The sequence below is a fragment of the Corvus kubaryi genome, unplaced genomic scaffold (genome assembly GCF_017639235.1).
Source record: "Corvus kubaryi isolate FWS band 111438036 unplaced genomic scaffold, C.kubaryi_AGA036_p1.0 137, whole genome shotgun sequence".
NCBI classification, from domain to species: domain Eukaryota; kingdom Metazoa; phylum Chordata; class Aves; order Passeriformes; family Corvidae; genus Corvus; species Corvus kubaryi.
In genome coordinates, this window is record NW_024580671.1 from 5376312 (window position 1) to 5448400 (window position 72089).

Sequence of the window (72089 nt, forward strand, 5' to 3'; positions counted from 1 at the left end):
CACAGTGGCTGGTGTGGGGCTGTGTTTTGGATTTGTGCTGAACAGTAATTGATAATTGTTAATAATTGATAATAATGGATAATAATAATTTTTGATACTGTAGAAATGTTTTTGTTATTACTGAGCAGAGCTTACAAAGAGCCAAGGCACTTCTGCTTTTTGTACTGCTGCACTGGCAAGGAGAATGGGGTGCCTGGGGGGGTTGAAGGGGCACACCCTGGACATGTGACCCCAGCTGACCAAAGGGATACTCCAGATCATCTGACATCATGCTCAGTAAACAAAGTTGGGGGAAGAAGGAGGAAGGGGGAAACATTTGCAGTGATGGCATTTGTCTTACCAGGTGACTGTCACACATGATGGGGCCATGCTCCTCTGGAGATGGCTGAAAACCTGCTTGCCCATGGGAAGTGATGAATTAATTTTTTTTGGTTTTTCTTTGCTTGTGTGTGCACCTTTTGCTTTCCCTCTTAAACTGCTTTTCTCTCAACCTACAAGTTTCACTTTTCCTCGCCATTCCACCACATTGTGGGGAAGAAGGGTGTAGAGCAAACGGCTTTGTGGTGCTTTATTTCCAGCTGGGCTTAAACTACAGCACCCCCTTCAGTTTTTCCTTCTCCAAGCTAAGTTGTAGCTTTTTGTCTCTTTATGTAAGCAACTGCTCTATCTTTAATCATTTAGTTGCCCTTCTCTAGATCCATAGCTTCTTACCAGCTCAATAAACATGCATTGCCAGGCTACACAGCTCAGCTCAGCCTTGCTGTATTGGGCATCCCTGCCCTGTTTTAATGTGTGGTGTAGTCCTGTCACAGAAGTGTGGTTTTATATCCACTGACTGCAACAGTGACTGCCCTACATTCCCATCCCTGCGATTAAAATAGGAACAGTAGCTCACACTGCATGGGGCAAAGTGTTTTTTCCTTTTAATTGAAAGAATAGGAATAGAAAAGGAAGCTATTTCATTATGTTTTTGAAAGGGATTTGGAGATGCTGGCAATCTCCAGAAAAGCTTCTTTTTACTGCATTTTGTGCCAAACCTGACAAAATTACTGTTTGGCTATGCATTGGCTGCATAATGCAGATTGTGCTTTGTGATTGCTTGGATTAAATCTAGTTTTAAAATATACTTTCCAAACAAAATACAAATTCTCAAGTTGTTTTTCATTTATAGAAGTAACAAAGTCCTTTTAACTTTTCAGTGCTCTTTAAAAACTGACGCTTCTAAAAATGTAAGAAATTTCTGTGTCTTAAAAGTAGGAAGATGCTTAGAAGCTTTATTAAACAAAATTATTAACTTAAATGGTTCAGAAGAAGGAAAGAAATGACCTGATTATTGACTTGTTTGACTAAGTGGGTGCTGCAACTCCATGCTGGGGCAGCTGATTAGTGACCTGGTTCTGGTACACGGCTTTTACAGCTGTGTTACCCAAGTGGCAGGGATATTATATTGGCGTTCAAAATGCTTCCTGTCCTCTGCCACCAAATGCTGTGTGAATACATGCATGCTACTCAACTCACAGATTTTTCTAGCAAAATTCCATTGGAATAAAGACCTTAAATCAATCTTTTAAAATTTATCCTTGTTTTCCCTAGGTCTCAAATCTGTGCCTATAGCAGAAGCATAGTATTACTATGCACATCAGCCCAAAGCATGGACGACCCAGGGTAGCTTCATGTCACTCAGTCTCATAGGTGAAAAATGTAGACATCTGTGTGGTGCAAACATCTTTCTGTTCAAACAGAGTATTAGGGTGTCTTCAGCCAGTGAGATGTGTGACCTATTTTATATTTATGCTGTCCTGTAACCCCGTTTCCTGTTTTTTTGCTGGGTCATGATGAACCACATTGCTGAAGAAGGGCTCCTCTGGCCTCCTGGGGTGTCGTTAGAGTGAATCCAAGATACAGAGCCTGAGTGTGGCTCTGATAGCTCGTGGCATGTTCAGTCTCCATAGATTTGCAAACCTTGCCCTGCGGAGTGTACTGTCTTCCCTCAACCTCCTGGCAGACCTCAGAGCATCCACCATATCCTCCCACTGTCCGTCTGTGAATACACTGCTTTGTGGGCCACTTCTTTTCAGGTGCTTCAAAGTGAAAGACATGAATACATGGATAGCCCCAGACATTTATCCACAACCACCTTGGGGCTGCAGTCAGAGTGCCAGAAGAGGTCTGTGGTGTGGGAGCTTACTCAGAAGGACAGGGACACAGGTCACTCTTCACTTCTGCCAGCCAGACAGTTTACAGCAGATGATTCTCTCCCATGCCCTCCTTGGGCATACTTGGGTGCTTTATGTAGGAGATTTAGCGATGCTTTAAAATGACAAGTAGGCCAAAGTGTTGGTGGTGTATGCATTTCTGGCTTTAATATCCTGCATCTGTTTACCCAAGTCCTTTCCCCCAAAGCTGCTGTTCACTACAGTGTAATAGTTTTGATCCCTTCATACTGTCGCTGCTTCTTGGTGAAGCTTGAAAATATCACAAGGCTAAATGAGATTTTAGTTTACCTTAAAATAGACTCCAGCAGTTCTAAGACAAATGTAGTTTAAATATGGAGCAGAAAAAGGTCTCTCTGGAAAAAACACTTGGATCTCTGCCGGAGCCACTGCAGAGCTACCATTTCTCCATTAGTTCAATATTCAAATGCTAGACTGAAAATGACTCTTGCTCTTCCTCACAAGGACTACTTAAAAATGGAAATTACTCTAAATTGCCAGGCAATAATTTCTCTCAGGGGGTCTGCTACATTTTAATTCTACTTACTTCTCTCTTCTCTCCTATGTACACCATCCTTCAAATGTTCTATTTCCTTAAGGCTGTTTATAGTACACCATGAAATTTCTGTGCTCTGTCTGCCAGCAAAAATAATCAAAAGTAGGTGATTGCAGAAACCAGAAGGGATGCCTGTCTTAGCTGGTGCACCTGGCTACAGCATTTATATCAGGTTGGGTAGATTGACCATATGTGAAAGTCCTACCATGGAGTAGGCACTATAGAGATTTTTCATGATCAGGATAAATAGTTGATTATTTCTCAGATCATAGGTGATATTTTACAACTGTTCTGAGTGAAACAGTGAGGTAGTGAATTTATAATAACCACTTGAATCTTGGAGAAAAAAAACCTCTATGTCCAGCAATGAAAGAGGCTGGAGAGACAAACACAGGTGAGGAGAGCCTGTGGAACGTGATGCATTGAGAGTTTTCCTCTTGAAGCCCTCTATGACTGTCCTCCATGCAGGAAAGGTAAACCCTTTAATCTCTGTAACTTATGCAGTCTTGCTTTCATTTTGGTCTGCTACTAAATTATCTACCTATACACATATGCAGAACACAAGTGAGCCAAATCCTGTTGAAACTTGTACACCTTCAGGACGTGGTACAAAAGTGCCTTCAGAACTTGATACAAAAGTGCAAAACTTCAGTGGTTCCTTAAATCAAATGACTGGCATGAAAATATCTCTAACAGCTATATACTGGGGCACTAGAATTACTGAGAGTAGGAAGGGCAATTTCTTGTTTTTCTAGTTACTAGAAAACTTCAAGAGGGACGATGACATTTTCCATGAGGGAAGAAGGATCAGATCATCCTTTTCACCACCCCACATGGAAAATGGCCAGTGAACAATTCATTCTGTACTGAACCACAATTTCTTTTGCCACACATTCTGCAATGCTTGAAACCCATAACCTGGAAAGAGCCGCATCCAGCAGAAGCATGTCCTTCATATACTGCATCTCTTTGCATCCTTAAACCTTTCTGGTTTATCTTGATCCACTGAAGTCCAGAGAGTTTCTAGGAGTTGATGCTGAGGTGGATAAATCAAAAAGAGGAAAGGAGTACCAAATTTATGTGGAGCTGTAAGACATAAATCAGTGTCAATCAATATTCTGTGCGTTTGGAGACACTAATCAATAAGAGGGACAGTATTGCCAAGAATGCCTTAGTTTTCATTAATGTATGAAAAAAGTGAAGGGGGAGAAGGGTTTTTTCTGGTTTTTTGTTTGTTTGCTTTAGGTTGGTATGATGCATTGTCTCTCAGGGAGAAAATTGCAAGTTGTAAATTATGCAGAGCCAGGCAGAGGTGGTCTGTTATGCATTTTTTTCAGGGGAAGAACTAATTTCTTTTCCTTTCTGTTTCCTAAATGTCTGATTATTTAAAAACTGTGACAGGAAAACATTGATAGGGATTTTGTGCAGGATAAAAAGGAGTGACAAGAAGTAAAGTTGACTGTATAGAAGGTGCTGAATTTTAAGAATACTGAGATCTATATTTCTTTTCTGCTGTTTCAGGTAGCTGTTTGGCAGTTGTCATCCCTGAGGGTTTACTAGGACTGGCCTTATTCTTTTCTTACACTATGGTTAGATAGAGTAGGCAAAGACAATGTGTCAATTTGCAATTAATGACATTAAAACAAGGCTGGGCCAGACACGAAAGTTGTATTTAGCCTTAAATTTTTGTAAAACTTGTTCAGATAATCTGACTTAAGTGTTGCTATTAGCACAGCTGAATTCATGGAGCGTGTATTCAAAGCAGGCTTTGATATTGCAACTAAATTAAAATTGATTTTGTAATGGGAATATCTGGTATTTTTTCTTACTTAAAAATCTCACTTCAAACTAAGTGGCTTGTGTTTGACAAGTCAAGGAAATCAAATAATTTATATGTGATGGCAGGCGAGATCATAATGAAGATATATATGGACACAAAGTTATCGATAACAATAAAGAAAACATGTAGTACTCACCACATACTGTTCTTTGCTTTGCAGTTGTGCCATTGCTAGGCAACTGAAAATGGATGAATAATAGATTTCAGATGTATATCTGTACACTTATATTAGGCTTCATTTGCAGGCTGATAAAAGGGATTTGTGAAAAACGATCATCTTTCTGATCAGGGTCCAGTATGTCTTTACTGCCAATAAGGACAAGAAAATAGGTTATTTCTAACAGGAACAACTTTTGCTGATAAACAGCACAGTGTACATTTTTTTTTTTTAATGCGGTCTTCTGTTTAGTAACTGAGCATTTTTTCCATTTTTCATGCTTCAATTTTTTAGTCACCATATCGTGACATTGTACAAGCTATGCATCCCATAGTCAATTAAATCATCATTGGTGAATAATCAGTAACTGCATTTAAAAATATTAGTAAAATTTCCTTCAGTAGGGATTATATGTAGTTCTAACAGGTGGAAACTCTTTACTAAAGTAAATAATCTTATGACCTCTGTCATTTAAAATCAAGTTACTCAATTCCAAATGCATTTTCTACATGCTTCAGCAAACACTTAAATTCTTATTTCTAGGTATGTTCAAAAATAAGGACAGAGAGACTGCTATAGGAGTATTAAAAGTAGCTGACAATTCATGTTTTCTCTGCAGCCTTCTGCTCCTTCAAAAAAGGGGAAAAAAGGGAAAAAAAATCTAGTCCCTTGATAATTAGTACCCTTTGTCAAAGCTTCAGTTACAGTTTGATGAAAAAATATTCCTAAATGTCAAGAACCATGCAGTCTGATAAATATGGATGACATTTAAAAAGCAGAGGAGGCTGTTTCTAGAAAAGCAGAAGAGGCAAAAAGAAATGTAATATGTATTTATGTTGAGAAATAATTTTTTTACCATGTATTCTCCTCATATATTGACTATTTTGTACTCCTAGTTCTATTTTTCGTGATGACTGTGATCCCTTTGTCTTACATCAAATGCCTAATCTGCATTTTGCAGTGTTTCTTCAGTGGAAAACTACATTTGAATGACCCAGGCCTTTCCACTTGTAATCACTCAGTATAATTGATTGAAAAGACAGAGTCAGAGAACCCTCCAAATATTTTAATTTTTCAGTGTCGCTTAAATTTAGCAAAAAAATGACACCCTGAGAAAATGAAATGGCATGTACTCATAAATTGCTAACTGTGTGATACAGATCAGTCACAGCCCTCAGTGATTACTTTTTAAACAAGTCTGTCTCACAAGCATATTCAAAGGAATTGACTTGCTGAATGTTAACAAACTGAAGGGGAAGATCTTTTGCTTCTAACAAGTTTGAAAACTTTCTTGTTGGGAAGTGTTTTTCAGCAGGTTGGAGCAGAAATCTGGTTCTCCTGATTACCCGGGCTGGGTGCGACAGTACCTCCTACTACAGTCTTTGTCAGAACAACCCTCAGTAAGCAAGCTGTAACAGAATGGAAGATTGTCGTGGAATAAATAGCTAATTGAAAAGTAATGTGCAATGAGAAAAGATGAAGTTCCCAAGCTTCTCAATGTCAGGGTTAGAAACATGTGTCAGTGTGTTGCAATGACAGAATGAGAGACGGGCTGTAATGAATTCACAATCTTCATTGCCTGGTTTATCATCCTGCCAGAGCCAAGACCATTAAGAATGTAAATGCAGTCAAACAGTAAGGCACCATTTCATCCTGCATTGACAGGATCCAGGTACTGTACCTCTTCTGACTTATTTTTCAAGAGATGGCAGTAGAAACAGCCAACAGGTCCCATCCAGACTCTTAGTGGTAGCATACCTGGACTACGCTGCCTGGTGACTACCTGTCACGGCAGCCCTTACTGCATGAGGCACCTGTGAGCTGCTCAACCAAATCTACTTTTATCAAACTTCAGTAGATACAAACAAAAAAAGTAGCCTACCATATTACAAAAATCTACTGAGAAATTTTATTTCTGGATCAATTTTATAATGTCCAAAACTGTGTTTGACTTATTTATGAATGTCAAATATGTGTCTTTCCTATTTAATTGCAATATATGATAATCTGAAAATAAATATCTCTCAGACTGTCTTAACAAGATCTGTCTTAACAGATCTTGACCCTTATAATATAGAGGTCTTGAGATAGCTTTCAGATGAAGTCAGTAATATAGAGCAAATTCATCTCAGATATCAAATTGCAACTTTCATATATGTTGAAATACCGTGAGTTTACATAGTAATCTGAGAGATTTTGAACAGCTCATTAAAATTGCTGTCCTTTAGCCAGCTCTATGGTTTCCACCTATTAGATTCGTTATCTCAGATATGTCTCCAACACTGACTGCTTGGACTCCATATTACTTTGCACTTCTGAACTAATATGATATAAATTCTACAGTAACGAGGACTGAGAGACCTGCACAAAAATTATGTACGAGATCTGCTATGTGAGCATCTGTATTCCATCCCTAAACCCTTGAGTAGCTCAATCCACTTGGTGCCAATATGCAGATCACAGAGGTTCCCCTTTTCTCAGCTTTTCAAGGCAAATGGATGGTTTTGAGCTTATTGCAAGACTGTATTTGTCCCCAGATTATCCTCACTGATGCATGCTGAAGGGAAAGAAGAGCTGTTGTCATAGTAGTGCTTCTCTTTGGACCGAGGGATACAGTCTGGCCTCAGCTAGAAAGATGATGCCCTACTAACAAACATCCTTTAAAAGAGGGATTAAAATTAAAGGGCACTGAAAAGGTGCACAAAACCCTATAAAATGAAAGATACACACACAGGTTTGTATTTTTTTAACTGACAAATGAGGAGAAAGATGCAGAAAGAGAAAAAATATTGGCACTATTAAGTTTGTGGAAAGACACAAATCCTGAAACCCTCTCACCCAGCAGGTATCCAATAGTGGTTCTGTGTTTCTGAGAAAACACAGATGTTCTGCCAGCAGCCCACTAACGTACAGAGGTGTGACATTTTGCTGCAGTGCATGGCGTTTCATCACCTGCACTATGAGAAGGTCCTGAAATAAGGCCTTCAGCCACCAGTTTCAGCTGTGCTCCTAGTTACTATTCTGTCCTGTTTCTGGTGAAATCAGGGGAGCTATTGCCACTGTTTTCAGGGGTACCAGAATTAGGCCTTTTGTGACCAATGTCCTGCAGTTAAACAATACATCTGTATATTCAGGTCATTTTGTTTTCAGGCTTAGTCACAGTATGGCTAACTTAAATGTCCTGCAGCACAGACAAAATAATTTTAGGCTGTCTATTAAAAGCAGTGATATATCTGCACTCATACACAACTGCTACAGCAGTTGTTCAGAATATATATACTGTATTTTAAGTCACAACCTTGCTTATAAAAATTTTCTATGCCCTTGTGTAGTGTGTTGTGTTAGTTGTGGGCTTTTGTTCTCATTGTTGATTTCTCAAGTGAGCTTTCCTTCTTGCACTGGACTGTTTGATATGCACAGCACAGCAGTAGCTTTAACTGGGATGGTAGTTATACAGAGAGAAATGCGGTGTTGTCATCTCCCTTCCTTCTGGAAGGGCTTTGCAAAAATTGCTTTTCATGAAAAAAACCATGGTATCTTCTTAAGGGTGTTGGAATTCAAGTAGCAAAACACTAGACAGAAGGTTATTTAAAATGTAATCCCTTTGTTTAAATATTCACATCCCTTAAAAAGAAAAATTCATAAAAGCAATGAATGGTTAAAAATTAATAAAATTTAGCTTTTTCAGGTGCCATAGATTCTGTTTCATAAAACTGTGTATTTGAGAATGAAAGCCACCTGATATTTTTAGCATTGTCATTTTTTTCTAAGGCAAATGTAAGAATATCTTTGTCTTCAGGAATAGCACTTCAGCATGAACTTTGAATCCCAACCCCCAGCCATCAGCTTCTTCCTAGATTAGCTGAGTGCATTGGGTCTATTTAACCATTAGCTTTTATTGAAGGATAGATGAATATCAGTCCCTGAAGAATAGTGGATTAGCTACTGCCTTGTAGCAAAGCATTTTCTCTTTTCACTCCACAATAGGTCTGCTATAAGCACAGCTTTTCATGATACAACTAGCAAGTGAAGTGGCAGATCTGGAGAAGAAAATGGAAATCTTTTGGAAAAAAAGAGTCTTAATGTGCAAGGCTTTTGCTTTCATTTTAGTAACCTTAGAATAAGGTGATCTTTCGAGAATAGACTTTTATGATAAAAGGATTTGAATAATGCTTAACCGGTCAAAAGTATGTACTAGTGAGTTTTAAACAACATATGTTTAGTAGCATATAGAAAAGTCATAGCATCTCTTAGGAAAAAAAAGAAGACTCCAAAATCATTGAAATATGAAATATGGCAATATAAACCCTAAAACAAAGAACAGCAAAAATTTAATGGAGAATACTTATGGTAAATGAATTTATAAATTTCTGTTGCTGCATCTTAAGTTTATCCCACTTATTTTCCCTTATTCTTTCTCTCCACAGAAGGCCAACTGAAATTACATCAATTTAAGAAAAAAAGATGAGTCAGAATTACTGGCTTTTTTCCTTTATTTAAAAATATCTGTATTTACACTGAAAGATATTAAGGCCATATTCTCTTCCATGTTAGCTCTCAGCTAAAGTTCACACAGGTCTTGGATTTTTCTTTTAAATTTGAAAGGATATTCTTAAAACAGTGTAAATAACTCTCTATGTTTTCTTCAACAGAGAGCTAACAGAGGGAGGAAGGGAGCTACAGATGCTTATGCCTCAGTCCATGATAACCACAGGACTAAAAACCTTCAACACAGACAACAGATGATGTGCAGGTCAAAAAACCCCAGCTCTCCGGGTATTATAATATCTTTTTCTACCTTTTAAGTATTGTGACCCTTCAAATTAAGTAACTTTGTATTTTAGTTAGAGAAAAAAACCCCACAGGTTCGACAGTTTGCATCAGAGGCAGAGAAACATGAGAGAGCCTCAGGAACACAGTGCAGTGCATTTTCACAGACTCCAGCAATGATCAAGAGAGGTGACTACATCCCAGTGGTGGAAAAAAGGGGTTCAGAGGAAATTTTCAGGAAGGAAAATAGACTGATATCCTGGGTTTGTTTCTCTGGCAGCTTGTCTTCACACATGACAAATTATAATTTTTTCACAATAAAAGTTACCAATGTGCCAGCTTTTTAAAAAGTCAGCATTCAGAAGTGAAAGACGGAAGAGAGCAATGGTTCAGCTGACCAGTTATGTACTCAGGGATGCTGGATGGGCTCTCATATAATATGAGAACTCCTCTGGTCCTGTATGAAATGCCAATTGCTGTGTCATTTTCTTTGCACATTCACAGCACTGGTACCTTTGCTGGTCACTCCATCCTTTTCTTCTTGATGAAAATACTGAAAGTAGAAACCTCTCAAAGAAATAAAGAAGACAAATGTCCAGATCCATACTGGGAAGGGAATTATCTCTCTCTGGATGTAAAGAGAGAATTCCTGTGGCATCCTAAGGTCTTGATCATTTTCTGTAATCAACCTAAAGTCAAAGACCTGGGCCTAATCCACTTGATCCTCATGGCCTTGGAATCTAAAGCCCAGTGTAATAGCACAGTTGCCTTTTAGAAATATCTGGTTTCTGTTTCTATATAAAGACTTGACAAACCAGAGGCTGCTGATCTGGTATCATAGGTTGATTCCAATAGCAGGCTGTCTTTCACAAGGTGAGTTATAAGACATTCAATTAAAATAGGCAGAATCTGTCAATACATTATAAATAAAAACTCAGGCTTACAAATATACTATTTGATCCAATTTCTGTGTAATCTTACCCTTTTTCTTGTGTGCTGTGGATACAAAACCAAAACAAAATGGCCAAACCCTCTTTTTGCTTGCTGCATAAAAATAAACGTAGTAAAGAGGTTACTTTGGTGGTTTAGGGAAATATGATTGACTTAATGTTTGCAGTTTCTTGCTTAGCTTTAGTTAAGTCCATAGTTGAGGAAGTCCAAAGTTCATCTTGCACGGTAAATACTGGACTGTGATTAGGCAAGCCTGCATGTGGCAGAGGAGGAAAACCACATTACAATAATATTTCAAGTGGCAGAACAGTGAAATTCGAGTGCCCACTTTTAAAGCCATTTGCCACAGAGTGTTAAACTACATTTGGAGCAGCAGAGCAGTGTGTCAGAGAGATGGAGACAGAAGTGGGTAGCTACGTCCTGGATGATATTTTCACCTAGAAAGCAATTGAGTCCTGCTCAGAAGCTCTCCCATGACATCTGGCTTCTCACCTTCCGGAGTGTGGCAACCCTCAGCCCAATCCTGAACAGGATCTCTGAAGGAAACCATGTTGGGAGGTAGAAAAACATCTAGATTCAGATGGGCTCAGACCTCTGTTTACCGACCTCAGTCTGACTGATAGTGTAGAAATGTTTGTAAATTCATTCACTGGATCTAACCCACCTGCACATCAGAAGCACAAAAGCTTGCTGAGGTCAAAAGACAAGCCAGAGCTATTATGCAGTATATCAGTATATCAGCCTAGGCTTTACTTTGAACTAGTGTGTAGGACTAATCTGCTTTCCAGGTGAATGAAATTCGAGTTAAACTTACCTATAGTGCTAGAGTGAAGGGTAGCCGTTAAAAACAGAAGGATAAAGAGAGTGTTACTGTCCGTGCAATGAGTATTACAGTATCAGAATGGGGTATCACTGATGAAAAAGAGTTCAATACCTTCCAGAATGTACTTGTGTTGCCTTGTGACTGATTAAAACCCAGACAGTGAATAAAGCAGACCTTCTTTGGACACTGGCGCTGTGGCTTTGGATGTTTCTCAATGCCAGAAAGTGGTAGTAGGGCCTTAATTCCATAAAGGCTCCAAGGCCTACTTATTTCATCCTCATGGACAATCAAAGAGTTACTAATCCATGAGATCAGATCACAACCAGAACAGAGTTTCATTTCATAGTATCAAAGTGGTTTGGGTTGGAGGGGTCCTTAAAGAATATCTAGTTCAAATCTGCTTGCCATGGTTAGGGATGCCTTTCACCAGACCGGATTGCTCCAACCTTGCCTTGAACGCTGCCACTCTCAAACTGTGACACTAAAGGCTGAGAATATACAGCAGTATTGATCAATAATAAACAACAATTTCATTTTTTAAATGCTAGAAACTCCACTTCCTGACACATATAAACATGTTTTAGCTTGGAAGAAAATGCAAAAACATTAAAATATTTACTTCAGAAGGCAAAAGAATTGCAGTAGATTGATGCAGAGACTGCTAGCCTCAGAAAAATAAGGCAATACATTATCCCATTCCTTCTCTTCTTTGGTGGCAGCCACAGGACTCATCAGCTAGTGACAAACATTTCTAGTGACATCTGGCTCCTTGGCTTATTCCTCTGGCAGCTCTGGAGTCGCCTTTAGGCTTGAAACGTAGTTAATTTATTGATGGACTGCCTACTACTCCAAATTACTTGATAAGAATCATTATAAAACACTGGATGCACATGAAAATTTTTACAGTTGTATCATAATCCCTTTGTCCAATACAGCTGACGTTTCTAAGCTTGAATGTTGGAATGTTGGAAAACTTTGTGTACATTATGTCACAGATCTGTGATGAAACATGGCAGATTTTTGTAAGTACATTTCAGCTGTGTGTATCAGTTTCCTCAGCCATGCATTGCTCTGAAGCCAGTATTTTTGTCTAAGAGCTCTACTGCACAAAATACAGTGGAGACAGTATAATGGAAAAGCTTAAAGGGACTACACTGCCAAGCAGCTAGAACAATCAAGTGTCTGTAAAATAACTAGCTGCTATATTAATTTTTGAACTTCAGAAGGCACTGGGTTAATCAAAAAGGCAGGCACTATGGTAACTAACATGACATTTACTGTTATCTCTGTTGTGTTCTTTGGTGAACACAATTTGTGAATTTTCCATCAATTTAGATACCAACACAGGTTATTTGCTCATGCAGGAGCCACACACCCATTTTATCATCTTTTCCCTAAATTTGCATCCTCCTTTGCAAGCTTTGATGAGTTTCATTAATTCCAGGGACTCAGGGGGAAAGAGAGAGACCTTCTTGAAGCATTTGCTGGCAGCGTATATGTCTGAGATTCTCCTGAAGCAATTGTGAACAACTGATTCAACTTCCTTGGTGTTCTCTAAGTCAGTTGTTCAGAATTCTTGATCCTAGCCTTAGGACTGCAAAGATTAAACCTCTCTAGCTTAGAAGGAGCCAGGTAGGAATATTGGCCTGTTATCAGTGCCTCACTGGCTGAGGAGCTTAATCTTTTTTTTTTTTTCCCTTTTTAAATTTTTTTCCTTATTATTCTCCCTAAAAAAATACCTCACTTAATTATCCCTGTGCCATCTGGCAAAATACCACCACACTGATTAACTCAGTCTTTGGCATAATATGTTGAAGCCCCTGAAGCCACTGATCTGGAACAGGAACATTGACATGTTCCATGCTGTACTCCTTGCTGCACCTTGGGTATGTGCTTTTTTAATATGTATGTTTGGAGATAAAGTCTTGTAAATGCACGTTTGAACAACACTCTCAGGCGCACATTGTGATTATTGGGGCTGACCTGTGCAGGGCCAGGAGCTGGACTTTGATGAATCTGGTGGATCCCTTCCAACTCAGAATATTCTGTGATTCTGTATTTATTTTTCCTAGAAAATGATATAGCTTCCATGTAGTGGATGTGCAAACTGCAAAGCCTCTATGCTTTCAAGATATGCAAGGAATTTTTAAATCTACTCAATATAATTAGTTTAACCCTGCAGTCCAACATAAAACAGGTTAAAAGTTGAACACAGTCAGAGCAAGTCAACTAAACGTAGCACTGTGTCTACTAAGGTAAGAATACTGACTTGCTGACAAATCCGTTCTACACAGCAACATCCTCAGGAATTATGATACTCCTCACAACAGTGATATGCATCCCCAGTCCCCTGTCCTGTCGTCCCTGCAGTCCCTAGTATTTCACACTAGCATGGATACTGAGGGCTTGAGCCACTCTGATGGCACCCAGTGAAATACAGGCTGAGAAACTCTTGCTAGGTAACAGAGTTCTAGGTAACATTCTGCCCAGGGAATTAAAGTCTGTAGGAAATGCTACTCAGCTCTTAATTCACAGCACATACTTCCAAAAATAGCATTTAACAGAGAGCCGTATTTGGGATTGTGCTCCAAAATTAACTGATGCAAAGTAAATCCATGCATATATATTATTTTTGATTAAACTGACATAGCCACCAACATTTTCAGTAGTAATAGTTCAAATCTGAAACTTTACCATAGTTTAATTATGTTATATCCGTTTCCTACTCATCCCCAAATCCATGCAAAGCAGCATCATTAATTAGCCTGCCCACTGCAAATGCTAACAAGGTCACTGATTGATAACAGAGCCTTCTCAGTGTAAGCTGTGAAGTCTGAAACATCATTTCAGGTAAGATCAGATGGACTATGTCCCTCACTACTTTCAGAATTGTTCTTTGTCACTGCTCTTTCCCACCACAAAAATTTCAGTAATTTAAGAGATTCAGAAATGTTTCAGTAATATACAAGACACAAATCAAAGAATCACACAATATACTGCATTGGAAGGGACCCACAGTGATCATCAAATCCAACTCCTGACCCTGCATGGGACCATCCCCAAGAGTTACACCATGTGCCTGAGAGTGTTGTCCAAACTCTTCTCTGTCAGGCTTGGTGTTGTGACCACTTCCTTGGGGAGCCTATTCCAGTGCCCAGTCACCCTCTGGGTGAAGAACCTTTTTCTAATACCCAACCTGAACCTCCCCAACACAACTTCAGGCGATTCCCTGAGGTCCTGTCACTCGACACCAGAAAGAAGGGATCAGTGTCTGCCCCACCTCTTTCCCTCACAAGGAAGTTATAACTGCAATGAGGTCTCCCCTCGGTCTCCTCTTCTCCAGGCTGAACAGACCAAGTGCCCTCAGCCCTTCCTCATATGGCTTCCCCTCCAGACCTTTCACCATCCTTGTTGCTTCTCTTCTGGATGGTCTCTAATAGCTTCATGTCTTTTTTATATTGTGGCACCCAAAACTGCCCCCAGCACTCAAGGTGAGGCTGCCCCAGTGCAGAGCAGAGCGGGACAATCCCCTCCCTTGCCCGGCTGGCGATGCTGTGCCTGATGCACCCCAGGACAGGCTTGGCCTTCTGGAAAACAGTTTCATGAGCTCTCTTTCTAAAATGACACTTTTTCATTTTATGCAGTTCAGACTGGTATGTTCTGATCTTTGGAATTTAAATCAGATCTTTTTGAAAACATACATGAAATTTTCATTCAATAAAACACACTAAATGGATGCTAGAAATGTATTATAAATTTAAATTTTCAATTCTAGCATATGAGAATATACTTTACTCATAGAAGACATTGCAGTCACTTCTAAATTTGTGAAAATTGACAATGTGCTTGAATTTGGTACCTTATCAGAATAAAGGGACAGAAGAAAGAAAATGCAACCTGTGAAACAAATGTCCTTCTATCTCTTTATGTAAAAATATAAGATGAGGATTCAGATGAGGATTAACATTAAAATCCTAGCTTGATTCGTACCCCCTGTTTCCCTGATCAAAGGAAAATACCCTCATTAAATAGGCAGCAACCCTGGAGATTTGCTCTTTCCAGCCCCTTGCTCCATGTATTTCTGGCATTGCTGTGACCAGAAGACATGAAAGCATGAAGGCTACTCTAACTGATACTCAACTAGTAATAAGTAGTAAGAGAAGCTGCGATTTTAATTAAAATTTAACTCTCATCAACAATCAGTATCAGGTACTCACAGACAACATCAATCAATCGATCACTCATAATTGGTGTTATTCTCAGCTAATTGCTGTACAGTTCTCAATGTAAAAAATAAGCAGATTCATGAGAAGATGGATGTTGTGGGATGCCAACCAATAATCTTCCAGGGAAATGGTGAAAATATTCAGTGGAGCAGTTCTACAAGTGATGATGGACACAATAATAAGTGGAAACAATAAAATTAAAAGCAGTGGGATAAGATTTGACCATTATCTGTATAGAAACATAGGCGGCTGTTTAGCATGCCATTCTCACTGAGGCTCAGCAGTGACTTCTGACAGCAGAGAGGTTCAGAATGTTACGTTTCTGGTAGGTCTTGACAATTTTAAAGGTATTTATCTACCTTCAAAGGTATCCATTTTATATTAGTTCTATTTAAGTCTTTTCTCCATTGATTGCAGTCTCACTGGCTCACACTAAAGAAGTGTAGTGCTTTGCAATCAAAATATGGAGCCATAAAAAGGTCAAAATTACAAATAATTACAATAATTTGCAAAATTACATTAAAACTTCAAATCCTGATGACCTACTCAGTGAAAAAATAAATTGTAATACTAAATGTAAAATGCACAACAGGATTCCACTCTCTTGACAAGAGGCCCAAAAAGATTTTCCAAAATGATCCCATAATTACAGAGTAAAATGTAGTACAGAGTTTTATGTAAGAGAAAAGTAAACTGGCAAAGTTGTTAATTTAAAAGTCGAGAAATAGAGTTATGTTCCTGCACGACCCTGGAGAAACAAACTGTAATTGACCCTTCCCTGAGAAATTGGAGTGGACTAGGTGACCTCCAGAGGTCTCTTTTAATTTCATCTATTCTGAGATTTCAAATACAGCCCCTCTGCACAAGAATTATATATTTTGAGTTAATTACAAGGTTTCATGCTATTATTTTCCCCAAGAATCCCGACCTGTTCAAGAGACTGATCTAAAGCTCACTGAAGGCCACAGCAGTTTTTCCAATGGACTTCAGTATGCTCTAAATAAAATCCACAATTCATATGATGGATGTTGTCTCTCAAATGAGGAAATAGTCTGACTTTTGTTTTGAAATAATAATTATCACAGCAGTACAGAGCAAGACAGCAAGGAGTACAATTGCTGTCAATGCAAATATTATTTATCAACGGATAGAACATTAAACAAATTCATTAATTTGTAGTTAAACAATATATTAAATACTTTTTAAATTCATTTCTCAGTATGCGAAGCCTTGCATTTATATCTGTATTCAATATATGACATTATCTGATCTTCCCATTGTGAATCAGGGCTTGTTCTGCCTTACTACAGTAACAATTTAAAATAACTTCTTTACCTTCAACTGAACTATTCCCAATTTATTCTGATATGAACTGGGCCATAATCAGGGAGGAATCAGCTGCACTGTTATCTCTGTCATCCTGGTTTAGTGCAGAAAACATGGAAGTTGGTCCTGGGATTTGTTAAAGATTTGCAGTGCTTTGAGCTGCCAACAGAGCATTCAATGCTGAAAAAGCTTTGCTTCTGTGGAAGGCAAAAAGGAATTGCCTCTGTGAAAATAAGGAACAATAAAGTATTTATTCTTTGATAGCTGCTTATTTTTTTACTTTGCCTTTTGATTGTTTTGCTTACATGACAGTTCTTTCTCTGCCCACTGTACTAATGTGACATCTGTTCCATCTTTGGGGATCCACCTCTGTCCAGTGAGTGGCATTTTAAGAAATTATGTTTTTCCATCAGTTTTTGTCTCTATTAAAACACTAGTTTAAATAATATTCAGTTAAAAAAAAACCACACCAAAAAGCCAAGGAATTACGGATTCTAGACTCCAGGAAACTGGGCAACTGGAGAGCAATTACTGAGTCTTGAAAAAAAATTCTTTACTGCAGAATCCACAGTTTACTTTCTGGATTTGAGTGAAATTAATTTGTTTTTATCTTTTGGCTTTGTAGACATTTTGTGGAAAGTCTGAGTGAAGTGTCAAAGGTAGAAGAAAGCACCTTAGCTTGCTTCAGACTCATCTTCTGTTTCCTATGATTCCTTACATTGACTAATTGAGCTTAGCTCAGCTCAGGTGTTCTTTGCAGAGAGACCATTAATCTGCCCTGTAACTTTGTAGTCAAAAGCAACAGACCCTCAAAGCCCGACTATGGTCTCTGGCAGGTATGTGGAGTGGATCTGTAGTAATGGGAGCAGCTGCTACCGAGTGCCACTTTCACAAAAAGCTGGCATTTTCTAAGTTTGTCGACGACTTAATTGACCATTACAAAAGCCTTCGGAAATAAGCTTAATGCTACATAGAAGCACCAAAAGTATGTTAAAGCCTCAACTGAGGCAATTTTTAAAATTTCAATGTGGTGAGGAGGCTGTGCATCTTTTGCTAGAGGATCAAGGCTTTTTTTCTTGGAAAAGAATACAAGTTTTTGTCTTCAGGACATCGTGAATCTAGAAGTAATGAAAGTTTTAAGGCTAATGGTCTTTTGTCTAGAGGGAATATATTGTATTTCTGTCTTGTATAAACAACACTTATATGCCAGTTATATAATAACTAAAAATTTCTGACTAGAAGTGTCAATGCTCGCTAGCTTATCTCACTTCTGGATAAAGAGATTAAGATACTGAAATAGAATTCCCTGAGTAGCAATAAACTAAAATTGCATCACATTTTATTTTGATGACACATTGTATTATTTCAGTTGCCTTTTCACCTTCCTAGTGGAACAGTTGCCTTTGAAAGACTGAATCATATGATGAAAAGCAAGAAACATATGACCTCAGACAGAAGATAGTTCAGAGTCAGAAAAAATAAACAAGAAACCTCATTTTTTATGAATTACAAACAATAAACTATTGCTGGTATTAAATAGTGTAATCTTAACCTTGAACATGTACAGAATTCCAAGAAAACTAAGAGGTAGAAAAACTGGAAAATGTATTCGTATTAACTTTTGAATAAGTAAGTTCACAGGTCCACTGTAGTATTTTAGCTTGCTGTCAAAACTGCAGCCAGAAACAGAGCTGTTAGCCCAGGAGCTACAGGAGCCTGCTAGCTCATCTTTTGATTTTGTTCCTAAATGAAATAACTTCTATTACCAGGAAAATTTAAGTCAAATTTCTTAAAATAGGAAGTGTTAAGTCTACAATAGGAAAAAATCATGAGTTGTTTTCAAAGTGGTCTAGTAATGGGTTATATTACTGGCACTTATGCACTATGTGTGATACTTGCTCTGTGCCTGATTTTGCATCATCATGTCACAGCAACACCTTTGCAGAGACTTTCCATTTGTAGGAAGAAATAGGAGTGGAAATGGCTAGATACTGATCTTCAGCAGCTCCCAACCTGTCCAAAACCTTCCCGATGGATTAAAAAAGTTCGAAGATCGTCTTTACATGGATTGCAGCACAGTCTGTGTAAGGTAAGTCTTCATTTGGTTGAAGATCATAAGTAGAGCTATCCAAGAAAAACTATAATACATATATACATCTGTTTTTATTAGTTTGGTCCTTCCCAACCGCTGTGACAGACCTCAAAGATAGGGCAAAAGTCAGGTGAAAAAAAGGAAATCCTGATCTGTGTTTGCACCATGGACAAGAGCTAATAAGTAGCAGTCTTGGGTTAGTAAAGAAAAGAAGAAAGCAAGAAGTTGGAGACAGTAAGGTCTTCTCCAATCAACCAAGAGCTGTGATGGTTGATATAATTTAATTATTGGTTTAGACAATCACTGGACAGAATTTGATTTAAATTATCAGTAATTTAGAACATACTATTCTGCTGTATCTTCTCTTTCTCATTAACAAATCTGGATGCAGGGATCATTCATAGCTTATTGGCTTGCCCCCAGGAAAGGCATGGTTTTCTGATGATCCATGCTGCTTGAAATTCTCTTTTTCTTCCATGTTATGGTGTGTGGATAAGGTCAGGAAAAGTGTTTTTCGTATAGCAGGCTCCTGCATCTCATTCCTGAATGGGAAACATCTCCTAAAGCATAAATGAGAAACAAGGATCATAGGCTGGCACTGCACAGGACTACCATGTCCCATCACTTCTGCTCCACCACTTTTGCCTGTTGGAAATACCAGAGTCTTAGCAATGTGTATTTCTTTCTCCTGTGAAGGATTTACATGCAGTAGATCTGGTTCTCACAGGTATTTCTTTGGTAGTGCTGACTCTCATGAAAGAGCAAGAGCAGTTATTAGTTATCATGTATACTAGCTCTGCTAATCCATGCTCTCTAGGCATTCCTAAAATTGGTTAAACTAGTAACAATAGGTGTGGTGCTGCTGCCCAGAACCTGAAATTCTTTTCTTTTCTCAGAAGCTCCGTGTCTTCTTTTTAAAATTGTGTGGAAATGTGGGAAGTCTTTAGTACCATTAAGTCATGGATGAGGATGCCTCTGGCTAACACATTATTTATAACTTTTGCTTAACTTTTTGCTTAATAAAATATAAATCAGAAAGGAAGGCAGAGTATGACAAAACCAGCTAAATTCAGTCAGACTTCTTTCATTCTGCCTTTTCTAGAGGAAACTTTGCTAACCAAGTGAAACTGGGAGACAAACTAAGTATTGAGTGGTATGTTTCTCATTTCACCATCCTATGCCATCCCATTATTAATGATTTCCTTATCGAATGAAGGTAAAACCAAATTGGGTATTTCCAACACGCTAAGCTGAACAACTTTAAAAAACAGCAGAGAGGGGGGAAAAGAAAAGAAGAAAGAAAGTATGCTTCAAATGAGATATTTCTATGCTTGCTTTTTCAGTTGCTGAGGCATTTTCACTATTGCCTGCAGCAGGTACCAAGCATATATGTATACTATGGTAAGCACACCTTAACTCCTCCAGACCACTTTTGATTCTTACACTACATATCACAGGAAGTCATGAAGTTCTATTATCATTGCTTTGATTTCCAAAGACCCCTCAATTTTCAAAAAAGTTGTTGGTAAATTAATTTCGTATATAATGTATATATATTATATATGAAATAGACTTATCATTAAGCATTCAGTAAACTTAAAGGAGTATATTTCACTTATATGTTCTGTTTGCCAGCACAATCTAATCCTAACGTTGCACCAAAATATAACTTACAAACTTTTATGGGATTGCTCCTGCTTGAACAAGAACTTGCTATATGAAGAACAATTTTCCAAGGAAAAAATGGTTGCAGGTCTGTTTTATAAAGATGGTGGCATGAATATGAATGTATGTAATCTTTCTTGCTGTAGAATTCAAGGCAATCTATACACCAGGAAAGATAATTATATCTTGAACCTAAAATCTGAGAACTGACAATGATCGTAAACAATACTTTGCTGTCATGTGTCATGTGGCAGGCTCTGAACTACAGACTCATTCAAGCTGGAAGGGATTTCCAGAGGTCACTTTATTCAGCTCCTGCTGCTTCTTCAAAAGTAAGGACAACTTATATCAACTTGCTCAGAGCCACGTCCTGTTGAGTTTTGAATATCTCCAAGGGTAGAGATCATGCAACATCTCTTGACAAGCTGTTCCAGGGGATGATCGGCCTCACTGTGAATTTTTTGTTTCTAGCATCTAATCATAATTTCCCATGTTTCAGCTAGTGTTTCTTTTTATTTTTTTTTTTGTTGTTTTGGCAGCAAAGACATCTAAAATGAGTCAGTCTTTTTTCATGTCAGTTCCTTCAAATGTCAGTCTGCTACTACTTATAGAGAAAATGTTTAACACTGGAGATACTTGGAATTCCCAAAGCTAGAAAGGAAAAGAAAAATTTCTAGGAAAAAAAAGAAACAAGAATGCTATTAAATCCAGCTCTGTATATTCAGAAATGAAATATATATTTTCTGTGAATGAACAGTCTTGAACATTTTTTCAGTGTCTGGACAGAAAGACAAAATATTCAAAATGCTGAAGCATTCCTGAGGGATCCACAGGTATCACAAATGATAATTCAGAACCAGACTGCATCAGGTACATGGCTTTCTTTTTTACCACAGCTGGCTGATTACTCAGCTTTGTCTGTCAGCTAAGAAAAAGGTCACTGAAGATGGTTAACACCATTTTGGTTTGACCAAATAAATTAAGGGTTAGTGTGGTGTTTGGTTTTTTTTTGTTGTTGTTGTTCTTTTTTTTCCAACGAAGTAAAATCAAAAGTACAATTATTTTTGTAGTTCCAATAGAGGAAGCTGACAGCAAATATTTTTTCAAATACTTCATTTTTTCTATGTCTTATTCAAAAGTGGCTTTGATCCAGGTGACTCAGCTACACAAGGGCAAATGTACCATCCAAGCCTAAAGATGCTGCAAAAAACGTTATTTATTTTTGTCTGAGCAAAAATAATTACAGCCTTTTCAGATTAGTAATTTATTCATGTTCATTCAAATGCTTTAATAATGCAAATGTTTTAGTGACATGAATATATTTACCCATGCTTTAACAAAAGAGAAATAAATTACTTCTCCTTTTCCAAACTCAGTGCTTATGGTTGTAAAATTAAAAATTGCAGTACCTGACCTCCAGTCACCCAGGTCTGGCAGAAATCAAGATTTACACTGGCTTTTCTAATGACTCTGCTCAACCTTAACTTTCCATTAGGTTTTTGTGTTGTCACAACAAGATGGCTGGGCACAATAAAACTAAGAATCTAAGTAAACACATCCACTGTGTTATTAACTTCTTTTAAGAAATGAAATGGCCTTTGACAGAGTGCTTTGCAGGTTGAGAAGGACCACTGCTTACTAAGTCTGCCCACTGTAGGATCTAAAGGTGAAGGAGTGACCATCTGCACATCAACCACATAACAGGAAGCTACTTGCTGAGAATAAAAGGACAGTTCCTGACAAACGAGAAAAACTATGAACAGTTATTTTTGAGAGGGATGTAAGATTAATCTCTTATTGATGCATGCTGACTTTTTTTTTTTGCTTCTTTTGTAAAATTAGAAGCTGAGCTGGAAATAAATAAATCATAAACCAAAGGGTTCCATACTGCATGCTGATTTTTTTAGTGAGTTGCCACCAGTTTTGAGGATCATGGTGAATGTAGGTGGATATAAGGGGCATATGCACTATAATAGAAGCCAGAAATGCTGAACTGGTCAATGGGATGTGATAAGCCACAAAATGATTTGGGTTGACCATCCAAAGCTTCTCAATCTTTTATGAACATCTGGAAATGCCTGCTCCAAACAACACTCTCCAAATGTCCATTGACAGGCTGTCTAGTCCAGCTGCAAATATCCTAAGCATAACCTCATAATGTTTTCCAGGATATTTCCTATGGATCTACATGCTATTTGCATGCATGCTCTATCTGCATTGTCTGTTTCTCCACCTAAGATATCTACCTTAGTCTGTAGGGTTCTCCCAGATTAAAAAGAGAAAGCTAAAGGGAAACAGTGTCAAAGCACCACTCAGAGATGCAGTCACTGGTGCAGGGTATGGCTGAGTTCCTGTCTAGACTGCATCTTTGCCCTCCTGGAAAACTCTGGCAACCAAACTGTCAAAGGGACTGGAAATTCTCCACATCCAGCTTCTCTTTATTTCTTGTTTGCTTTCTCTTCTTGTGTGGGAGCAACTCATCTGGCATAAGGCTTTCAAGCAAAATTAACTTAAATAGTTGTCTGAACTCCTGAACTCCCCAATGCACCTCCCAGGAAAGGGCAGGGGGCAAAAGGCACTGCTTTTTCTCTGTTTTGCCTATAGTGCCACCTCTACCTCAGAGAAAAAGAGATTTCCACAGTGAAAATTTCCCTCCCACAGACTGAAGCCCGATCTTAGGATACAGCTAGGAATTAGTCAGCTTTTTGGCCTGAGCTGTTAGTCTAAAAGTTGAAGTTTAAAATTCAAAATTCTCAGAAAAGCACTGTAGACTGGGGAATTGGCAAATCTAATTCTTCCTGCCTGCTAGGAAGAAAAAAGCTTGCAGCATCCTTACAATGTACAAAATTTCCCTCCTGAATGTAGTGACTATGCCTCATATTGCTTTCAGTCTACCAGTAGGTTAAAATACCACTATAATAAACGCAAAGGCCTTAACACAAGGGAAAAATAGATGGATTCCAGCTGAGAGACTTAGATTTCTCAGTTCATTACAGGACTAGCTATTTGCACTTGGCTAGCAAGTGCTAGGTTTTTCTTATATCTGTTTCACCTCCTGTGAGTTCTCTTTAATATTGCGGACTCACATTTTATGTGACAGGGTCCAAACAGCAAATTGATTGAAGCTTTTGCCTATCCAGGTATCTTCATCTGTGTAGAGGTAGAAAGTGATACAGGTCTAACAGAAGAAGACTGTGAGTGCTGGTGATCACTCATTCATATGGAAGCACTGTTGGCAGCTCTGCAGAAGAGGCAGCCTAGGCAAGCATACCTGTAACTAATCCATCAGTCAGCTGGCAAAGCAGAACACGGGGTTGTTTGTCAAGATTTTTTTCAAAGGCCTAAGGCTGGTTGTTCTAGACAGGAAAAAAAGACAGAAAAGAAATAAGATGTGGAAGAAAAATTCTGCCTAAGTAAAACTTGGATGATTTTGATCCGTTCCTTAACAAAGCGCCATAAGAAGCAAATAAAACCACCCTGGGCAGCAGAGGAAGATAGGAAGCTGAAACAGGGAAAGGCATATAGGCATTTTACTTTTCTGTCTTATCTACTGTGAGTTCTTTTCCAAGTTCACGGTTCAGATTTAATAGGATAAGGTCTCTTGTTTGACATGGTGGTCTGGATTGAACTTGCAGACTGGTCAATATATATGACACCATTGACAGCAATTTCCAGTTGTTGCCAAGGCTTCAGCTATACAGCACATGCATCCCACTGCCCCTGAGAGCATTTGTCCCACTTGCCTTCTCAACCCCTTACTAGAGCCCACACTAGCAGCACTCATACTTTCTCTCCCAGAAAAAAATTATAGTGGGTTTTCAGGGCACTCGAAGTAGTTGAAAACACTAGAGAAATCAATAATCCAGAAACATATGCCTTTGTAACATGAATGGTGAGCTCAGCACCCTCTTTGGTCACACACTAAGAACCAAATGTGCCACATACAGCGTACTGAAGTCCTAACCAAGCTCCTTTCCATCCCAAACCAGTGGCAACGGCACAAATGGGAGGCTCAATACAGCTTCTGGAGAATCTACCACATCTCTCTCTACTTTGTCCCCAAAACGGTGAGGCTCTTCATTAGCTGCTACAGTGCAGTGCCAGTAGCATGTGTGGTACCAAAGCCATTAACCTGCAACAAGAGATAGGAAAGAATTGCCTCTTTGCTCCCCCTCTGACATATCTGTGCCTATATATTAAAGTGTCAGAATTGGCTGTCTTACGGGAAAATAAGAACTTGAAGGTTTTGGATTTCTCCCATAATCCATATGACTGGAATATGCTCATCATCCCTATGTTGGTCCTTCTGTTACTTTAGAATCAATCTATTTTCTTTTATGTCCTTTTCAGAAATATGAAAAAATGGGGAAAATAAGCTTTTCAGTGAAAAACTCATTTTTAGCTGCCTGAAAAAGGATTTAGCTGAGCAAACTTCAACTTCTTTCTGGATTCTTTCTGCACTGTATGGGTGCAGAGTTAATACAAGCTGTTTCAAAACCTGACACTGTTTCAGTAAATGTCTACCAGGTATAACATGTTGCATTTATACTATGCTCTGTTTTCCCTACCTATTAAGTATAAACCACAGCTCAATGCAGCTAATACAGACTGAAATTTGGATAGTCCACTGAATTTTTAGTGAATATATTTTAAAAATACATATACTTTCATTAAGATACTTCTTAGACCCCCCCAAAAAGTCCAAAGTGTATCTGGACTGGTAATCGGAGAGAATAATTTCCTCCTGGAGTATCAGTTCAAGTCCAGCCCAGACTGGGAGTAACCTGGTATTTTTATCTTCTAGAAGTTACCTGATCACGTTATGCCCTATAGACAAGTGTGTCCATTAGAAATATGCAACAGCTGGCAGAAAACAGCTTCTTGCTGGCATTCGCAAGAGTGAGGATGGGGTGCGAGTGTGGTTGGAATCTAAATGATTCCTCCCTCGAGGTGGTCTGGCCAGCATGGATAGAAGCACTTTAATTTGAAAGGGAAACTTGAACTTTGTAGTTAATGGATGAATAAATGGAAGGCTTCGGTCTGCAGGACTGTCAGATTGGTAGTTTTCACAAACACTTAAATCAAATACCACATCTGAGTGGAAGAAATTAAGACGTAAATATCCAGGAGACAGTGCCAAGACCAGTGAAATCAGAAAACAGATTTGCCCTATTTTGCTTCTGTGCCTCAAAATATAGCAATACATGAAGACCTTGTTGCCTACAAAGATGGTTTGTCATGTTTTAAAAAAGATAAAAAGGACATAAAATTTTTATCTTGTGATCTGCCAACAAAAAACCCCAAAATAACAACAACAATAACAACAAAAAAGACACTTAAAAATGGCTTTTCTAAAAATTCAGATATTTATGTAGAGAGGGGTTAATTGGACACTACCATTGCCATCAACAGCAATTTCTCTCTGCTGATGATGAGCACTTTCCTGAGAATTATAAGCAGCCCACTCCTGTGTCTACTGTGTATACTTACTGATGAATCATGCCAGTCAGGCAATTTATAGAGCGCTCTGAGTGACCACTGGATGAGTCTGAAAACAAATATTGGACATTCCAGAAGTTTATCCTGAACTATTTTTAAACGCAATAGCCAAGATGTATTTATACCAGTGTAATCTGAACATGCATTGAACCTCCTGAGCTGGTAAGGAAATGAGTCCATTGCTTTCTGGGCTGGCTGTCCAGGGCAGAAGCTGTGACTCCAGCAGGGTCAGCTGCTAGCACAGGCTTCACTGACATCCAGGGCACTTCATGGTTCAGGAAGGCGAGCTGCATTAGTCTACACTGTGGACATGTAGTCTATACTCCTAACTGAATATGGAAAGCACCAGCTGTAAGGAAATATAAATTGTACAGTTGGTTTGGTTTTGCATATCAAATATGTGCAGCATATCATTCACAGATTCCGTTAATTAATCCTGATGAAATCATAATGAGAAGAACATTAACACTAATCGATTTGGATGAGATGAAATTTCAGACCTTCCTGACATTCTCATTTGTGACACATACCATAATGAAAAACAACCAATCAGCTTTCCCCTTGCAATGCAAGCATTAGCTTCCCCAGTGGTAAAACAGAAGGTCAGCATAAAAGTCCCATTTTCTACAATGAACAGCAATGCTTTAAATGTCATAGAAGAGCATGCAAGTATTAGAGCTATTGTTTTCATAAAGCTGTTCTGCTGGTGACTATTCATAGCCACCCTTTGCCTTTCCTGAGCAGCTTTCCAATTTAGGTTTCCATAGGCTACGGTTTGACAGAGTAGCTAGAAGAATTCATGCATGTATATTATGAAGTTTCATTACCCTTTTTTCTTTCATGAACAGCATTCCTTACAGGATATGTTCTATTGGTGCTCTGTGCCAAGGCAGCATTATTTGCGCTTCTTGACTAACGAGGGTTCACCACAGAGAAATAAATCACAGGGTTGTGAAAAGTTCTTTTCAAAGGCTCGACTAAAGGCAACTTTTGAAAGCAAACAGTTTGACCTTCATGAAAGTCCCCCGGCAAGCAGTAGGAGCTACCATGTTTCCTGGGCTGGTCCCAAGCTGGTCACTGAGGCCCCTGGGAGCTCACCACAATTCCCTACTTGCAAGGCCCCTGGGAGCTCACCACAATTCCCTACTTGCAAGGCTTTTGAGCAGCTGCCCATGCCAAGCATCCGGATTGTACAAACAGAAATCATAACCCAAGGCAAAGTCAAGCCCACAAGACGTTATCTCTCAGCCAAGTTGGAAACTATTGTGTAATTCCTCACCCAGATTCTAATAATATTCATTTAATCAATCCTTTCCTTCAGAGTGTTTAGGTAGTGCTGAAGTTAGTGCTGAAGTGTCTTTTATCTCCTCTCTCTCTCAAACAAGATCACATATTTCTATTTAAAATGCAAGTGACAAAATCAAAATGTACCTCTAGCTTTTCATATCTGCAGTTTTGAGTCTCTAATACCTTCAAATGACTAGGTAAAGTGGTGAGCACATCAGAAGAGGTTTTCCGCAGAAAATGTAAAAGATGCAGTTTCATTATGCAGAGGTAACGCACTGGTTATTGCAGGAGGTTCTGTAGTCTTCCAGAAAGGAAAGAAAAGCAGAAAAGTAACCTCAGAATAAATTATCTACCTCCGACTACCCTAGAAGAGAGTCCTCTTTGGTCATTTTTAATGTCTATGAAAAGGTGTCCACTTTACACTTTCCTCAAGTATGCACAAATGGGAGACTTTTATCACAGTTTATCTTTTGTTTTCTTGTATATTTGTACTCATGCCTTGTGAAGGCCTAGAAATGAGTATGTATCATGCCCAAGTTTATATCCATCTGTCACCAGCACTAGAGGCTGCTGCATTTTAAATCACTTCAGCATACTGCTTGCACAGTGACTCAGCCCTGACAAGGGGTGTCCACCCTGAGGATGAGAAAATGATTCAGTATTCATTAGTCTAACTTAATGCAGTCTCTCCTCAGCAGGAGAACAGCCAATCATGCACCTTATCTGTGCCTGCTTCTGTGATTTATCCACTGAGGACTGACCTACAATCAAGAACTTTACTTAAAACCTTTTGATAGGCAGCTAGCTGCCAGTCTGGAGATAAAGCTAAGCTAAATACACCCATGCTAAATTCAGACTTTGCTTTTCTTTCAATCTGAGAGCTCTCCATAAAGTTTTTGAACAAAATAAGTCAGAGATACTGCTTAGGCATGTATATTATTTTCATAAATCAGAGGTGTTCTGCTTCCTAAACTGATCTTGTGGGTTTTTTGTTTGTTTGTTTTTTAATATTGGAAGAGTGACACTGCTCTTAGTATATCGTTCCAGAGAGGTGTGCTCAAAACTGTGCAGGATTTCAAGATGGTGTTGTAATGTAAAATGAAACCACTAAACACCCTGAGCCTTCTGAACTTTTTCATTTGTGAAGGTGGAAAAACAGAGTCTGCTTGGCTAAAGAACAGAGAGGGAGAGAGTGGGTCTCATTCCAGCACATTCTTCTCAAATAAACCTGAAGTTGAAATATTTGGAAACTTCCTGGAACACGAGGCAATCTAAAATTCTTTCCAAGGATGTCTGATTTGATAACAAGATGCAAAGAGGGGGAATAGAGTGACAGACCTGTCAGTCTACCTATATAAAGTGGTCTTATTTCTATTCCCTGTGCTGATTTTTCCTTGTCCAACTTTCCTTGTGTTTGTGAGTAGAAGGGTAGAAGAGCAATAAGCTGGTTTTTGTTTTGCTTTGCTTTGCTTTCAATACACTCCCAAATATGATTTTTTTTCAGCCTAGGTGAAGCTACAGTTGTGGAAATAATACTCCTAACAAACATTCTGAATCTCATTAGATTTTCCCCTGTATCTGTACAGAGCCTTTAATTCAGTCGATATGTGACGCTTAGTTTCAGTTAGAGAAGGTGGGACAGAATGCCTCAGACCACAGTGAAGGGGAAAGCAGAAGCATCAACCCCGAAGAAGGCCCATTTTTGAAGTATTCTTAGGCCTTTTGTAAATTTAAACTCAGAGAGAGGAAAAAATATTACCTTTTTTTCTTGCCTAAGGGTGAAGTTACTGGTCTCCCAAGGAAGCTGGATAGATTGAGAAGATTCAGGTGCTTTCAAACACCTAGTCAATTTATAGATAGCAGCTTTTCATATAATCCCATGATTGAAGAATGAATGAATCTCACAGCCAGCATCTCAGTAAGGTAAGGAATCAGACTAATTTTTTTTCCAGTGTCAAGTCAGTGTCATTGGGGGGTGGGGGAAGAAATAGCCCTATTTGAGATCAGTTTTCTGAGTTACTGCTGGCTTCAAGAGAAAAAGGGAGAGGAAGCAGCCCATAATTAATATAAGCATAAACGTATTTTGATTTGTTTTAGTATGTCTTCCTTCTGTCAACTGCAAGTACTATCAGATGGAGTTAGCATTAGTCATGAGATGGTTCTCATAAATTTTTTTCGTCTGCACATCATGTAAGTTGTGAGATGTTTTTCAATAATCTTTTCTTAAACTTGGCAAAGTTCCCCTGGCTCAAGAGTAATACAGGGGTTTTGTTGTTGTTTTGACTTTGATATTTCTTTGGTGCGTTAGAGTATGAAGGTTAATGATGGAATTGTATGTGCACTCCACCAATTCTCTCTCTTTTTTTATTTTACTGAATTGCTACTAAGTGTCACACATTTGAAGTAATTTAGGATGTTTCCTTTCAACTAATAAAACTTATGTTTTAAGTAGCTATTTTAATTTCCCTGTGTCTCTGTGTGCGTGTGTGTAGAAAGTCATTTTCTGAGTTGTATCAGATGGAGAACTGGTAATTCCCAATGTCCTGATAACTTCTTGAAGCCCTGGTTCTGAAAAAGAGCTTTAAAAATCTTGTTTAGCAAGAGTTTACTTCTCTGTAAAAGCAACGGATGATTTGTATGCACCTGAACGTTACCATTTTTAAGACTGCCAGACAAAGCCTGTAATAATGGTTTGTATGTCTGGTATGTATTGGTATTTTTGAACCTTCTGCTTTTCAGATTAGCAGATGGGAAATGGATGAATGCTGTGAAGCTCTATAGAAGCATATGAAACATAAAGAAACATAAATAAAGTGGTGTAAACCAATGTGTTTAGCTAGTCTCCAATTTTAACTCCTCCAAGCACTACAGCAAAGAGATTGGTAACATAAACTGATTAAGGCTCAAAGGCAACAGTCAATCCATAAACTAAAATGAACTATGTAGGATTGGGATTTTTACTTTAAATTAAAAATACCTCATAGGCAGCAGTTAAAGCCCTAGCAATATTTGAGTCAAAATCCCAAAGTTAAGAAACACCAAAGCAGCTTTGTGCGTTGCTAGGTGGCTTGTCCTTGTTTATATGTAAGTGCAAACAGTACCTTTTATTTTTAAGGTTGGTCAAGAACTGAGACAATTGGGGTTCTTCTTATGCATATTTCACCTTAGGATTGCAGCAAGTTATGGATATTTGATTTTTTAACTCATGAAGTAGCAGAAAATCATGTGTAAAATCATTTATGCAGTACCTTTCACAAATACTTTCTATCACTTATGTCATGTGACAGTTGCTCACAAAACACTGCAGAAAAACATTGAAACTGCCAGTACTGCAAGGTCAGTCTGGATCAAGAAAGAACAACTACATTTTACCTGCTTTACTTTCAGAGTTTTGGAGATTTTTTCTTCTCTTCCTGGGATTTAGTGATTTTTTTTGTTTTTTTAACCTGACAGGAGAAAATCAGACTGTGCTCCTTCTACCAATATGTGAATACTGGAATGGAAAAAAGAATTTCAGTAAGAGTTTTAAAGGGCTCACAAACTTTTACTTTTGTATGTGAAAATTAATTAACCATGTGGGCTTTTTCCCACTTTAATTTTTTTTTTTTTAATTTTTTCCAGAGCTGGAAGTTATTCAGGCTGTTATTTGAGTTTTTATGAACATTGTCTGCTTTCTGAACTTCATCTAATATCCACTCAACTTACCAGAATATCTATGGATGCTCGCTCATCTCAATTAACTTCAAGACACATATTTTATCCACCACACCGGTGAAGTTGTGTGCAGTATTTCTCCTTGCAAATTACTTTTAAGCCATTTAAGCCATTTTTTGGTGCGTTTGGTGCTTCTTCAAAAAAGAAGATATCACTCCAAAATCTATCGAGAAATAAAATGCTGACTGATGTAACACATCTCCTCTCTTCTTGTGAACATTCATATTTAAATCAAAACAATTTCCTTGTCACATTTTACTGAAACTTTCCACTCATCACATGACTTTCTATCCTGTCTGTCTGTATAAAATATTAAGGTCGCCCACAATAACTTAGAAGATCATGCAATTTTGCAGTGCATTATAGAATCAATTTTCATGGGTACTAGTTTAGCAATATTCCACTCTTTACTCTGAACACTTTCATTCCTGCTGCTTAGGAGGATGAGGTTTAATTCTATCAGAAGCAGAAAATGTAAAGGGATTTTGTCATCTAAAAGCTGTGAAGGTCATAAGACGTGTCTGTATTCAAGTCAGTATAAGAATATGATGTTAAAAATTTTCAAATGGTGTTATGTTGAAAGTAAAACCAAAGATGTAGAAATAATGTTACTTTAGCCACTTCTTTTTCTCATAAGAGGAGGATAAAAAGAAATATTACTTGACCCAAACTCCTCTTTTAAATTTTAAAATATTAAATATATATATATATAATATTACGTTAAAAAGATAAACAGAAAAAAACCTAAAAAAATATGCATTCAAAACAGATTGGAAATATATCCTGTGAGTCCTCTGACCTCACTTTGTGAGTTCTGGTAATAGCACCTGCTATCTTGACATCCATGTGAAATATTTTTCTGTGTGAAATCACATTGGCCCTGCCTAGCTGCTTTCTGTAGCATATTCCTGTCTAAAGCGGGGAGGAAGAAAGCCACAGATGCACCAAAACTGCAACTTTACCTTATGAAGTATATTCTGTTTTCATTATGGATGAATTGCTCCTTGGAGTAGGAAGTTCTGGAATGTGCATTAAGTTGCAGATTGAAAAGGATCAGTTCAGAGTGTATTCAGCATTATTACATTTCCCATAGATCTGTATATAAATATCAGTAACTATCAGTGGCTCTCTTAGATGCTTGTAACTTCTTCATGACTATTGATAAAAAAGTCTAGTATTCAAAATTGGACAGATACTTGATAAACTTTTCCATTTTCTTTTTACAAGGATTTAATTTCCTTATTTCAAAACTTTCAAAAACTTTAAAGGGAGACTCCTCTTAAGAATGGATTTGCAAAAGCAATGAAAATCACTTCAGCAAATTTTGCATTAACCTGATGGAATGCAAAGGCACATTTTTCAAGACAAAACCAAAAAATTCTTTGCCTATAGCTATTCTATTTGATATCTAAATGTTAAGAATTCATCTACAGCTGTAGGTCAGATTTACAAGAGTCCATCAGCAGCTGTTTGGTCTTCACAGGACAGGGGAAATTCAAAGTCACCTGATGCAACTTGACAAACTACCATGATGTCATACAAATGGGAGGGATTGTCTCCTTTCCAGTAATAGCAGCTTTTGAGCACTGTGAAGGCTGAAAAGTTTGGATCCACTTGTCTGTGCAAAACAGTTCTTTTGCAGCAATACAGTCTCTTTGCAGAGCAAAGATGTTGTACAAAGAGATAAAAAACATTCTTTACAGTGGATGAGAGTGTTCTGAATACACATAGGTTTTTTGCATTTTTGGGTTACAAATTCTTTATGGTAGTGAACAGAATCTCCTAATAAATGCCAAGAAATCACATGGCTGCCATATAATTTAGTGGTTAACAGCTTATGACAGTCATATAAACATCGTGGTTCTCTTGATTTTCATAGTTATTATTGGTGAAATAGCTGAAACATAACCAAACTGATAATGTCATATTAATAGAGTCAGAACTAATGTTACACTATGTACTTTCACTCTCCATGGTAACCATGAATAGAATGTATAACTTCTAAAAAAATTTTTAATTAATTGGATTAAGAATAAAAATTAAGAACCTGAAGTAATAGTTTATTGATGTATCAATATCTTCTGTGTCATAAAAATGAGTCATTACTTCTGTGATTAGATGAAGGGATGATAGGATGTATTCATGGACATTCTATTTTATTCAATCTATTTTTGATGTGTAACTCATATGCTGAAAAGTCTGATTGACTTTTAAAGGGGGCTTTCGTTTCTATGAATTCAGACTGTGTACAACCTAGATGATAGCCAGCAGAGATACAGAAAAAAAGCAGTGATGGAAACACTTAAAAGGAGTTTGAATTTGTTCTACTGAACTATGTGATCCTTACTGACTCTTTTCTCCAGACTGATTTTTTTTCCTGTAAATTTTGCTACAGCTTATCTACACCAAGAAGATTCAGACTTTCCATTTCCTCATTACCCATTTGCAGAACAAAAGACATGCCATCACACTTATATCATTTTAATTAATGATATATCTAAAATATGTAGGGATAAATAAGGCAAAAATAATTACAGTCTCCAATTCTCTCCTTTCTTCTTGCATGTATGTTCTTCCACAGTTGTCTTTCCAGCTTTGACACCCTTTTCAAGATTTATGTTCTGCTCTTTTGCTGTTATGACTGGCTGTAAATAAACTAGATCACTATATTCCTCTCAGAAAATGACACCTGTCTTGATGACTTATAACTCTCAATTTTTGTTTCCTATAGGACATGTCGTGTTCCGATCTTGTACACACAGACAAACACTTTAGAGGTGACCAGCTAATGTTGGAGCCACAGCCACCACTTCAGAGAGCACAGGGAACATGGAGTTAAACACCTGCTAGTTTGACTGGGCTGGTTTGTGTCTATTTTTCATTTGCTCTGAGTGCCAGTCACCACTGTCTAACCTTGCTATCAGAGTTACTGATGGTGTTCCAGTCTCCTCCTAGGCTGCTGCCTCTGTTGGTCTCAGCCAGGACTCAGTCTGCCAGGAGGAGTGGGAGACATGCAAGCCTCCTCAGCTGTGGCAGGCACTGCCCCACGGTGCCTGCAGGACCCAGACGAGGCAGGCAGGCATCCAGCACTGGCCCCTGTGTTTGCTGCAGGAGCTGTTGCATGACAAGAGTTTGGTATTGAGGGAGCTAGAGGAGTGGCTTCTGTGAGAACCTGCCAAAAGATTCCTCCATGGGCAACAAAGCCATTTTTCAGCCAGCTCCAGGATGGCCTTGCTGCTGGCCAAGGCCGAGCTCATCAGCAATGGTGGTAGTGCCTCTGGGATAACAGATTTAAGAAAGGGAGGGATCTTCTGGCCAACAGCAGCCAGAGAGAGGAGTGAGACTATGCAGGAGAAACAGCTCTGGAGACACCGAGGTCAGTGCAGAAGGAAGGGCAGGAAGCGCTCCAGGCACCAGAGCAGAGCTTCCCCTGCAGCCCGTGGTGCAGCCCGTGGTGAGGCAGGATGTGACCCTCCAGTCTGTGGAGGTCCATGGGGGAACAGAGATCCAGCTGCAGCCTGTGGAGGACCCCACACTGGAGCAGGTGGAGGCCTGAAAGGGGCTGTGATCCTGTGGGAAGCCCAGGCTGGAGCAGGGTCCTGGCAGGACCTGTGGCCCCACGGAGAGAGGAGCTCACACTGAGCAGGTTTGCTGGCAGGACCTGGGACCTCACGGAGTACCCACTCTGGAGCAGTGTGTTCCTGAAGGACTGCATCCTGTGGAGGGACCGACACTGGAGCAGAAGAGCTACAACCCCTGGGAAGGACTTATATTTGAAAAGTTTGTGGAGGACTGTGTCCTGTTGGAGGGACCCCCACACTGGAGCAGAGGCAGAGTGAGGAGTCCTCCCCCTGAAAAGAAAAGAACGGCAGAGACAATGTGTGATGGATTGACCACAGCCCCAATTCCTCATTCCCCTGCTCCACTGGAGAGAAGGCGATAGACAAAATCTGGACTGAAGTTAAACCTGGGAAGAAGGGAGGGGTGGATGGTTTAAGATTTAGTTTTTATTTCTATTCTGATTTGATTGGTAATTTCCCCAAGCTGTTTTGCCCATGACGGTAATGGTGAAAGATCTCTCCCTGTCCTTTTCTCTGTCCAGGAGCCTTTCATTACATTTTCTCTCTTCTTTCACTATATTTCTCTCCTCCTCTCTTCTCTGAGGAGGAAAGGGATAGAGCAGCTTCGGTGGGCACCTGGCACTCGGCTGGAGTAAACCCACCACACACCATTGACACAGAAACCACTTTCAAAGCAGAAGCCCTCCACTGTTAGCAGCCACTAAACCAAGGCAGATCTTCCACTGCTGGATATACAACTGGCTGCATAAACCTCTCACAGAGACCCAGCACACTCATTCCATCTAGCTGAGCTGCCTAAACCCATCCCAGTGAAAGGGGCTGGTTTCCAGCTTGCTGTTTTCAGAGGGACACCCTGGCTTTTCTGGGCACAGGGAAGCCTATCTGTCCCAAGGCATATTCACCTGCTGAAAACCCAGAAATATTCGAACAGGATCTATGGATGGGTGGGAGTAGGTGGTGGCACAGCCAGATGTGCTGGTACAGTGCATGAGAGTGTGCTGGATTCAGGGCCTGGCTATGACCCCTAGCAGAAGGGATTTTATGAGAGGACAAAAACAGTACCTGCTTTCTGGTACAGTGCAAAAATAGCAACCGGCAGTAGTGTTAGCTATCTTGTTCTTCCACATTATTAACACTCTTCATTTTTCTCCTATAGCAGGAGATTGTACAAATGTGAAGTTTGAATAGATTGTCTCACTGACTGAAGTAAGGAAACCACGTTTCCTACAACCCTATTACAGTCCTGCTATGACAATGATCTAGTCCTCTTTCTAGAAAGGGAATGCACCATGCAGTGCTTACACTGTCTTTAAAAAGATAATACCTACTGTTTTTCTGAATTAACACTAAAGAAGAGGATTTATCCAGCTGTGGTCAGTTTCATTTTTTTTCCCCGAGTTCACCTTTACCATTGTCCTAATTCTTCCATTTGCTTTCACTAGCGATCTAAAGTTGTTACATCCAGAGTAAGAAAGGCCCAATAAAATCAGTGAGAAAAATAATGATTAAAAATGTGTTGTGTCCTTGACATTTAGAATTATGTTTCTCCAAAAGCACGTGACGCCTTTTGCTCTTAAAAACCCTTATTATTTTCTTGATGTTTTAAACTTGATTCCTTTATTGACTTCATTCCACTGTATTTTGCTCTAGGATAGAAGGGCTGCACAATTGCATAGAATGGTTTTGATGGCATCTTTGTGTAGAAACAAAGTCTTTGTTCTTATTTTTTCTGATGGAAAAAGAAAAAAAAAGCTTTCAGGCTTCCTGTACTCCAATTGGCATATTATTCATATGTTTACAAAACTTTCCTCTCACGATCTATGAAAATATTTATGTGCCTCACTTCCCTATAGAAAGTATCCTTTAATTCCATCCAGTAGGTATAACTTACAGCACTAGCTGAACAGGAAATTATTCAAAATTTCAATTTTGGATGAGCTAGAAAAGCAAAAATGAAATAATGGTTCCAGGGAAATATTTAAGAGTTTAAAAACTGATTTTGAAGCACCAGATTTTATTCCAAAACTTGATATTCATATGTAAGTGAAATCAATATGCTAGGCTGGAGCCTCACATTATATTGCTATCGTCACCTATTTTTATTACCTGAGACCCCTGGAGTCTCCATTCTACGTTAATCAGTGTATAAAAAACAGATGTTCCCTGCCTCAAAGGATGGATGCAGACGGGATGCTACAAAGAAACAAGAGAATAGTGTTCAGCAGGAGACGTGATGGTATCAGCACAGCACCACCAGATGGATATGATATCAGTAAAAGAACTTGGAGGAGGACAGCAAATTAGATTTGACTCTGCAGAAGATTCACCGAAGTCAAAGGGGGAATACATGGACTAAGCCAGAAGTTTGAAAGCATTTTGTGTAGAAGTTGTGTCAGATGTACAGGAACAGCAGAGCCCAGAAAAAAGTCAGAACAAAGGTACTCTCCAAAGTTTATGAAGCTTAGTAGTGATCCAATATAAATTTAGAATGGAGTTCAGTGCTTCTTGTTTTACTCAAACACTATCAATTCTGATCATCATCAATACTGGGATAATCAGTTAGAAGAGATCACGGAACTACAGAATGATTGAGGTTTGAAAGGACCTTTGGAGGCCATATGGTCCAGCCCCCTTGCTCAAGCAGGAACACTGACAGCTCTTTGCCCAAGAACATCTCCAGATAGTTTTTGTATACCTCCAGGGATGGAGACTCCACAACATCTCTGGACAACCTGTGCCAGTACTTGGTCACCCTCACAATAAAAAGTGTTTCTGATGTTCACAAGGAAACTACTGTGTTTCAGTTTGTTCTCATTGACTCTGGTCCTGTCCCTTGCCACCACTGAAAAGAGCCTGGCTCCTTCTTTTGTATACCTTCCCTTCAGGTATTTACACACATTGAGAAAATCCTTATGAGTTTTCTCTCCTCCAGCCTGAATGGTACATAATATCTCAGCCTTTCCTGGTATGAAAGATGCTCCAGTTTCAGTCTATTAGTCTTCCTAGTGGTGGCACACTTGACTCTTTGCCCTGTGTCCAAGTCTCATTGTATTGGGGAGCCCAGCACTGAGCACAAAACCCCAAGTGCAGATTCCCAGTGCTGATTAGAGGGAAAGGATAATCTCCCTTGACCCACTGGTAACATTTCTAATTCAGCCCAAGATACCACAAGTTGCCATTACAGCGAGGGCACGTTGCTGTCTCATGTTCAATGTTTGACAGTATGGAAAAAAAAAAAGCTTAAGATTTTTACTTTTAAACTTGACTTTTTTAAAGAAAAAAATTATTATTTTTAAGTGAGTTTGTGAGGGGAAGATATTAAATCTGTATCAGACCAAGAGGAATCCGAGGTCCTTAGATATGGGATTATAAACCAGTCTTTTAAAGGGCCATTTGATAGCAAGCTGCCACTCCATAATAGGTTTTTATCAACAGTTAAAATATAGAAAAGTCATAGAATCATAGAATATGCTGAGTTGGAAGGCACCCACAAAGATCATCAAGTCCAAATTCTGGCCCTGCACAGGACACCACAGGAATCAGACCATGTGCCTAAAAAGCGTTATCCAAATGCTTCTTGAACTCTGTCAAGCTGGGTGCTGTGACCTCTTTGCACTGTCGCAAGTGCTCAGCTGCCCTCTTGGTGAAAACCTTTTCCTTATACCCAACCTAAATCTCTCCTGAAACAACTTCTGGCTGTTTCATCGAGTCCTGTCACTGGTCACGAGAGTGAAGAGATCGGTATCTGCCGTTCCACTTCCCTTGTGAGGATGTTGTAAAGTGCAGTGAGGTCTCCCCTCAATCTCCTGCTGAACAATTCAAGTGTCCTCAGCCACTCCTCATACGGCTTCCCCTCCAGACCCTTCACCATCCTCTTGGCTCTCTTTTGATGCTTTCTAAGAGCTTCATGTCTTTTTTATATTGTGGGACCCAAAACTGCCCCCAGCACTTGAGGTGAGGCTGCCCCAGTGCAGAGCAGAGCAGGACAATCCCCTCCCTTGCCCAGCTGGTGATGCTGTGCCTGATGCCCCCCAGGACAGGGTTGGCCCTCCTGGCTGCCAGGGCACTGCTGACTCATGTTCAACTTGCCATCGACCAGGACTCCCAGGTCCCTTTACCTGGCACTGCTTTCCAGCCTCTCATTCCCCAGTCTGTCCGTACATCCAGAGTTTTCCCATCCCAGGTGCAGAATCTGTCACTTTCCCTTGTGGAACTTCATATGATTGGTGATTGCCCATCTCTCTGATTTGTTGAGGTCTGTCTGCAGGCCTCTCTGCTCTCAAGGGAGTTGACAGCTCCTCCCAATTTAGTGTTACTGGCAAACTTACTTAGTATTCTTTTGAATACTAAGTTACATTAAGTGAAAAAGCAAAATTCTGCTTTTGTGATCATCCATGCTGTTCTTATTCTCAACTATACCAGGCATTTATCATTGCATTAATCTCCTGTGAAAGGAACATAGACAGTGTGTTAAAGGGTGAAGCTGATTATTCCTGATACTGAAAAATATTTTCAAGACATTTTTGAAATAATAAGTGCCTTTCACACTTCAATGACCACAGCTTTTGCAAGTAAAACTAGTAGCTCTCAGGTCACATGAATTAATAGTCAGTGGTAGCTTTTAGAAGTCTTTATACTTTGCCATATTTCTCTCTCCAAGATATTTCAAAATGTAACACATTCAGTTGTAAGTGTTAATCTCTGTTTAGTCAGAATGATTAAATGATGGTCATTGTAGCATGACTCATTGCTTCTGAATAGGAACATTTACACAATATTATCTTTGTTATGAAGTGCAGTTATGATTCACATCATTCCAAGCCTTCTTCAAGTGAGGATAGTTATGATTACATTGGAATACTTCATGCTACTTGGTGATTTACTGGTAATGAGCTCAGTACTTACGCTGATACTTTCTAAAAGAGGAAAATAAAAGAAAGGTTGACTGCATTCCTTAGAGATTGGTGCTGCTAAAGCCATATGTTCTCATTAGATGAAAATGAACCTCCTTAGAGGAAAATTCTTCAAAAATTCTGTATTAGAATCTTTTCACAAAGAACAGGAGGTTGCTGACTCATTTGGTCTTGTACAAGGTTCTGACAAAGACATAGGTTAAAGTCATAGGCAGAGCTTCACTCTTCAGTGGAGCTTTGATTTTACATATGTTACTAGCTCTGCAGGAAGATTGCAATAAGAGAGTTACTATAAAACATGTCCCTATTAAGCTGAATTATTTCAACTGGTGTTTGAAATAGAGCAGCTGAGCCCAGCTTGTGTACTAATACTGATATCTGGGGCTGTGTTCTTGCATGTGTATGTGACCTAACCTAGATTTTTGCTATGTTGACCTTGCACGCTACATTCAGGGTTTCAAAGGCAGCTCAGTATCTAATCTGACTATTTCTATCCCCTCAAAATGATCCTAATAATAAAGAGAAAGAAAACCTTTTTAATTACTTGTTTTTTAATCATAGGACTAACTAAAGTATATGTTTCAGACAAACCTAAATAGATTTCTTTTGATTAGTCTATTAAAGTAAGACATAAATGTGAATATATTATCATTTTTAGAGCATACTGATCTACATTTTTTTTTTGCAAAGTAAGAATGTGAGTCTTGAAACAATCAAAACATTCCAGGTGTGCTTGAAAAGGAAAGGTTTTGACCTTACCAAAAAACAACACTTCATCTTTTTCTTCCTCAAAACAAACAGACACATTGACAGACATCAAGGGAACTGCTGAATTTTAAAGATGTCATATTCTCTGAGAGAAAAATAACATTCTTGACTGCAATTTTTTGACCGCTACTCCTTCAGATTTTTTAATGTGCACTTTTTAATGTCAGAGAGATGCCTCTGCTTGCCTTATGTAAGGCATGCCTAATATACAAGTTAGCTATGCATTAGTTCTGCCTTCTACATAATGAGTCAATCAAGAAGGAGTTGTATTTGTCATTTATATGTATCAGAAGGTATGAGCACGGACTGAACTGTCTTTCACAGAATCATGTTCACCCTCTCTTCAGTCCACTTCCATGTCACTTGGGCTGTAACAATTAATTTTTGCAAATTTCATACTGGGCACATCTTACTTAACCTTAGTCAAGTAATAAGGAGCTACCTAATCAGTTTAGCTGCCTCAGACTTCTATGGCAATGAGAATATTATGCTTCTTCAGTTGTTTCTATTAATTAAAAAAAAAAAAAAAACTCACTTTTGAACACACAGAAAGAGACATAGTCATAATGTTGAAGCAATCAAGAAATGCTTTTGCCATGCAGTTTGACAGCAGGAAGTCCACGGCTTTTTTAATAGCATTCAATCTGCAGAAGGTATTTCATCTATGTAGGGCAATAAATACAACTATACCTGCAGCCGCTCTGGACATCTCATTACACGGGCACAGTGACAGATTGAAAGAAATCCAAGGTAGCAAAACAAAAGTGATAATTCACTTGCAAAACAGACTTATGAAAATATTAGAAGGGCTAAATACATACCAGTTAAGCCAAAGAGTAAGTAAACAGAGACAGAATTCCACTGCTATTTGAATAATGCAGAGACAGGAGATGGACACATGACATATTTGTTTGCCTGGTCTTAACCCTGACATAATCACATTGAGTTTAGAGGCACAAATAAAATATTTAAGACAATGCCAGGAAAAGTCCTCAGCTGTATCACTCAAAGTACTAGGCTGTACTAAACTGGGTATACCACATCAAGGTGCAGAGCTACAAAAAATGGACTGCAGTATAACCAACTAACCCCCTCCAACCTTCAAAAAACCCACCACAGCTCAGAAGCAAATCAAGGAACTGCCAGAGTGTACCTACTTAGCTGCACAATGGGGGCAATTTCTTGCTCACACGAATTAATTTCTAGCACCTAAGATTTTGATATAGTTGTTTTCTTAATACATTGCTCAGCACGGAAAGGTATGGTAGTGATCTTTTCTTCTATTGGCTGAATAAAGCTCCCTTCTCAGGAGGGACTGAAAATAAAACAGCAAGTAAGGTTTTGTTTTCTGGAGAGCCCTCAAACTCTCATATACAGAGTAAAAAAACCGCATTGTTGGGACATATACAATAACAGAGCAAATATCACTGCATCCTAAAAGTTTATCACTTCATGTTCCAAAACTTTATTCCTTCCAGTCCAAATGCTAGCTGCACTGAAAAAATTTTCTTAGTACAGAGATGCTGAGAAAAGTTTTGTAATAGGAAGATACTAAAGCTACGCATTATTCCTTATACACAATTTATCGAGGAGTCTTTCTGGATCCTGAAAAATTCAGAATCTTTACCAGGTTCATCTCCAGAGTTCTGGAAAGATCTAATTTTCAAAACTTCATCATATAGAATGTATTTGCTGAAGTATAATCAGTACAACATCAATAAGAATATTTTTTTCTAAAAAATGTTTTAAAATATTTTCTGGTAACAGCCATTACTTGAAAAGAATTCTCTCATCGTGAGGACATGATTAATTCCTTCTATGCTATCTCTCAGGGAATAATTCATAATTTCATGTTTCTTCTCAGGGAGTCAGAAAGAAAAAGACCTAAATCCTTCTGATCTTATTGCAGTCGTGGGACTGGATGCACCAGGAGGGTAAAAATCAGTAGTGGTGCTGATTCCTTTTTCTGCAGGTGGTGTCTCTTTTGTGGGATCTACTGAAGGTAATCAGTAAACATTACAGTGATACTAGATTAGTTTTGTTTATTGAGCTTGCTAGGTGAAGCATAAATACCAATAACAATTAAAACAATGCCCTATTCCAATCACCAGTTTGTAGTGACAGTGGCATTTATTCAAAGTATACAGGAATGTGACTCATTTCTCCTTGCTGAGAAGTTCTGCCGTGATTATTAATGGTTACTATAACATAACAGGAAATTTAGCTTAAAGCAAACATATAAATTAAAGCCCGGATGTCATAAAGGAAGATGTCATAATGATAAGAGAATTGCACTTAAAGGCAGGCAGATGGGAGATGCTCAAGGGGGCTGCTCAGCAGGACAGTGTACCAGTGAGTCCTGCTTGCACAGACTGGACATCTGTGTCTGGCAGCTCAGTTCTGTCTTTCCAGAAAGGAGGCCCTAAGCTAATGAAAACTGCTGCCAACAGCAGCCTACACAAACCCATTTGACTGCCAAAATGCGACAACATCAGGCTGTGAAGTTGTTTTTCCCTGTTGTTGCCAGACTTATGAAGGGACTATCACTTTAATGCCTTTTTTTAAATTTTAATTTTTTGTAATGACAAATTAGCAAATACCTATTTTCTTTTAATTTACCGTGACAAGACCTATGGGGCACTAGTGCCAGCAACACATAGAGCTCTACATCTGCATTTTTATTTTACAGAGGAATAAAACCCAAACAAAAATAATAATCAGTGAATACATATTTTCCTGTTACAAGCTAGGTTGGCAGTGGTCTTGTTTTCTATGACAAGCCTTCATAAACAGTCAGGAGAGACAGCTGTGCTCAGAATTGTGCACCTGTAGCATAAGTCCTTTCCCTCTTCCAGCTGATTTGGGATAAGAAGATTTAAACAAGGAAAAAAAATACTGGCAACAGTTTTTAATTCTGTAGAAAAATAATAGAAACATTAAACATTCTGAGCACTGTCTTGAAGCTTATTAGAAAGAGTTATCAACTTGAAAGCAATTTAGAGGCACACAAGTTATACAGTACACTCACTGACAATGAGCAATCATGCTGCCTCCAGTTGTGAAATCATAGAAGTGGAGAACATCAGGTGAGAAGTGAAGCCAGCTAGAGCCAGGATGAGAAAGGAGGAGAGTTAAAGTCAATTTATAACCCTCTTAACTGAAAATTCAACACCTGCCTTCAGCTGTAAGATGTTTTAATGCAAATGCCATAGGTTGGTAGCCTACATTCTTTTAGGCTATGACTATAGTATCCAAAGAAGCACAAATATGCCTCTGTAGACCTAACTTTATAATGGTCATTATCACTATTAGGTGACTGAAGTGAGATGCATGTGAATTTTTTTCCCAGAAGTTCTATTTTTGTGTCATTTTTAAAGAAGTGTGTATTAAAAACTTGTTCCCCTTTATAGGGCCCCAGTAGAACTACCTGTGGTCTTAGCTTTTCTGGGGAATAGGTAGCCTATTTAAAAAGAAATTTCTCTTGCTTCAATTAATTTCCCATATCCTACAGAGTTTTCTTTATGCCTCTTAAGAACTCACATGATACTTTTAGTCCCTGGACTGCACCAACTTGTCTTTTCTTAAGACTGCCTTAAATCTGGGCTTTCTGTAGGCTGACTATCAGACAAGGCTCTTTTGCATTTTCCATGTGATGCTCGCATATGACCCTAAGTCAGCTGTGAGCCAGACATGAGCAGGCAAAGGCCAGGTGACTATGCTGCTGAGGTGCTGCCACCAAACTCACACAGCCCAGCCAGCTGCTCTGCTCCTGGACTTTTCCTTGGTGCAGCTGCTTTTTGTGAAAGGTTGGCAGTGTGCACTGGCCCCAGATGACAAGCCCTCACTGTTAGCCTATTACCTGACTATGCAGCTTCTCAGACGTGTTGTTCCAACGACTGCTAAACCTCCACAACATTATGCTGTTCCTCACACCAGCTTGGCAAGTCAGAATGCAGCATGTTAGCTTTGATGTAGCAGAAATTCATGGTGCTCAGGTAATGCAAATTGTCACTAATAAGCACAGTGGTACCTTCCAGCTCTGTGTTCAATGACAGGTGAATAAATGCTTTTATGTACATAGTAGAATTTTTAACTGCCACTTCTTGTCACTGGAGTTCTTCTGAGCAGCAATGCTGGAAAACCTTTACAGTGGGATCACACCTCCACGAGTTACTTTCAGCTGTGGCCGCTGCAGAGCTGTGCACCATCTGTCATGAAGGCGGCAGAGAGGAGCATTGGAATTGCAGCCCAGACTCATATGGGAAACACTGGCACTGGCTACGTGACAGAGCAACTGGGAGCTTCATGAGGCAGGCAACAGCTTCCTATTGTAGCTTCCAGAGAAATGCCAGGCAGAGCCATTGCACAAAACAGATCTGGGCTCTCAAGGAACTGAAACAGCAGCACAAGAAAGAAGTTGTGGCAGGCAATTCTCTAGTCTTGTGTGAGACCCCTAATCTGCTCTTGGTAGCAAGGGCAGAGCCTATGCCTTGCAGTGCTTTTTCTCCCAGGACTCTTATACCCTGCCATTAACAAAGATGACAATATGTGGGTGAAAAGTATTTTGGCACAGAGCATATGTTTGTGAGCAACAGTAACACACTCAGATGCTCTAATTATTAATGGAATATGAGAGAAATCAAATGTGCATCAAAAAGATAAACATGAAGGGTTTGTGGTAGCTTTAAGCTCTATCTACTCGGAAATTAAAGAAAATAAACAGTGAATTTACAGCTATTGTCTCAATTTAGTATGCTTCAGAAAGCTGAGATTGAATCTCACGTGCTGTGTTGTATATACATCAGGATTCATTATCTATGCAAAGGGAAATTAGCAGCAGCTACTTAGTGCCCAGCAGGATATTTGGCAGCTGTTTGAATCGGAAGCTGATCATCAAGTTTAGAGAGTGGACTAGAAAGGAGAGAAGACTAGGAAAATCCCATAGGGCCACAATGCAAGCAAAAAGGCTTAGTTCAGAGCCTTGTGAAATCAGTGAAAAAATTTCAATAAATTTCATAGCGAGCTGTATAGACCTTTGGGAAAGGTTCATATGATCTGAATAGGAACTGACCAGGAGAGTGAAGTGGATATGAACTCTACAGGATTGGATAAAATTCTTCTTTCCATAAAGAAAGAAGTCAGCTGGAGAGACTCTGGGGTTTTGTGGGGATTGGAGGAACAGCTGGAATCCTCTCAAGATTCACCAGAGGATGGTAACTTTACAAACAGGATTGATTTTTATAAAGCTTCTTTTAGTGAAAGATAAAAAAAGTACTGGCCAGTCATAGATTGTTGTCTAGGTTTTATCTATAGTCAGGAGCAGCCACATGGCAATTCAGTCCCTCTATTTTCCACCAACAACAAAAGAAGACAAGATGGGTATCTTACACTGCAAGTCTTGAAGGACTAAGTTTATGTACCAAGAATGCAGTTATCAGCTGTTATTAACCAGTGGCACTTGAAAGACTGCTTTGAAGAACTCAAAGATAATCCAGGGTCTACGTCTTGGAACCTGTTGAACATCGTCTTTTTACAGATTGAGTTGCGATTTTGTAATTGTATCTCTTTTAGAGAACCATTTACTTAAAAGAACAAAATTACATTCAATTGCACTTTTATTAGATAAAAGGAAAGCCATTTTCTGCAAAAGTAGCTATTTAGAAAACACTGACACCGTAATCGTCTTTGTGTATCCTGGCTGGGCAGAGCTTGACCAGGTGGAAGCTTCCGAATGCAAATAGCTATGATGAGAATTGCTGAACACTTCAATCTAGGCAGTCCTCATAACTTGTCCCTACTGCTGTAAGAAGGTGTAGTGGGAAAAAAAATCTAATAAATGTAAAGCTGGGCATTTGGAGTGGGGGTAGTGGAAATTACCTATAAGAACTGGTAAGAAATGCAAGGGATTTCTTAACATTATTGAAGTGTCTGCATTGGAGATTTTTGGAAATTACACGTTATTGGCAGCTGATCCTAACTTTGGACAGATGGATGGTTCTTTAAGGATCAGAATTGTCCATCAGAAAGGAGCACTTTGAACTCAGGATAGTGACATGGCACAGAGATGTACAGCCTTGATTTATTTTCCAAGTATCAGCCAAATGTATATTAGACAATTGAGTATACAGATAAACCATTATGATGTGTTACACAGAGCACTTATATTATATCTAGAATTAAGTTGTGACAAGTCTTGGATAAACTAAGATTAACCTTGAGTAGGCAGTTTGAGAGTTTTCTACCACACTTTGGCAGATGGTTACCTTGCTAGCCTCTGCTTGACCAGCTCAGGTTATCAACTATATCCAACACTTTTTTAATCGTCACAACTGGTTGTTTTTTGTCACAGGCACAGACAAATAAAGGGGTTTGACATTCTCCTACTCAGACACTAAGACAACAATAGAAAAAACATGCATCTTGGCCAAAAATTATGTCATCAAAAATGGTGTAAGCATTGAGAGATATTTGATACTTACACTTCTTTCAGATGATCTTCTAAGTATCTTCTTGCATTTATGGTCTTGAATATGCAGGACATCTTGCTGTTAAAAAAGCCCTTTAACAAACATCAGTGTAAGGAGAAAAAAAATACTGTGTCATGTTTAAAGACTTTACTAATTTACATGAATGGGCAAGAAAATGGAAAATATTATTTAACTGTAAAATAAAACAGTGGTGTAATGGTTAATAGTTAAATTATGTTTTAAAAAATTGTATGAAGTTGAATGCCTTGTAAGGCTAAATGACTAAATTTGAGCTACTAAGTGGTTAAAATACTAATATAAAGCAAAAAATGTCTGCTGTAATGAAGGAGGGCAAGGGTTAGGAATTAAAAAGAATCTCATAAAATACAAGCTGTTTCCACATGATATGATGATATTAGGCTCTGTGAGATATAAGGTGCTCTGATAATCCTTGAGGAGTGATTCCACTTAATCCTACTTTATGCCACTTTATTTATATATTTTTTTGCTTCACCTCCTTGTAGCAAACATTAATACTGATAAAAATCAATATTTTTAATGCAGTGCATCATGATCAGAAAAAAGAACACTGCTAATAAAGTTCTGTGATTGAAATAGCTTCTAGCAGATAGTACACTTACTTCTTTTTCCAATGTGACCTGTAGCATATACTACACTTCTCAAATTCAAAGATGCTGCAGTGTCTCTTCCTTACACCTCTTTTTAAAGATATAGTCACTGGAATGATAAGGCTCACTTAAGGATAACATCTTCCAAGAGAGGTAAAAATTCTACATTAAAAACAGCTTCAGAATTCTGAGGACAAAGCTTGTCACAAAGAAAGAAAATTAAAAAATCAGCGTTCATTTTACCTGTGGATCTAATTTGGAAAGAAAGTCACATTTTTTTTCACCAACATAATAAATCTTCATGCAAGTACTTTAGTGTGACCATCAGAAAATTGAGAGCAAATGTATCTGCTACACTGAAAAATGAAGAGCTAACTGGACTAAACTATTGGGAAAGTGAACAGCTGCCAGTTTCAGAGCATCATGCCTACATGTCCTTTTTCACCCTTCCTGTACTCACGGATCTTCAGTCTGTTTATTCCAGACAGCTGATGACAAAACTCAAATTTCACTCCAACAAAGTGTTTCAGGCAGCTGAACATGGCTTGCTGATATCACAAGGGAATAGAAAAATGATATTTTTCAAGCCTCTCTTGGAACAGGTAATTTATTTTCCTTCTTTAATCTGAAATTTAATCAAATCAAACCATATTAATGGGGATATCTTCACCAGTTCAAAAATTGGACATGAAGACAGGTGGTTTTCCTTAGAAGCATAATACCAAAATAGACACTCCTACTCAAAGATTTTAAAAAAGTAGAACTTTTTCCACATGTGATTTTGTTATATAAATCATGCAATATAATTACATTAAATAAGGAAGTCTAAGACATTATTACATTGTTGGAAAACATTGCTAGAGAATTTTAAAAATTTATATCTCTTGCTAAAGCAGAAATTTGATGAAAATTTTGCCTGGTTGTTATATTTCCAACCATTTATTTTTGATAAAAATACCTCCTGAATCCTATCAGTCCTACATCTTTCCATATCTGCATAGATAAACTAAATACTGACATGACCAGGTTGAGCTTGCATGCGTTTAGGCCAGGATTTACAACTCCAAGACAGGTGGTGACCTCATCTTGAACCATGCAGAAGCATAAGTGAGATAAGAGTCCACAGGTTATCCTCCAGGTAGTATTTTTGGTAAATTAAGACATGCCATAGCACAGAAATAAGGGTGAAGTGTGCTAAGCCCACAGTAATTAAATTGGTCCATTTTCTTCTTCTTAAAAATCCTTACATGAAAGGCCTGTTAGATACTGCAGGTACTTTAACAGTGGTGCAGGCCTCTCCCTCCAGGAAATTCTGATCTTTGGGTACAGCCGGACAAATGTGTTACTGCAGGAGTCATCAAGGAGTTAACTTGTAACACGGTAAAAATATATGTGACCTATATTAAAACCTACTCCATGGTAATTTATCATGAAATTTTCTTCTTCACTACCAGTTAGGAGCTCTTCAGTGTGTAAACTGGCAATTAGTGACATGCTGGTCTCATGACGTGTGTCTAAATCAGCTTAGTCTGTGAGACTCCTGTCTCTGTGCCAGTGCCAGGCACATACTGGATGCTGTTTAAGTGCTAAAGAGAGTCTCACAGATGATATTTGGGACAGTGATCTGCTTGCTATTTATATTTCAAACTGAGTCAAACTAAATGGATTTCTGAAAGCCTCTTAAGGAAGATTTAAAGAAAGAAAATGAATAGAAGAAACAAAACAAAAAGAATAGGAAAAAAAAATGCAGAGAGGTGGGAGGGGTTTCATCTGAATAATAGTTATGTGCCACAGTTTACCTCTTTGGTATTACATTGGACAAAAGAACAAAACTTAAGGATAAAAAAGGAAGGAAAGGGAAACTATCTCCACTTGGGTGATTCTCACTTTCCTGATTCCAGCAAGGATAGCATGATTATTTTGCCCTAGGCCTATGCCTCAGGGTTTCCAGCAGTATAGACACGAAGGAAAGATGCTAACTAACAGAAACTGTAAGTGAATTTCTAACAAAGCGCTAGCAGCTCAACACTGTAGGAATAGCCTTATGGCCCCACATCAGATACAGGGTCTGAATTGTGCTAAACTTACCAAAAAACAAGCAAGGAAAGGAAATCTGTGAATTCACATGGCCAAGGACAGCATATACTTCTTTAGCCACTGCAATTCTTTTGACTGTCATATCTTCCTTGTGACAAAGCTGAACAGTGTACATTTTCTGTCCACTAGGTAAATTGCTTCTGTTTATCCGAAAGTGAAGTAATGGACAGCAGGGCTGAAACATTAGTACAGCATTAGCTCCATTTGTTAGGAGAAAGGATGCTCTGAGAGTCTGCAGGAGAGCAAGATGTAGCAAGCTATCTTCCCTTGAAAAGGGCAAACACTAACTGAGAGTTTAAATATTTAACGTGGCCAGCTAACTACAAACTATCTAAGACTCGTTGAAAAGATGCACCAGCTATCAATTTGAAGAAAAAACCAGTGACATGCATATGATTTCACAACCTGAGGCTTTGGTTTAAAACTTCTTAAATAGATATCAAAACAGCATCTCTTGAAAAGTGCTTCTTGAAAAGAATACTGAGAAGGAAAGTAACTTCATTTACAAGTACGATTGCTTGATGTTGTCAAGAATCCTGGATGCTGTACCTGCAGATCTTATGCTTCATAGTAAATAAGGTTCATGTGCTGCTAAATGCATTCTTATTAATTGGTATTCTTATTCTGTGTAATATTAAATGTATCTGGAACATCATTCTGATTTTGCCTACATTTTTTTCCCTGAGTAAATGTATTTAAGTATCATTGTGAGTCAATTCCTGTGAGATATAAAAGAGAAAATGATACTCAAGTAATTGATGTTAATGTACCTGAGTCTTCACCTAGAAATTCCCTAAAAATAAAGATATTGTAAAGCCACAATACCTTATCAATAAGATATTGCAATGGGGTCCTTTTTTGGTTTAAGACTGCATATAACATTCTATTGTCAAGTTGGAAATTATCTTTTCTCGTTACTTATTCCAAATGAGTGTCTGTAAACTTTTCTATCGTTGATTCCTCTGTGTCAATTCCATTTCTTAAAGAGATTCAAGTTTCCTCAGAACACTTAGCTTATTTATATGATGCTTAAATCTCATCCACCCACAAGTCACCTTTTTTCCTAAATCCTTAAGCAAGAGTGATTTTGAGGGTTTTTTTCACTGCTCTGTTTACAGAAGTGGGCAATGTGCATTTAACATTATTGTCACTTAGTCTAAGATTTGCTGAAGCACAGCTTTTGCCTGCTGAAGCGTACACAACCTTTAAAGTTCAACTACCAGCTTTTGGAGACTGTTAAAGAGTTAACCTGCTTAGCAAGAGTATTGCTTAACATCTCACATTCTTCCCCATTTCTTTCCCTGACACTCCTAATTCTGGATTTCATGGAAATAGTTCTGTATATCAGTATTTGAAATAGAGTAATAACCACAGAACCAGCGTTAGAGCTTCAGACAGAAAATAAATAGGTGGAAACTTGTTTTCTTCTGTTAGGAAAGAATGGAAATGTTGTGCATATTGTTCAACCAGGCACTTATGAATACAACATTGATATAAAATCAAATCAAATCAAATCAAATCAGCACCCAGCCATTTCACAAGATATTGCAAAATGCAGTATTTCTACTGTTAAATTAGGATTAAATTTTTGAACAACATCCCCTGTGAACTAACAAACTAGTTCAGCATCTAGCAAACCCAACGGTCTGTCTTTCTACAGGTCAGTGCCCTGTGGGTGATTGTTGTGTTAGAAGGTACAAGAAATACCAAAGCATATGGAGGCTGTTTATTAGACCAAGCATTGCTTGGTGAGCTAACATTAGCCTTTCTTTACTGGGCCTACTACAACAGTGTCACAGCTCCATAAGACTTGGCAAAGTTAATTAATTGTGAGAGCTTCATTTTTCTGCCAAATGTAGTTGAAACTGGTAGCTACTACTACTACTACTACTGCTGCTGCTGCTGCTGCTGCTGCTGCTACCACTGATAATGATAACAAAAAGGTTGAGATTTTTAGTGTGAGAGCAGGTATGAAAGACAAAGCAAAGGACTATATACAGTTTTCTAAAGAAAATGTGATTTAATTCCCCTTTCCTCCATCTTCCCACCAATGTCTTAAACTCCATCCTGAATGATATTACGGTTAATGTCAGTGATTTTAGAACTGTTAACAGGCATGGAGATTTTAGCTACTTTCAACTCGTACTGTTTGATTTCCATTAGCACACTTTATCATCACACTGTACCTAGCAGAAGGTGCTGAAATCTCTTTCAGTAATTCCTCATAATTTTTTCCCTTATGGAAATAAGAATGCATCTCCCAAGTGAAGCAGTGTATCCATTTTCCCATGCATCCTGCTAAATACAGTATTAATTCTCAGCTGGTCTAAATACTGCACCACTTCAACTTACATGCAATTATTTGCAGGTATTCTTGGCAAGTAAGTGCTGCAGACTTTTCTATTTATCTGACTACATGGTATGTACTTTGTCTTCACCAGCTCATATTAAAATATAATCTAAAAATTTATTTCCAGCTCTCAAACTGACATTCCATTAGTTTTCGTAGACACCTGAGCATATATTAAAATCTAACTTCGTGCACAGTGAATAGCATTTTTCAGCATCTCAGTAATTTTAAATTTTATTTGTAGCTTTCCTCTATTAGAGCATGTAATGCCATGGGGGCTACAATGTCTTTGATTGTGAAGCTCTCTTCGTATGTTGTGATCTTTGCTGGTAGTACACAACACACAAAACCTGTTAGCGCCTTGTCTCAGATGAAAACTTGCATTTCTGCCAACAAATACAGGTCATATGTTTAAATAAGCCAGGAATGAAATGACATGGGCATAGATTAGGGTCTCAGGACTCAGAAGTGAAGGAAGAAAGACTCCTAGAAATGTACTTACCCAGACCTCAAGGTAAAAGAGCCACAACATTTGTGCAAGGTCCTTTGCAGGCATCAGGGTGGAAAACCGATGTGTAGACAGAGGGAGATGCAGTGAGAAGCACTGGGGCAGAGGCTGAACAGCCCCATGGGGACAGCGTGTCTGACACCCCTGTGCTGGAGCTCTCTTCTTGCGCATGGAGAGCTGCTCTGGCCTGGCACATGCAGGATGGTGTCACACCTTGTCCAAAAGAAGGCTCTGCCGAGGTTACCAGTTGTGGCTGCTGAGGTGGCCCCAGCTGTGGGTCAGGTGACACCTGAGCAGCTCAGCTTAGCGGTTGTACCTTCCCTTAGCCATGTGAAAAGCTCCGGAAGTGCCGTCTTAAGTGAAAAGAGTTTCTGTTAGAAAAAATAAATTTCCTGACAGGAATAGATATTAGAAGACTAGAGACTAGGTGTCTTCTTGTATCGCTCCTCACTTTACCACCAAACGTTCCCAGACTGGAGGTGAAGGTTTGTGCAGACATTAAGTGCACTTTGTGTGGAGATATACTGGCCACACTCTGATGGTGTCCTTCTGGCTGGCAGGAACAACTGAAGGCATCCAATAAACATCATGTCCAATTTGTTGAGTGTTACAGGTGTGACTTGGTGTTAGGAATCTACAGTGGAGCCAGCAAGACTGAAGCCTTTTGCAGAAAATGACATGTTTGTGGAAAGGCTTGAAAGTAAGCCAGGTGCACTGTATGTGAGGCACTAAATGGAGAGTCAGAGGTAGAAGCTGGGCACAGAGTGGAACAGGGGCTTTTTTCCCTCTCTGTCTCATTATTGCTTCACTAGGAATTGCATATTCTAGTCCACATCATGGGTTTTAGTTTAAAAGCTGGCTCTGAAAGAAAAGTGATATTTGAGAATCTAGGATTCTCAGCTATAATAGATCCTGTACAAAAACTTCATCAACAAGCCTTCCTCTGATATATTTCTGACATTCTCTAGTTTTAAATAGAGATACTTTTTTTAGAGAAACTAAATTAGTGTCTCTAAAATTCAGTAACAATGTTTTGGCAAAGATGCAATGTTAGAATGACAATTCTCCTAAGTTGACTTTATGCCATATGCCCATTAAATTGAGGTGCTGTGCTCTGTGAAGGATCACTTTAGTACTTACTATGGCCATTAAGCTGAGGGAAGAAAAAAAAAAAAAAAAAATCACAATTTGATCTCAGTATTTCATTGGAATATAGAACATTTTTGTGTATGTTTATCTGTGTTTAAAAAGAAATTCAAAGCTTGTTTCTGTAACAAATCACAACTGAAAATACTTTATGTTAAATCATCCTTCTATGAGTGACATCAGCATGGATTTCCTAGAAGTAGACAGCCTCCGACAATAAAGGAAAAAAAGTATTTCATCTTGAGATTTCCAAACTAAGATAGCATGCAGAATAAATGGTCAAAATATTCTGACAAATTCACAAAATTCTAGAGGAAAATCTGCCTAATTTTTAAAAAACAGTCATAAATTGATACGTAGTTTATCTTCCTCTATTTTTTCAAAGTAATCTTGAAAGGAAAAAGAGATTAACTGCAAAATAAATCTCTTTTTTAAAAGATAAAATAAATATTGCTAAGAGCTTCAGCACCTGCATGTCACTCCTGTTTGACCACTGTCTTTTATGACACACTCTAAAAAGAACTTTTGAACATCCATATTTTCAAGGACAGGAAAAGTACTTAAGTGATTTAAAGGTCCATAAATACATACTCAGCACTAAAAACACTCATTTCTACTTTGTTCCCCTAAAAAGTAACCTTTCCTCATTCAGCCAAGGAAATTTGCAGCATTTTTTTTCTCTCTGTGGAGATCAAGAAGATATATGAATTAAAACTAGCTTATGCATGGCTAGAAATTCTGGGTGAAATATTTGAAATGGGCAGTTTTTCTGTTCCTGTCATTTTGATTTTGTTATAAAAATTTTAATAAACCCATCTAAGCTTAAACAAGCCCAAATAAAGTATTAATATTTTCTTCACTGGACTGACATAGAGTTCTCCATAGGTGAGTCAATTGATTGGAAATGTTTGCTTCTCACATTGCAGGACCATAAAATTATTTAGATTGGAAAAGACCTCCAAGATTATCAAGTGCAAACTTTGATGAAAAACTACCATGTCAACTAAACCATGGCACTAAGTCCCATGTCCAGTTTCTTGAACACATCCAGGGATAGTGACTACACCTTCCTGGACAACATAAAGACAACAAGGATTGCCACCACCTCAAAGCTACAATCTTTCACAGTGACCCTCTGTGGACAGGCATATTCCCCAAAGTGAAAGATCCAAAACTGTGCTCTGACATCCTTAGACTGCAGGTTTCTGAGGGTCAGTTTGGTTCCTGGGTCAGCAAAATGCACATACTTTAAAATCCTTCCACATATTTAAGGAAATTTTGCACATATGCGTGCAATCCTGCCAATGCTTTCCTGGTCTCCTGTAACACAAAACAAAATGGGTCAGCAAAGAGCGTAACAGGAAACAGCTGTGACAAGAGGTGTGCATGTGGATCCATCAGATGGACGTAGTCGTCCTGGAAAGGAGAACATGAACACCTATCTACTAGGATGGATATGTTTCCAGGAGGAGTTCTCTTTTCCTTCTGTCCTACATAAATAAAATTTTAAAAAATAAAATTCACTAGGACCATAAATACAAGTTGCTGCTCTCATTTTTGTTGGCAGGAAGAGGAAGAGTTACTTAATCCTTTTTTTTTTTTCCTTTAGAAATCCTGATAGCTCACAGACTTGGAGAAGAAGTGAAAACTGGTTTACTATGAAAGTAAAATATCATTGCAGTACTGCTCTGCCATCTACACAATGACAAGAACAGGACAAAGCTACAAATCTATTCCCAAGGCAATGTGGATTCTAAGCAAGAGCATGTGGGAATCAACCCCTCCAAAAAAAGAGAAAAAATCATAATAGGAAGGTATAGGATACATATGGCTTAAACTACAGTTTTTCATAAAGACACAAAAGCTTTTAATGACATTGTATTATCTGAAATCCTTGCAATACCTGGCTTTGAATTTAAGTCTCAGCAAATACATTAAGGATGATTGTGTACTAGCCAGAAAAATCAAACTGTTCCTTCTTGGCTCTTGATGAATCATGTGAATGATGCAGTAGGACAGATAGTGCAGTAATGGTCAATACTTTGTGGGAGGCTGCCTTGAGATGACAGCTGTACTCCATAATGTGTGTATTAGTGTTCAGAAGATTTTGAGGAAATACAAGGGGTCTCCAAAAAAAACCAGTCCTCAAACTTTAGAGTGGGCCCAAGCAGATATTTCTAACCTCATTCCCAAACAGCTGTAATTTTCAATTAGTGTCTCACAAATGCAGAAATCAACACAGGAAAAGTAAAAGGAGGAAATAATTGCATAAATTCAGGTTAAAATATAAGGAGATGAGGGTGCAAATAGACTCACATAATGAAATCACATGGGTGTTTTGCAAGTGAATGTCATGAATGATAAAGAAGTTAGGGCAGTTGTACCTAAATATAGCTGACTTATCAAAGTATTATTTCAATTATTAAAGACAACATAATAACAGAAATTCTATATAGTGTAATAGAGGACATAACACCTAATGTTATATATTCTATGGCTGTTAACTTAGTGCTGACATTTGTCTCTGTCTACTTTGGGTTACTTTTGTGTACCTGAGTAATGATTTTTTTTAAAACTCATAATCTGAAATTTTACATTATCACATTCAAGAATATTTTATGGAGATTTCTGCTCACCAGAATATTTCAAATTGCATTCATTCCTTCTGTAATTATTTTAAGTGGCTTCTAATCAGGATTTGAGGACCATGCCTATACTCTGGTTTCTAATTATCAACTGGGGTTTGAGGGACTTTAAGTTGACTTATGTATCTCTGATATATGCAGCTCACGACTCATTCATGCTAGCCCACCATTATTCCATTGTGGTGAAGGAAGAGAAACCAACCTCTCTTTTAAAAGAAAAATCACAAAAATATAACACTTTCTAAATGGCGGTATCTTGAAATCTGTATTATATAATGTGATGTTTTTGGAACAAGCCAAAAGAACAAATAATTTCAACTAGGTCTGCAAGTCAATGCATCTGATAGCGACAAGTTTTCATTAACGAGAGACATTTTACTGATTAAAGAAAGATCTCTTTAATTTCCAAGTTAGGCTACCTGGCAGAATTAGTCTTAAATTAAAGCTCTTCAGGAGATGCATGCTATCAGTATTGAATTTGGAGGCCATGAGACTGTGAAAGTTATATATGTTCCAAAGACTAGCTTAGGCCATGGGTAAATATAGACAGAAGAGACTGCTCTTTACATTCAATGTATTTCCCTCTGGGCTCAGGGAGCCAGAGCCTGTCAGACACACCAGAAGGTTTGGTGAAGAGAGGGACTGATGGAAGGCAGGAGGAGCGCACAGCCTTGCCTCCAGAGCACCTCCACGGCCACTGCCAGCCCAGAGATCCCAGGCGCTTTGCCCAGACCCTGCAGGGCAACTCTCTCAGGGCTGGCAGGAGTATTTTGCCTGTCTAGGCAGAGCATGAACACAGCACTTTTCCCACCAATCTGAAGGTCAGAGTATTCAAGATGTTTAAAAGCAACCCAAATTTCTTTTAAAGCAACATTTTGCACACAAGTCAGCTAATAAATTTCCAAAGTGTTTTATCTTTTTCCATGCTCCAAATATATTTTTAAAGTTATACATTTTCTCAAAAAATTATTAATCCATCAAGAAATTCTTGAGTTTGGGGGTAAACCTGATAAAATCTGTGGAACTGACTCAAAGTCGTTACAAAAATTGAGTGATCTTGAATTTTCTTTCACCTCATTATATAACAACCTGAATTAGAAAGTCTGTATAAAGAAGACAGAATTGTTCCAGGACTTGTCTCCTTGTCTGTGAGTGATTAATATGTAAAGGCAGATTAAAAACATTTTTTTCTGGCAGGTGAAAACAGATATCAGGACCAAATTCATCTCCAGTGACAATTCATTAGGCTCAATACAATTACACTAGGACAGCTTTTAACATTGTTTGAAAAACAAGACCTAGCAGAAATCTCTCTGCTTTTCAATGAATAAATATTGAACAGGTACTTCTGTCTTCATTTATCTAGATTCCTTTAAAGAAAGTTATTTGAAAAACTGTGAGACATTTTCTGTTTATTCAAACAAAGAAAGCTTTTATCCTACACACCTGTGTCTTCTAAGCTAGGAAATTAATCAGCTATGTTCTGCTAAAGATAAAGTAGTATGTTTTTAACTAATTATGCTGAATGATCCAGCAAAGTGTCTCTGAATAGGAGAGTAAAGCACTATCCCGTTTAATATGATAATGAACAGAAAAATCATTTACTGTCACTGCAGGAAGACACTGGGATACCTTTATTCTGCAGGGCAGAATGAGGTTGAGGATCAGGACTCAGGGCTTATTTTTTGAGTTCTTTGAAGAAGCTCCTCTCATATCCTGACTGGATAAAAGTGTCTGCTTGAGCTGTCACAAAGCTTAACTAATAAGAACCTTATTTCGATAACCCAGTTGTTTTTGAGCAAACAAAAAACATTTAAAAATGTGGTTTGGATGCTTGCCACTGCTCTAAAATTTTAACACTCTTGCCTATCAATGTGACAGTGAGTTATGTATTTTCCCACTGGTTCAGCTCAGTTTTTGTTTAAGATATTGGGAAGACAGAAGTTCTAGTAAGAGTCTCCGTGAAATTCCCATCCCAGCATCTCAAATGGAGGCACACCATGGTGAGCCAACAAAATTCCATTATTCCCAACAGCACCCAGAGCAGAGGTTCTTTTCAGCCATAACAGAAAAACATCCTCACTCATTCTATGCTCTCACATGGGGTGAACATGGGGTTTATCTTCTTCTTTTAAGCGAACAAATCAATAGTTCAAAAAAATTGATAGCACCTGCAAGTCTCACTTGGTGTAAGCTACCCTTTACCATCTAGACACTCTAATAATGCACTAAGGATTATGCAGTTTAAGTTCATCTACAGCTGAGAATTAGTAGTGAAAATCTATAGCATAAAACTGTAAAACTAGAAAACCATAGCAAAACTATATCCCCACGGCAGGGCATTTGGAATTAGATGATCTTTAAGGTCCCTTCCAACCCAAATCATTCCATGATTCTATAGTGTGTTACAACTGTACTTTCACTAGTTCACTTTAGTTTTCTGAGGAATTCTCTTAACTGTCAGATGGACATTGAGGGGGATTATTTTCACAAAAAACAGTTGACGCTCCCATCCATTCTTATCTGTTATGAAGCATAGAGTATTACCTATAAATTCTTTCTATTCCTACATATGCGTGAAATTATTAGGAGAAGTCTCAAGAGATTATTAGAGTCTCTTAGTTTAAATAGGCTCTTTGATGCTATGAGTAGTCAGGGAAGGCACAGACCTGAGGACTGGCCGAGAAGGGATTTCTGCTGTATCATTGCCTAGTCTCAGAGTCAACATTGGTGTCCTTTTCTCATTTCAAGAGTCATCACACAGATGACTACCCACACAAGTCACAAAAGAAAATAAAAATCTAATGTGCCAAAGGAGAGATAGTAAAGGGGGACTTTTTACCATCTTGTCCTTTTAAAGAATATTTTGCATGTTTAGAATATGCCAGAAAAGTTGAAATTTCAGAATTCCCCTAGTGAAAATGCAGTTATGCAAGTGTTCAAGCCAATATATTAGCTCTGTGAAGCACAGCAAGAATGGTACAAAGAACCAGCACATTTCTGCACTGATTTTCACAACATGATTAAGAGCATATATATATCCTATCAGAATATTTGCCTTGATAAAACTTACCTGGCCTGAAAACTAAAGGATGTCTAAAACCAAAGGCATTGCTATGTTCATTTTTGTGGTGCTGTTGAGCTACAGTAGGTCAATTCGAGCATCGTAAGAATGAAGTAGGGGAGGAAAATTCAATAGACAATGTGGTTGTGTTTGTACCGACCTTTTGGCATAGTCAGTTTTCTTATTGCCTCCACACTAGATTTAAATTTTAAAACCTATTTCTTTGCTAAGTAATGGATATTTACCCCTCTTTTCTAACAACTGGTCAAAGCTGTGTTCTTATTTATATTCAGGTGCTCCATTGCCCTGCTGGAAAAGAGAGGAAGGCAGCAAGCACACTTCTTTTCCTACTTAACTTCTAAAAATATTGAACATTTTGATGTTCATGTCATTGTAAAGCAATAAAAAGGTGCCTCTTAGAACTAAAAAAGAGAAATGAAATTTCAAACTGCTCCAAATTATGTTAATTGTAGAGTATACAATTTTATAAGCAACTACATCAGACACAGAGAGTAAATTTTGGTCCTTTCCAGTTCAGTCTGTAATTAGAAGCAGTAGTTTTCATTGTTGTTGCTGGTGGTGGTTTGTTTGCTTGTTTTCCTGTCTGCTCTGACTCAGCTGAACAATTCCCCTTAGCAGTGAGATGAACCTCTCTGAGGTCATACCATCCACCAACTTACTGAAGCTGGGATACAGAAAGGTGAATTTAATTGCATGACGCTCTGTTCTGTTCCTTCTGTCTTTCAGGGACATATCTGAGCTCAGGACACTTGAATTCAATTAGGATTCTATAGAAGGAAGCTTGTTTAGAGCCCTTCTAGCAGTGTTGCCTTATAAAAGAAAGCAGCACCCCAAGGATAACTGGTTGTCATATAGAAATCATTCTTAAGAAAATGTAATATTTTTTCAAAATCTTGTGTGTGTGTGTGTATGTTTCAGTCACTAATGCTATGGCCAGGAAGTGGAGGAGAAAGACACAAATTATTCCATTTCTTATTCTGAATACATATTTCCCTTTTCAGTCATTTGAAAGACAAAAAATGCCCCATAATTTTTATAATCATTAATTTTTTTCCAAAGTTCTGAAAAATTTCCAATCTGAATAACATACTCTTTTCTCCAGCACACCAAACTCTACAAATTGTTTCTGAGAACCACTTTATTTGATGTAAGAATTTTAATATCTTTGTATACCACTTACTAATCCTCAGTATTTGTATTCCACCACTGTAATCCTTATTGTCACAGTCAGACCCCCTTCAAGCACTGCCCAGTACTTCTTCATGCTCTTAAAATATACATCTACAGCATTAGTTAAACCTAAACATCTCTTAAGACCTGCCTAATTGCAGTCCTAAGACTCCTATCATCATCAACAACCTTGTCTCCTCAAGTTATAAACAGGGTCTCTGGAAAAATTCAGAAAGTTAACTAGTCTAGAGAAACTTCCCCAGTCATGAGGATGCTCTTATTATGCACAGTTAGAAGGAACTGCTACCCAGTGAATAACTGACCTAGGGAAAAGGCAGTGCCCTTATATATTAACTATCTTGTGGTGTTTTGTAGCTGTACATTTCAAAATCCAATCATGAATTTTGCCTTGATCATATAATTAAACATAAGAATTTATGTGTATTTTCTATTATGAGTCAATAGCATAAGCAACACAAACCCAAAAAATGTAAAAGCTGTGTGAAGATTACAGATGAAAAATATGAGAGAAAGGCAGAACAGATATATTACGGAAAAATAATACAGCTGCAGCTTATCTGTACAAGACCTAGCACAGTTTTGCTTTCAGTGCCAAATCCTTCTGGGTGATCAGCAGTAGAAATGTAGTGAAACTCTTCCCCTCTAATCATTTCCTATTCTCTACATTGTTTCATTTCCCCCCACTCCAAATCTTACAGTCTGCATTCATATTCATCTGTATTTATTGATACAGGCTCTGTTAAATGTTTCCATTTATTTAATTGGTTTGGTGTGTTTCAACACTGATTGACTCAAGTCCCAACTTCCATTAATCTTCCCTGCTGACCGTGACAAAGCTCTTATAAATTTATCCCGCAAACACAAGTGACAGATCATTTTTCAAATTCATTTCATGTTACCTTGTGCAGGAGAAGCTTCTTGTTCCCTTGACCAAGGGCAGCACTTGTTAAACAACAAGGCAGCATTTAAGGAGCAACTGCTTCAGGTTTTGTTAGATGAGGTAGCCTCCAAAATAACTTGATATAGAGCAGTCTGAACTACACTGCCAAACAGAATTTGGAATTTTGGAACAATTGCAGAAGTGTGTTTCTTTCTTGCATAGATTTCTTTGTTATCGACTGCAATATTAAAGCAAATTTGCAGAGGGTTTATAGGTATTTTTCTTCTAGATTGAAAAGAAGAAGTGAGCTCTTCAAAACCACACAAGAAGAGTTCTCAGCCTGTCAGTTGAATTCCCTGATAAACACTATTTTGCAATAACAATACTAAATGGTGTTTTGAGGCCTGCAGACTGAGTGGTATCATTCATGGTAAACACATTTTTGGCTGGTCCGTTCAGGGGAAACTATTTCTTGTCCTCCCTTCCAGCTTCAGGAAGCTGAAGAAAAGACAGAGCAGATATATGTACTCATGTACATGGCAGAGAGAAGTTTGAAGACAAAGGCCAGACAACAGTGTGCCTTGGGATGAAGGGACAATGAAACCCACAAGGCAGCTCTTGATGAAGACTGTGGAGAATTTCTAGGACAGAAAGCAATATTATTGCTTCATTAGGTTCATCTTTGTAACACTGCTTTTGTATAGACAAGTTTTTTGCTGTTGTAAGAAGACAGAACACAGCAATGGAGATGTGGTTAGGACAGTTAGACTCATGACTGGTCATTAGCCAAGTAGTAGATACCTAGTCCTAACATGCAGGGTATTTCTCCTTTAATAAAGGAAAAGAATAAATAGTCTGTCTCTATTAAATCAAAGTGATCAAATTTCCATCTCCAGCTTTTCTTCTCAAGTTGTAGAACACTGTTTTCTCCACAACACCATATCCCTCTACATGATCATTAGCAGAGGGCATTGTGAAAGTCTTTAGCTTTCATTAGCTAAGCAGGGTTGAAGAATGACAAGCTTCCTTGCTTGAAGCTTCCATAAAGCTACAAGCACCAGAAAACAGCATCAGAATGATAAGTGTTTTCCAAAAATTAACTGGAGTAGGCATTACACACATTCCTGTAGTTAGGAAATACATTATTTCTAGAACAGGTAATCAAAGAAATCATGTCAAATTTCACAATGCTAGTAGAAATTATTTTTGCCAAGATTATCCCTTGCTGGTTATCCTGTTCATACAGCAACACTTTTTTTCCTTCAGGGAACTCCAGGAATATCAGGAGGACTGAGAACAGTTCATGTATCAGCAGTCCTGCCAACTGGACCAAAATCCAAATGTGCTGAGTTTACAGAGGAAAAAAGGGTCCAGACACATGCTACAGAGGGACTTCACCTGAAGATGGGAAAGAGAGGGAGAAAAGGAAGGGAAGGGAAGGGAAGGGAAGGGAAGGGAAGGGAAGGGAAGGGAAGGGAAGGAGAAAAAAAATCCCAATCATACATCACCATACAAATTGAGATGCTCTCAATTTCACTGCTTAACTCCAAAGACAATGAAAAGGCAGGGTCAAATTTTGGGAAGCCTGATTCTCTCTGACTAACCTGGTTTAGGACATTATTTCTGGAGCTAGTCAATGCACGTTAGCCAAAGGAAGATTTTTCTGTGTGGGATGTTTGGTGCCCCGGGAAAAAAATGCATTTGATTTCAGAAGATAAACATTTACCTTTTTCCTTTCTCCACATCATCTAGAGTTTAGAAGTTAATCCTTAAGCTTTTTACTAAGTGTTACCTTGTCTACACTGATTAACTATTTCTCCACTCCCACTGATACAACCATTTTATTAAAGACTGGGTGATTTTTTTCTCTTTACTGGTCAGATAGTATCTCCATAATCCCTAGTACCATCTGTATTGTACACAGTTGTGCAGATGGTAGCAGAGCTGACTGACTTTCTGCATCAGATGCCTTTTGATCACACAACGCAGGAACTTCAAATGTGATGCTGGGAGAAAGGGAGAGAGACACAGTCCAAATGAAAATTAATTTATCCTGTCTAAGTCCAGTCTTTCCCTGAGGCAGAGCAGCAGGATAACACAGAGAAAAGCTAACTCGCTTTTCCAGAATCACACAAAGCACAAATAGAAAAAGCCCTGTGAAGTCATACGGTCCTCTGACTTATCACTATAGAATTGTCCTTTACATTATATTGTATGCTACAGTTTTAACTTACACAACCACTGAAACAACCAACATTTCCCTTAGGCATGTATTCCAAAAATACTAGGACACATTCTGAGGAAATAAAGGGATAATAATTGTAAAAGCTTGCCATCTGTCAGATTTTAAGTCGTGTTTAAAAAAAATAAATGCAGAGCTACATTAAAAGATCATGAAGTCTAACACTGGCAAATTTAGAAATTAAGAAATTAATACTAGAGTGCTCAATATCATGCACATCTACGAGATGATATATTATGCAATTTAAGAATTATATACTCTTTTTTTTCCCCCTACCTCACTTAGTGAGCTGACTGTGACTGTTTTGCCTTGTCCACATTTTTAGGTTTCTGATTCAGGCACTACACATAAAATAAACTCTTCTGAAGTTTAATCTCCTTAAATGTTTTTCTCTGGTGCTCTTCAAAATACAGTTTGGATGTTTCACACCCACGATGCTCAGGGCAGCCTTGGGCACTGTCAGGAGTGGTGTTAATTCCCTCTGACAGCCAAAGAACCCAGGCATGGAGCCCTCACAATGTTTGGGTGCTCAGTCTGAACCCCCAGAGACTAGATGTTCAAAATAGTCAGACTTATGCACTACTATATCCACCCCAAGTGTAGCTGCTACTGCATCAGATATAGTGAAGTGCATATGGTACTCCTGGAAATCAAAGCACATGTCCCAGGTCAGGCTCTGGAAGCCAAGGGATGAAAGCACTGAGTATCAGTGCAAAGCAAAGCCCTGGTTTAAAGCTGGATAGACCAACACCCCTGACTCCATACACTGGACCCAGTCCATTTGTGGGTTTCTATAGCCTCACATTCCCTGCACAATATCTAAGAGCAGAATTCACAGACTTGCTCATTCACAAATTCTCAGTGGAAACTATTTCCCATTGTGTGAAATAAACAGGTATTTGCTGAAGTAGGGAACCAGAAAAAGCTTCAGACTTAACAGATGGGCATTCATGGACATGAACTTATGGGTAGTAGGTGTAAAACCAAGGGAACAAGTTCTGACACTGCATCAACTGAATGTTTTAACTATTTTAGAGATAATGGAGAAGATTCAGCAGAAATCACTGAATTTTTTCAGCCAAAGAGTGCCATTCATTACAGTCATTACAGTACAGCACCTGGTTTAATAATTTAAGCTGAATTTCCCATATCTAAGGGGATATTCTAGAGACTGGAATTCTGGAAATGTACTTGCGGCAGTGCCTCTGCCAGTGGCATCCTCTGTTGTACAAAGCTTAATCTAACAGTCTCTGAAGCAGCTACCTAATAGAAAAAGACAGGCAAAAGAATGGCAATTTGTGAATCCTGATAATATTTAGTTGTAAGATAGACAGGTAGTTCTTCAGCATTGTCAAGATTTACAAGACTTAGACAGAGTAGGAAAATTACTGTCACAGGCATGGGTGTCTGGGGGCTAAGGTTGAGGTTCATCATCAGGGTGGGGAAAAGAGGCAAAGTTCAACATGGTATTCAGGTTGACACTTGCCCATCCCACCACATCTAGACCCGTTGGACAGCACTCTCCTAATACTTTATTGGAAGAAATATGTTTTTGTGTATGTCATTGTGGTGTTCCCTGTTTTATTGGAATTAAATTCTGTCAACAATCCCAACTGCATATGTGTAATCCAAATCACAACTGGACCAAACTTTTGACTTCTTACATAGAGGTATGGTGATTTTTGGCCTGAGAACTGGTACTATCACAGACTGCAAAAACAGTGTGTATCAAAGACACGGGTGTGGAACACACCGTAGTGTATTTATATACTGTAGTATGTTGTAACACATGAGCTGTCATTTAACCCTAATGTATATCTGGTGTCAGAGGTCTTGGTATGAGTTGAGCCCTTCCTGGGTCTCTGATCAGGTACAATCACACCTAAAGGAGATCAAACTGCCATATTCTCATTACTATCTTGTCTAAATAGAGAAAACTGACATAGGTAACAACTGTTGCAAATTCATGGACACCTGGCCCTTTATGGAAACAGTAGTATGGCAAGAGGCCCTGGATCTGAGGTCCAGGGCCAGGCTCTATAGAAAAGCGTGCGTTACTGGGAACAGACTTTGATGTTTTGCTCCCCAACTTCTCCAAGCGTGATTCAGTGTGCCCATGATCTTCAACTGCCTCTGCTCTACTCCTGGTTGCTCCTAAGACACATCCTCTCACTTCATTAGTCCCAGAGAAGTACTCTAATTTCTCATCCTACTCCTGGTTCTTTTGCATAACCAACCCTCCTCTACTTTTCTGCACTGCTGCCCACTCACTGCCTTCTCTCTCACCCAGTAGTCTTGTTAACTAGTCTCATTTTCCCTTTCTTGTAGCTTGATTATATTTTTCTTGTCTCACTAGGTATTCAGTTGTCTTCTAAACTTCGTATCTGTTCCAGTTGCCTCCTTCAGCTCTGCTCCCCGCTATCACTGCCTAAGAAGTTCCTGCTGTCCTGCTGGCACTGAAGCTTCTTTTCAGACCCATTTCTCCCTTTTTCAAATTTCACAAGTTCCTACATCACTCTGCAAGCTGCTTGAGAGACCAAGAGCATTGGCTACTCTCAGAGGTTCCTGGTCTTGCCAAAAACATTTTAAAGTCTCTGACAAAAGCTGTACGCCAAATTCCCAATTCCTCCCCCCCAAGTCCAACTCACAGTCTAAGTTTCTCACTTTGTTTGCCATGCACCTTTCAAGTGTCTTTGTATCAGTTTTGCCTTGTTCCCTGTGCATAATATCTAGTTAGCTTCATCTTGCAAACTGCTGGCAGGAAGAGAACTGGAAAAGCACACAACTCATCCAGTGTGGGGGTGTAGACCATATACAGTCACAGCAGTACAGAGCTGCAATGGCAGGAAGATCTCTCCCTCCACTCCACATTCAGAGAAAATGACAGGGCATTTATATTCTGGAATTTCAAAATGTGTGATCTGTCTATATTGACTTATCAAGTGTGTGTGGGTTTTCATATATAAAAAAGTTGCTCCTCACTAAATGTAAAATTCGCCTCCAAGCCAAGAACTGCTGGAGTTTCTAGGCAAAAAGATAGTTCTGACAATGTATATTCCCTCCAAACTTTCTCTGCGCTGATCTCCCTCTTTAAAAAAGGGAAGTTAGTGGCTTATAAGAGCCTTAAACATTCTTCTTAGCATTCTTCCAAATTCATCTACAATACAAAAAAATGAGTTACAGGGGAAAAAATTCCGTCAATCTGCTAATTGCTTTCCACAGAGAATAATCATTCAAGGATTGAAACTTGAAGATCAAACTAGAGAACTGGATATAAGAAAAACCTCCCCTAACGTGCCTCAGGAGTAACCTGTTATCAGTTCAATGGACCAGCTGGTAGCTTGGCAGTATGATGAATGCTCGAAACAATGGAAACCAATCCAAAGCACAAATGCTGGAGAAGTAAAAAATCAAGTAGCTACTGTCTTTGATTTGTTTTACCCCATTCATATAAATTTAGCACTCAATGGCAAATATGAAAGTTCTAGTTCAATAGAATGGCCTGTGTGCTGAAGGTGTACATGAGATATCTTACATCCACAGACATGGTTATCTAGCATTGTTTCTACCTCTATAAGGTATATACCAGGCTATTTTAAAACAGTAATTTTGTTTCCCTTGTAACTGGTTTTTTCACAAGTTTTAATTAAATATAACAAGAAAAATAGCGGTTGGATTAAATAATGTGCTGTGAGAGTAAAACTACCCAGTAGTCAAAGATAAATAATAATGTATGACCAAAAATGCTAATGCCATACTATGAGTGCAGCAATCAGCTGATTAACCACTTAATTTCTCATTTGAGATCAAATTTGCATACCTAACTTATCAATTCAGATGTGACAGTAACATTAAAATTAAATATGTGTTTTGGTATTTCAGTAAATGACAGCCATTGGTTAAATAGCAATAATACTAGCCTTTGGGACAAACATGTAGAGCACATTGCCTAATTCATTTCATTTTCAAATGAACAAAGAGTGATTCTGAATGCCCTGCTTCCCTAAAAATATGCCTGGAAGGGTTTGTTGCTAACTCTGGAGACTGAAAGATGGTGGCTGCAAAAAATAAGCCCCATTTATAATGTCAAAGCCCAACCTCTGAAGCAGAAGGGTACTGTTCAGACATCAGCTCCCCAGACAAGATAAGTGTTTCAGATGTGGTTTGGATATAGCTGCTCACCAGACATACTAGGTCTCCATGCAACAACCTTTCTAGCAACTAATATAAACCCTCAAGAAGGAAATCTGGGATTTCTAAGGCTTTTTAACTGAAAAAAAACCCCCAAACATCCCAGACAAATAATAGCTTATGTAATATGTAATTATTCATATTCAGAAAAATGATCACCATAGATCACACATCCATGAAATTTTGGTCAATGTCTGCTTTACTGATGAAGGTATTTGACCAACTTCAGGGACATCAAGAGTAAAATTTTGCAAAAATTGAAGAGATCTCTTCTGATGCATTTTTCAGTACTGATAATTAATGCGCTGTTGATTAGGACCATGTGTCTGAGATAACTATACTTTATAACAAATTTTGCTTTATAAATTCCTATTTATGAATCTGGGAACAAAGACACGTTGCAATCCATTGTGGATGGATTATCACTGCCTTTTAAATATGACTGAAAAACATTAAGGAAAAGTAAAAATTTTTTCTTTTTGACCAAGTGACAAGAATTGAATTTCTCCACATACTGGTTACCTTTTCTTACATTTTCTGTTTCTGACAAAGTTACTTCCCTGGAATGTTAATTCACAGAGGATAGAGAAAAGAAAAAGAAGAACCTGGCAGATTGGAACTCTATCTGCTACTGCACATTTGGAATGATGGCAACACAGCCTAAAGAGATGTAGAAACAAACCATAGCGCAAGCTGTGTGGCAAAACCTGCATGCAGAAATCATAAAACTATAAAGACTGTTATATAGGGCTGTGGATTACCACATGATTATCTCTGCTTACAGCACATATATGTTTATATATATACATGTATATATACATATATATACACACACATATATATATGTACTGCCCAGTCACAGGCAAGGGTGGAGAAAATATTCTTTGCCCTATGATGCTTAAGGCTTTTAGTCACTTCTGTTGTATCATGGTTATTTGTCCCGTCTGCTTAGCAATATTCTGTGTGTCAATTTGTGAAAACTATAGGAGATCACCACCTACATAAATAAGTATATAAATAGAAACATTTATAGATTGAAAAAAAGAGACTGAAATGCTGCATTAGTTTTGTCTTTATTCCTTACTGCATTTCACATACCTTTTTTCCCCAGAATTTACAGGCTTTCAGCACAGAGCACTTTCTGCGTTGTCAGTCTCACAAGCAGCCTGCAGTTTCAGAGACAAGGTTTTTTATAAGCTTATTTCCTTTCATTTCTTAAGTTCTTAGAAAAACCCAACAACTTTTCTATCTGTCAAACATAAAAATTAGTCTGGTGGATGTGGGAATTAAAGTGCTTCAATTTTCTAGCACAAATTTATCTCAAAATGGTCCATTTGCAGTAAAAGACCAAACCTGGCTTTGCACAGGTTTGGAGGATTAAAGGAAACATTTAAGAACAGAAAGTAATGCTGCCCAAAGCATGCTGAATACCCTGCCTTCTGGGCTCTGCACCAGCCTTCTTCTAATAGCAGACCTCTGCTTTTGGCAGCAATTGGGAGGATAATTTCATAAAGAAGAGTACTGTCAGGAAACTGTAAGACTAATGTTTTTTGAACAAGGTGTTGCTCTTGGAGAATATTACACAGGACAGAGTTTGGTCTTCTTGACTACCCCTCTGAACAAAGAGTTTGGAAAGAATTAATATTCTGACCATCAGCTTCTCACCTAACAGCCCTGAAGGGCATTAATTAGTAAATCTAAAGATTATAGTAGAGAGAATGGGTGGCACATATTTCATTACAAAAGAGTGTTAAATTTGGCAGCTAGTCTGTCATTTCTTTGAAGGGTAAAGGAAAAGCATGTGCTTTGTTTTCCAAGAATATTCAAATTTGGAAGTCTGTGGACACAGGCACGTTTGTTAAACCAAAATTCAGTGAGTGCATTTAAACTCTCTCAGATGACAAGCCTCAGTTTCCAGTTTTTACTGGCTTAATAAGCAACCAGCTTGTCACCATGTCATAAAAGATCCATGGTTACTTCTGTGCCATGCCACCCCTCCAAAAGCTAAGCCACCAGAAATTGCTGAAGAGTCACTCCATTCATCTTCTCTCCAGCAGCCCCAGTGGCACTTCTGGAGTAGGCAGACAGCATGAGTGACAGCAGCCCTGAAGCTACTTTAATGTGTTTCACAGACACAGGCTGGCATTTGTTACCTGAGGTTCAGGGATATGCTTCAGTGTCTTAGTGCCTCTTCCTTCTAGTTCAAATTTGCTCTAAGCACTATTCTGCTATCCCAGAAAATCAAGGCCAAACTGCAAGCTATTAGTTACTGCCTGGAGTAGGAGCTAGCCACAAGCAGTGCAGAACGGAAACCTTAGTCTTGGGATTATTTGCGACAGCACTGTACTCAATTGATTTTTGCACTGAAAGGGTTTTTTCCCCACTCCATTTTTTAACAAAACTTTTGCTATTATATATCTGCCAATGCTACCTTTTTAATAAATAAAGAGCCCCTGATGGATTTGAATATAAAATCTGAGATAATTCTATCCAAGGAAACTTGTATCTCTTGCAATGACAAAAAAAATTAGACCTAAATATTTGTTAGTAATACCAGGTAGCATCACCATTCCCACTCAACACTATCAGATGATGTGCAGAGAGATAAACATAACTGTTGATGAATCCTCACAGCAAACAGAGATAGGAACCAGCATCCAGAAGGTGATTGATTTCTTTAAGGTACTGTGATGAATCAATGTCTTTGCTTCTGTTACGTTTCTGGATCCCCGGTACCCAGGCCTAGAACTGAGGAACAGAGCCACACTGTAATCATTACCTTTTGTTCCACAGCAAGATCAGAAGTGTTGAAGTAAACTTGGGTTGAAGGACAGTTTCTTGGTGTATTAACTGAGAAATAGAGGACAGCTACATCCTTTTACAATGCCAAGGATCTTCACACATCCTAAGACAGCCGTGTTTGTAACAGTTAAGCTCCTCATCAAAGTCATAGCACTATCCAAACTCCCTAACCTTTATTTATTTATTCATTTTATATCTTCATTAAAAAACTGGGAGAGTAATAATTTCTTTTTTGGTCACTGATTTTTTTACTTACATATCTCTATGACCACAAGATTCTTGTGTTGCTATTTCCTCTTCTAACCCTATTGCCTTCTATTTTGACAGCATACATCTGGTTGCTCATTTTTTAATTTGTCCTGGGATTTTGGCAATTCTTTGTCTTGTGTCAACACCTTTTGTTGCTGATACGTCACTGATCATGAGTCAGAGGAAAAGGCTCAGAGGAGGGTCTCAGATGGAGGGTCTCAGACTCAGTGCAAGTGGTCAGTGTTGCAATTTTTAAGTAATCTTATAGTACTGACTGAAATGACTTGGAAAGTGATTTTCATGTTTTTTTGCAATGTAACTACATCTGCTGCAGGCTCACAGGAGAAGGAAGCAGCCTAGGAGATAACGCTGATGGATTAGTGGAATGAGAAACTTGTTCCAAATGCAGCTTTGCTTCTGATCTTGTTTGTCTCACTTGCATGAAAAGGAGGTGGGAAAACATTATCCTTCATAATAGCTGCTACAGGTGGGCAAATCATACTCTAGATTTGGGGGTTGTAATAAACTGGTCCCTGATCAAATTTCACTGTAAATCTTTTATCATTATTAGTATGCTTCTCCGTTTCTGTTTCTTCATTTTGCCTAATCCATCTTATTTTTGTATTTTCTCCTAGTTCAGTCCCAGCTCCTCTTTCTGTTTTGCAGCCATTCTCTTCACCATTTAAATGACTTGTCAAATGCAACACTGCAGGAAAAGTGAGGAGCCAAAATGGGAGAGAACTGCTCCTCTCCCCAGCACTCTGCCAGTCCCAGGGTTGGTGGCAGTGCCTACAGCAACTGCCTTCTTCCACTTGCTTGTGACTCATGATTTCTTTTGCATAACCACAGTAAGCAACACCCACATAGAGCCATCAGTCAGTTCAGCAATGGCAGCAGAAGAAATTTCTTTATTTCTTAGGAAATATTACATTTTTGGAAAAAAAAAGAAACCAAAACAACACAAAACCCTAAACTACTACCTGACAAAGGCTTAAACATTCAGTGTTCTGTTTTCAAGGACTATTTAAATTCATTTTTCAGAGAAATTCTCTTGCATAGCTTATTGAGGAGTTTGCAAAACAATTTGATTTTAAGGAATTACTGAGATCTCATAGATTTTAGGGAGTCAACTTCATTGTAACCTGCTAACGGCAGATTTACAAAGAATAAAGAAGATTGAATGTCACCACAGCTAAATAACTGACATATCCTCTATGCCAAACCTT

At 38.4% G+C, this 72089-nt stretch overlaps 1 long non-coding RNA gene across 2 annotated transcripts; it reads left to right on the plus strand.

Moving 5' to 3' along the window:
- The first annotated feature begins 1894 nt into the window (after positions 1-1894).
- On the plus strand, positions 1895-36202 carry LOC121659533. 2 transcript variants are annotated; one of them, XR_006014371.1, is made up of 4 exons: positions 1895-9542; positions 18794-18951; positions 20874-20951; positions 33851-36202. It is a non-coding gene; the product is annotated as an uncharacterized LOC121659533 (long non-coding RNA). The 2 variants fall into 2 exon arrangements; XR_006014370.1 differs by lacking the exon at positions 1895-9542 and having other exon boundaries at positions 14449-18951.
- Positions 36203-72089: the final 35887 nt, after the last annotated feature.